The sequence below is a fragment of the Myxine glutinosa genome, chromosome 7 (genome assembly GCF_964187855.1).
Source record: "Myxine glutinosa chromosome 7, kmMyxGlut1.1, whole genome shotgun sequence".
Classification (NCBI taxonomy): domain Eukaryota; kingdom Metazoa; phylum Chordata; class Myxini; order Myxiniformes; family Myxinidae; genus Myxine; species Myxine glutinosa.
In genome coordinates, this window is record NC_136267.1 from 96197016 (window position 1) to 96269104 (window position 72089).

General features: G+C 44.5%; 1 protein-coding gene across 1 annotated transcript; it reads left to right on the forward strand.

Moving 5' to 3' along the window:
• Positions 1 to 14461: 14461 nt before the first annotated feature.
• SNAP47 (synaptosome associated protein 47) lies at positions 14462 to 42942 on the forward strand. The gene is made up of 6 exons (XM_078782026.1): positions 14462 to 14523; positions 17434 to 18410; positions 25980 to 26104; positions 27333 to 27508; positions 39672 to 39867; positions 40547 to 42942. Exons 2-6 carry the CDS (start codon positions 17444 to 17446, stop codon positions 41339 to 41341), a joined length of 2259 nt encoding a protein of 752 aa, XP_078638152.1. The 5' UTR covers positions 14462 to 14523; positions 17434 to 17443; the 3' UTR covers positions 41342 to 42942.
• Positions 42943 to 72089: the final 29147 nt, after the last annotated feature.

Below are 72089 nucleotides of genomic sequence, written 5' to 3' on the forward strand. Positions count from 1 at the left end.
TTGACGTCAGAGGCGGTAAAGATGGGAGACCAGTCCAGATGATTGATGGCTGCTTGAAGACCGTGCCAGTTGGCCTGAGTGAAATGCCAGACTCGTCGACGCTGAGGAGGCTCTCTGAGAATGGTCAGAGAGATGTCCACTTTAACAAGCACATGATCAGATGAGCCGATTGGAGCAGAAGAAGAGCAGCAGACATTTTCAGGGAGGTTAGTCATAACCAAGTCCAGAAGAGAAGTTGCTCCGTTGACTGAGATCCAGGTCGGGAAATTGACAGATTGTGTCAGTCCCAGTGAGTCGCAGAAGTCCTTTGCTGAAGAGCCATGGCTGGTGAGAGAGGTACCCACACCCAGCCAACTGGCATGGTGACAATTGAAATCACCACATATGAGGAAGAGAGAGTTGAGATGGGTAGATAGAAGTTGGTCCATATTTTCAGACAGCGAGATGTAGATGGAGTCATCACTGTTTGGTGGACGGTACAACACACCTATGAACAAAAGGTGGGAGCGAAGAGGAAGCCGTAGCCAAAGGTATTCCTGGGGGTGAGGTGGAGAGAGGGCAGTGGAGGGCGAGTGAGGAAGAGAGTTTTTTTATAAAGATAGCAACCCCACCTCCAGGACGAGGCTCAGGTCTATCATACCGGAGGAGGGAGTAACCTGGGAGAGATACCAAGGCATCAGAGACATCATGAAGGAGGAAAGTATCTGTTAAGCAGATCACATCTGGTTTGTCAGAAGCAACCTGTATGGAGAGATCAGTCAAGTTTGAGCGAAGGCCCCGGATGTTTGAGGTCCATACCGTTAAAGAAGAGGAAGGGGGAGCATCGGATACAGAACAGGGGGGGGGGGGGAGGGGTAGGGTAAGATGTGGAAGAGGAGGAAGAGGTAGGGAGAGCTGTTGAAGGTGTGTCAGAGATTTCAGAGATTTCAGAATAGCTTGGAGAAAGGGAAGAATGGGGCGGACAAAAGGTTTTATGGAGATTGCGTGAGGCACAGTGAGGAGTTATTTGAGGAGGGGGAAGAGCGAGGCAGAAGGTTGGGGGAGATGAAGGTGAAAGTTGGAAGGGGGAAGAAGCAGGGAGGACGCTTTGAGGAGGAGGGGTGAGAGGGGAGTCTAGGAGGGGAGGAGCGAGGGAGAATCTTGGAGGGGAGGGGTGTGGGGGAGTTAGGAGGGAGGGGAGGGAAGGGGCAAGGGGGGAGATTTGAAAGGGATGGGTGATGGGGAGGATTTGGAGGGGAGGGGCAAGGGGGAAGATTTGAAAGGGATGGGTGATCGGGACGTTTTGGAGGGGAGGGGTGATGGGGAAGTTTTGGAGGGAAAGGGTGATGGGGAAGATTTGGAGGGGAGGGGCAAGGGGGAAGATTTGAAAGGGATGGGTGATGGGGAAGATTTGGAGGGGAGGGGCAAGGGGGAATATTTGAAAGAGATGGGTGATGGGGAAGATTTGGAGGGGAGGGGTAAGGGGGTAGATTTGGAGGGGAGGGGTGATGGGGAAGTTTTGGAGGGGAGGGGGGATGGGGAAGTTTTGGAGGGAAGGGGGGATGGGGAAGATTTGGAGGGGAGGGGTGAGATTGGATTTTGAAAAGTGTACGATTCATGGGAAACGAACATTTTTTGCAAAATGAGTTTGAGACCTTCGAGTCAAAAATACGTTTGAGGATGCTGAAGGAGGGGTGGAGGGCTGGAGAGTTTCTGGAATGTAGAAAAGAGGAACTATAAGAGATGTTATTATTTTATTTTTTTGGAATGAATAGATTTGGTGATCAAGACGAAAGCATCCTTTTATAGAAGAAGAAAAAGGTGTTATAATATATGACATAATACAGTTCTTCAGGGGAGAGATTAAACATTTCTAACCACGTGATCGCGTGATCACGAACAATGTGAATGAAGAACGAACAAACAAATAAGAACAACAAATAAACGAATAAGAACTGAGAAGGAAATAATTTTTTTGGGGTTTTTTTTTTTGAGTAGAGATATTAAACAAGGATGTATGTGGTGAACGACTGGGACGAAACAGAGAACGAAAGTAATTGCAGCGCATTCGACGAACCGCTGAGAGAAAACAAAACCACAAGGTCGGAGACGGTAGCCTAAGCCTACTAGTTCTAGTACTAGGCCTCAGAATACGTGACACGAATTAACCGACGATTGTGTGTACATGTACAAAAAATTAACACCGAAAATTTTCCTAAAGACACGCTATAGGTACACACACCGCAATGTACCGCAATCTACTGCAATGTACCGCAATTGTACCGCAATGAGCATGGAGAAAAGAAAGAAAACCAGAGAATTGTCTGAGGAGGTCAGACACAAGATTGGAGCTAAGCATGCACAATCTCAAGGCGACAAGTCCATCTCCAGAGACCTTGATGTTCCTGTGTCCACCATACGCAATGTTATCAGGAATTTTAAGGCCCATGCCACTGTAGCCAACCTCCCTGGACGTGGCCGCAAGAGAAAACTTGATCGAAGATTGCAGCTAAGGATTGTTCAAATGGTGGAGAAAGCACCTCGATCAACTGCCAAACAGATTCAAGCTGACCTTCAGACACAAGGTACGACAGTTTCAATTCGCACCATCCGTCGCCAACTCAATGAACGGGGGTTCTATGGTAGGAGACTTGGAAGAACCCCACTGCTGAGAAAGAGACATAAGAAATCCCGACTGGAGTTTGTCAAAACACACCTGAACAAGCCAAAATCCTTCTGGGAGAATGTCCTGTGGACAGATGAGACCTAATTAGAGCTTTTTGGTAAAGCAAATCATCTCTGTTTACAGAAAACAAAATGAAGCCTTCAAAGAAAAGATGTTGTTGGGCTAGTGGCTAGGATGCCGGCTTAGGATCCTAGGATCCTGGGTTCGAATCCCGGTCAATTGCTGAATTAACGCCAGGGGGGTTGACTCAGCCTGTCATCCTTCCGAGGTCGGCTAATTGAGTACCAGTTCACTGGTAATTCCCTGTTTGTCGTTAAAGGTGGCAAAAAGGGTTGGTGTCAGGAAGGGCATCCGGCCGTAAAACATTGCTTCAAAAAGGGGACCAAAAAAACAACAACAACCACGGTTCCCGAAAAAGGCCAACCCCTGCTTTGTGGGGAAAAATGGCCTCTAAAGGTGGTTATTATTATTTTTTTTTAAGAAAAGAACACCTTCCCTACAGTCAAACATGGAGGAGGTTCAGTGATGTTTTGGGTTTGCTGTGCTGCTTCTGGCATTGGGTGCCTTGAATGTGTACATGGCATCATGAAATCAGGAGATTACCAAGGCATTTTGGAGCACAATGTTCAACCCCATGTCAGAAAGCTGGGTCTCCGTCGAAGGTCATGGGTCTTGCAGCAGGACAATGACCCCAAACACACTTCAAAAAGCACCCAGGAATGGTTCAAGACAAAATGCTGGACTTCTGAAGTGGCCAGCAATGAGTCCAGATCTAAATCTCATTGAACACCTGTGGGGAGATCTGAAAACAGCAGTTGAGAGAAGGCACCCTTCAAATCTGGGAGAACTGGAGCAGTTTGCCCAAGAAGAGTGGGCCAAACTGCCAGTAGAGAGATGTAGGAAGCTCATTCATGGCTATAGGAAGCGTTTGACTGCAGTTATTTTGTCCAAAGGCTGTGCTACCAAATATGAAGTCAAGGGTGTCAATAATTTTGTGAATGCCATTTCTTTATATTTTCTGATTTTCCAGGATATTGTTGCGGATCTCAGCGCTGGCCTTTTCCCCTTACCAAGGGGGGATTAGTCCCCTTGTCTTTGACTAGCCGACGGGACCCGGGACCTATGACGTCCTTCCCGGACAGTGTTAAATAGGGTTTTAGGACTAAGAATTCACTATTACCTAAGTACTAACGCTGCGCAGAAACGAGGAAATACGCCCTGCCAGAATCACGGGTGTTAGTGGATATGCCGAACGGTAGCGAACCCCTGACCCGAGCCGTTATCAAGGACGAGATCCCGATCCGAGCGGTTCTTAATCGTGCCACGCTTACTCAATGGAGGAAATCACTGAAACGGTCGAATTTGGAAGAAAGGAATAACACGATTTATTTACACTTTGTACAATAAGAAGAAGAAGAAGAATACACAGTGCAGTCTTAAACAGTCTTAACTTATCCCAAGACAAACGGGCCCGTTCACACACAGACACTCACACAGGGATTGCAGATGAACAGGTCAGCACGTCCAGGAATGGCGTCCGGGCAGCTCTTCCTCCGGTCCCCAACTCGCACCGCGAAGAAGATGAATGGCAGGAGCTCTCTGCGTGTCGTTTTCGCGCACGGGGTTATTGCAGGGCGAACGGTAGGGCTGGCTTTGGCGGTTACACTTGCGGCTGCATACGTAATAAGCGAATAGTTCAATATGCGCTTCTCAATCAAGGCCTCAAAACTGTCGTGTGCATGCCAGTACTCTCAATGCTCCAAAAAGGGCTTGGCTTCAGTCCTCCCAATACAGTTCTCTTGCAATGCGCGATTCCTCTCAGTCAACGAGTCCTCGTATCAGCCAGTTCGCTCAGTCCTCATCAGGGCAGTCCTCCCAAGGGCTTTGTGCGCTGGCTTATGTAGCCTTGCCCAGCGAACCCTCTGGAACTCACTAGACGCGTCTTACCACGCCCTATCACACCATGCCCTCCGAGCCCTGGTTGGCTGTTGCTCTTACCGTCACCGCCTCTGACGTGCTCCTCAACTCGGCCACATCCCGACCCCGCGCTCCTCCCTCTTTCCAGGCCTACCTCGTGTCATTTGACTAGTTCGAGCGAACTAAGGGCAGCGAACGCGGCTGGCAGCCAAAGCGCCACACACGGAGGGATCAGCCAAAATGGGGCGCGGGATCGATTATGCCCATGATTGAATTGGGGGGTGGCGCAAAGATGAAAGGGACCTAAGCTCATTTCTTTACACAAAACAGATATTACTAGGGAAATGGCCTACTCTTACACATACTATGACATAACTAATTCTAATGGGCCTACGTGTTGCTTGTGGGCTAACTATGGGGGGCAAACCTTTAACCTTTAATGATGTTATATGTACCATTTCTTTATATTTTCTGATTTTCCAGGATATATTAAGTTCTGAATCAAAAACAAAGGTTCTGTAAGATTAACAGTGAAATAAAGAATTGTGGAGTCCAAGTACTTTTGTCAATTTCAACTTGTTTTTGAGAAAATTGTGAGTTATTTGAAAAAAGTGCAAGGGTGCCAATATTTTTGGCCACGACTGTACCTGTCCGATTAGGCGGTTGAGATTCGTGTAGGTAGGGCGCTCGCTATCCAGATTGTGGCGACAGATGTCACGTATGGCCTCATTGTTCACCATGAAGGTGCAGTCAGAATGATCAAGAGTGGTATGAATGATCAATGATCAAATCACCAATCCTCAGGATGTGTAGTCACTCCATGTATAACCAGGCAATCCTTTGATTCAGAGTTGTCATGTGACCCACCAAACTTACAACTGTACCTCCTTACCAACAACTGTGGGTCCAAGTCCACAAAGACCACTCGGGGTACATGCTTCGCTTCCCTGCACCGGTTTCGCTGAATAATGTATTGAAAGACTCATCTCCACCACCCACAGTCTTATCGCTGGGTATCTGCCCATGAGGCTGCATCCCTTGTTCGAGGCAATGCAGTTCCCAACTAGAACGGCACTCAGTAGAGAGCATACCTCCGCCTGGTTGGCCATATCACTCAAAGGTGAAGAATCACTGAAAAAATTGAATAATTCCCATATCCGAATCCATATTCAGAGCTTCACTAAAATCGAATTGATTCTTCCTCGTCATACACACAACCTGTCCACCAAATTTCGTCCAAATCCGACCACAACGTTTTGAGATATTCCGCAATGTATAGTTTTTGGCCCCATCTCCCAATGGTGAAGAATAACGTAAGAAATTAAATAATTCTCATATCCGAATCCATATTCAGATCTTCACCAAAATCTAATCTGTTTGTCCTTGTCAGACATCCAATCCGTCCACCAAGTTTCGTCCAAATCCGTCCACAACTTTTTGAGATATCCTGATGTGTATCGTTTTTGGCCCAATCTCCCAATGGTGAAGACTCACTTAAAAAATTATAGTAGCCGGATCCGAATCCGGATCTTCACCAAAATCTAATCATGTCGTTCTTGTCACATACGCTACATCTCTGCCAAATTTCGTCCGAATCCGTCCACAAATTTTTGAGATATTTTGTGCACAGACAGACAGGGGTGAAAACATAACCTCCATCCATCCACCTTTTGTGGCGCAGGTAACAAGCATTCCCGATCTGCACCACACCTTGGCCCACGTGGATGGAGAGGCACTCACGCTGAAGCATATGGCATATTAGTGTAGCAGCATAGCAAACCTGTTGTGCATTTTGTGATACAAGCACCAAATTTGGCACAAATGTACATTAATATGTTGCGAACATTTTCAGATATTGGGCCACTTGAAATTCCGTAATTTTTTTTTTCAATTTTTTTCAAATTTCGTAATTTAAAATTTTTCGGGTGACACCGTCACAATTTCGGTCTTCGAGGCCGGCCGATATAGTGGGGCGGCTTAGCCCAAATATTCAAAAGAATTGTGCATTTTGTGATACAAGCACCAAATTTGGCACAAATGTACATTAATATGTTGCGAACATTGTGTGGTCAGCAATGAAGACGAGAGTCTGAATTACATGTATGCAAAAGACCTTGTGAACCAGTGAAGCAAATACACGGGTAAGCATGAATTAAATCTAGGGCATGATATAATTTCCATGATGTTTACCTCTACACTCAATGGTGGAAGGAGGTAATGTTTTGATCCCAGCTTGTCTGTATGTCTGTTTGTCTGTTAGTCCACAAAATTCCAGACAAAGCTTGTAGTAGTGGTAGTTGTAGTGGTAGTGGTGATAACAGAAATTGTTATATAGAACTGAACTTATATTATTATTATATGCAGAAAATAACTTCATTTCTATATGCCCTGCAGTGGACAGGTTAATTGGTTTATGCACTGAAGGGGTCACCCTGGTGTGCACTGCTGTGTTCTGCCTCACTGAGTTGTTCAGGTATGATGTACTCAGCACAAGCTTCCGGTCGGCCCGGAGGTGGGGGTGCGGGGCCTGTCACGGAACGTCAAAACAAACGGCCTGCCGGGGCCGCCCAAAAGTCGGGCGTGAGGGGCGCGTCCACTAATGGAACGCCTCTCGCTTCCCAGATCGAGGGCCACGTGGTCAGGAGAACCTCGTCCCTTCCGGTCACACTTTGCCTATCGGCCGGCCTCGAAGACCGAAATTGTGACGGTGTCACCCGAAAAATTTGAAATTACGAAATTTGAAAAAATTTGAAAAAAAAAATTACGGAATTTCAAGTGGCCCAATATCTGAAAATGTTCGCAACATATTAATGTACATTTGTGCCAAATTTGGTGCTTGTATCACAAAATGCACAATTCTTTTGAATATTTGGGCTAAGCCGCCCCACTATATGGGAATAGCACAGTAAAGATCTCCAATGGAGAAAAAAATAATTAATCAAATCCGGGATTGTCGCAGGCTGGCAGGTAATCCTACAGGTGCGTGCACTCACCCCCGAGCTGTCAAGTGTGGGTTCCAATCTCGACCCAACCATAAACTACCGTCCTGGTGTTGCACATGCAGCATGACACGTGTGCCCTTCACGAAGAGTAACGGAGCCATCTCCGGCATCCCGAACAAACACAAATTTTGTTTTTGTCCAAGTCTCACAATCGACTTTGTTCAAGGTGATGTTGGACAGGAATTTTGAATTCGTTCACACAGTGATGGCGATATTGTAATCCACCGAGTTCGACAAAGTTCGGTGGTCACAATGCTTACATCCCTTAAATCCCCAAGAGGATGCAGCCGGAAGACAAAGTGGAACAATGTTGGAGTGGAAACTTCCAAACAATACGTCAAGCAGGCTCAAATCTTCATTCATTCCTTTCTGGACTCGCTCAGTCGGGTCATTCGATCCGTGAGCTTCATTCCTTCAATGATTCTGCCTTGGGATCTTCGGGTCCTGAGTTCGAGTCCCTGTGCATCAGTTTAATGAACACCACCTGGGTGGGTTCGAATCCAGACCCAGCTATAAACTGCCGCCCTGGTGTTTTGCATCAAGGTGAGCGCCATACATCGGAAGGCAGGTTAAACCGGGTATCTCCTTGTGCCGGCAGGTTAAGCCGGGTATCCCTTGTGCTTGCAGTTGATGTAAAAAAAATAAAAGATCCCAGGTCTTTCGCGAAACGGTCGGCGAGTTATCACGGGCACCCTGAACAAATTACAAATGGCTGCCACATTCGAATGTCAGGCCTGGACAGAACCGTTCTCCCAGAGGGTGGGAATGATGGGGATCATGAAGTAAGAATAAGAAGAACTTGATATGCACGCACGATGACGTTGAACTGAACATTAATTGGATGATCGAACTTGATTCCAGAACACTGCCCTTTGTGAATCACGTGTTCAACTATTATTTAAATCGTGTCTTCCTCTGCATGAGGTTGATGGAGTATTGGGATGTATTCTTGAAGTTCTTCGTACTAAACACAAATTGATGCTGGCAGCAGGTACTCTTGTACCCAAGTGATCTTTTTCAAGGTGTATCTTTGTAAAGTGGTTGTCTGATGAGGTTTTACATCTCAACCAAGGTTTCCCTCTTGAAATTATTGGTGGGGACCGAAAATGTTTTGTATGACATATTATATAGTAATACTGTTACGGATTCGTCACTTCCGTTGTGGTGGTTTTCATCCACTGTAAACATTTTGGATTCCATGTACTATTATTGTTTTCAAAAGGTTTATTGTTCATGAACTATTTTCAAAAGTTAAAAGTTAATGTTTTAAATAAAACCGGAACAGGTCGATGAAGAGGAAGAAGAGAAAAGAAGGCAGAGCGAGTCGAGTCGGACAGGAAGCATAGTTGCTTTGTGGTCTGGAGCGAACGTTGGCGAACGACAGTCACTAGCGAACTTTCGGGTTTCCCAGGAAAGGGATTCCTGCGACAGAGTGATTATCGCAGTGACAGATTAACCTGCGTGTCAGGTTTTGTGATCGATTCCGGAGAGAATCATTGCCGGGCCGTTACGTCTCAAGAACGGGCCGTCCGCCATCTTGACTCTCGCGCTTTGTGCGCGAGCAAGGTTTCTTTGCTTCGCTTCAGCCTTTGCGCGTCGCGCAAGGTTTTTCCTTGCTTCACGTCAGCCGTTTTCACCGCATTCAGACGTATCTGGTGTGTGTGTGTGTGCAACGCGGATATACCTGAAGGTAAATCTGAGGTTTGCCGACTGCGAGATGTGGAACGTCCATACCCGAGGGTGTGATTTCCCAGTCGCCTGGAGGGCGCCTTTGGATTTCCCAGTCACCTGGAAGGCGCCTTTGCACAGCTTTGGCAGCAAGACTGTAACTGCCAACCCAATGGGATTCTGGTCTCGATTGGACATTGATCTGTCGATCGCTGGAGCGGATCGACTTTGGCTTGAAGCTGGGGATTAGAGACATTGGGGATGTTCTTGTTTCACTCACTTGGAGCACAGTGAGTTATATATTACAAAACTGATGGTACCATCATAGGATATTGATTGTACTTTTGATTCATATTATTGTTGTACTGTTATTCTTGTGTGATCTTAATATACACAAAGAATTAAGTTAAGCACCCCCCCCGTTTTTTTACAACCTCGCACATTACAAGTTTGTTGTCGTCAAAACAGTGTAATATACCCATGATATTGCTATATTTTCTGGAGAAGTGATATTATGGTCACATAAAAACATAACAATCATGCCGTTTTCAATATTTTATTCTGAATAATTTAAGGTGAAATTTTTTGGGAATTTTAGGCATATTTTCACCTCAATTTAAGTATGGAGCTATAGGTCCATCACGGACAGTGTGGATGACGTTTATGTTTTCTAACGTACAGTCATTGTTCTGAGAAGACCTCTAGCGATCTTTGCGTCAATAACGTGTGTAGGACCCACGTGATCGGATCACTGACTCAACCCTACGTCTCATAGACCCTGTAAGCCGTCGTATGCGTTGCTGTGGCAGGTTGTTCCATTCCCGATGTAATGCACGTTCCAATTCATCCAGATTGGCTATTGGAGGGACCATCTTCGCAATTTGTCGTCCCAACATGTCCCAAACGTGCTCGAGGGGGTTCAGGTTCAGGACAGGATTAGGGGGTGCTTAACTTAATTCTTTGTGTAGGGGTGCTTAACTTAATTCTTTGTGTATACAATATTTGTTTGTGAGTAACAATTGGTGTGGCTTCACCATTGATTTTTGACATACAGAATAACACATTTTTCTGCCGTGACTCCTCTCGGGGCTCGGAGGTACACCGTGACTTTCCCAAGGGGATTGGGAAAGACTTCAAACCGTTGCGACAATATTGATCTTGGTGGAGGAATTCAAACAGTGTGTCCACGCGGACATTAAAGTACATCTGGAGGAAAAGAAAGTACCAGAGTTGTATGAGGCAGCAACCATGGCAGATGACTATGCCTTGACACACAGGATGGGGTTCCACAAACCTAACTTCCCACCTAGAGTTAGCCAGGGGAGTTATGGTAAATCCGGTGCGGAGAACAAATATTCATGGAGGCGGCCTAGAGATGACTATGGGGACAAATCTGATACCGCGACTTTTAGGGATCAGAAGACTACAGTTCCAAGACCGACTTATCTTCCGGGAGGCCCGAGGCAGACCTCACGTTTTTCCTCCGGGCCTACTTGCGCTTTTTGCAAGAAACCTGCACATTTGATGTCCCAATGTTATGCCCTGAAAAGGAAAAATCAGGAGCGGAGTCAGACTAGTACAACTCCAAATGCATTGGCAAATGCGAGAAATCGTCCTTCGAGGACAGTGCCTTGTGAAGGTTCCCATGCCAAAGTTACGGCATCACAGAACGACCTTGTTCAAGAGGGTTACAAACCTTTTATTTCAGAGGGGTTTGTGTCACTGGATGGAGACTTGACGAACCAGAGACCTGTTAGGGTATTGAGGGACACAGGAGCACATCAATCTTTGATGCTTGAAGGCATTTTGCCATTGTCAGAGAAGACAGCAACTGGTGTTAGTTTTTCTTTTACAGGGGGTTGGTGGCTATGTTAAAGCTCCACTTCATGTCATCCATTTAAAGTCTGATTTGGTGTCAGGACCGGTCACCGTAGGTTTACAAGCCACTCTTCCTGTAGAGGGAATCTCTTTTGTTATCGGAAATGATTTGGCCGGTGGTCAAGTTTCTGGTAATCCGATGTTTGTTTAAAAGCCTAGTATGGAAAATAACACCGCGCAGTTAGAGCAGGAGATTCCGTGTATCTTTCCATCCTGTGCCGCTACTCGTGCTATGGGTAGGAAGCGCTCTGAAGAGAAGGAGAAGGTACGGACGTCACGCTTTGCACAGGCACGTCTTGTCGAGTACCCTGAAACTAAGTGTCAGCGCACACGAGTCATGAATGGAGGCAATGTTGGCAAGCTCTTTGTAGGTGGACTGAACTTCAACACAAAGGAAGATGTTCTGGACTCTGTCTTCGGCAAATATGGACCACTCTTGGAAGTGCTGCTGATCAAAGACAGGGAGACGCAAAAGTATAGAGGGTTTGGCTTTGTCATGTTTGAAAACACAAAGGACGCCAAAGATGCAGAAAAGGATTTGAATGGCAAGGATTTGGATAGTCGGACCATAACAGTAGAAAGGGCAGGCCATGGGCGTCGAGGGGGCTACAGAGGAGGAAAACGTGGAGGTAGTTTCAGGGGTGGCTATGGCTCCCGGGGTGGGAGTAGTAGTTTTGGTGGTGGCCGCAGTCGAGATTACTATGGAGGCGCCCAGAGTTACGGCAGCTCCCGAAGGGATGATTATCAGGGTAGTGGCCGAGAAGGAGACCGCTATTCACGTAACTACAGCGACAAGCGCTCAAACCGTGATTATTATGAAAGTTAGGAAGAGTTTGAAGAACTGAATGCTGCGGAGCAGCCGAGCCAAGATTCCTACATGGATTAACCGTGAACTCCACGTTCCTAAAGGCGTCCATGTAGTGAATACTTCAAGGCCTCACCACCCAACCACCATGAAACCTGGCTCTCAGCTCGGCCTCCTTCAAAATGTGCTATAGATTTGCTTTGTTTTGGATTTTTGATCACAACTCCTTAACCTTCATTCAAAAAAATGAAAAATAAAAATCATAGGTTGATGAGATGGAGTTTGGCTTTGCAGGAGTTCAACTTGGAAATTGAGCATGTAAAGGGCAGGGACAATGTCGTTGCTGATGCTTTGTCCAGAGTGAACTAACTTTGGAAATTTCTGTAGGTTGTTTGGAAGTTTTGTTGCTTTATTTTTGGTAAATATTAATTATTGTTGCTCACGTGAATTGATGATTTGGGTGTGAGTTTTACTTTTGTTTGTTAAAAGAGTTTTTGCCTGCAAAGAAAGTTTTCACTATGTTCAAACTTTCTTACTTGAGGGGGGGAAGTGTTATGGATTCGTCACTTCCGTTGTGGTGGTTTTCATCCACTGTAAACATTTTGGATTCCATGTACTATTATTGTTTTCAAAAGGTTTATTGTTCATGAACTATTTTCAAAAGTTAAAAGTTAATGTTTTAAATAAAACCGGAACAGGACGACGAAGAGGAAGAAGAAAAAAGAAGGCAGAGCGAGTGGAGTCGGACAGGAAGCATAGTTGCTTTGTGGTCTGGAGCGAACGTTGGCGAACGACAGTCACTAGCGAACTTTCGGGTTTCTCAGGAAAGGGATTCCTGCGACAGAGTGATTATCGCTGTGACAGATTAACCTGCGTGTCAGGTTTTGCGATTGATTCCGGAGAGAATCATTGCCGGGCCGTTACGTCTCGAGAACGGGCTGTCCGCCATTTTGACTCACGCGCTTTGTGCGTCGAGCAAGGTTTCTTTGCTTCGCTTCAGCCTTTGCGCGTCGCGCAAGGTTTTTCTTTGCTTCACGTCAGCCGTTTTCACCGCATTCAGACGTAGCTGGTGTGTGTGTGTGCAACGCGGATATACCTGAAGGTAAATCTGAGGTTTGCCGACTGCGAGCTGTGGAACGTCCATACCCGAGGGTGTGATTTCCCAGTCGCCTGGAGGGCGCCTTTGGATTTCCCAGTCGCCTGGAAGGCGCCTTTGCACAGCTTTGGCAGCCAGACTGTAACTGTCAACCCAACTGGATTCTGGTCTCGATTGGACATTGATCTGTCGATCGCTGGAGCGGATCGACTTGGGCTTGAAGCCGGGGATTAGAGACATCGGGGATGTTCTTGTTTCACTCACTTGGAGCACAGTGAGTTATATGTTACAAAACTGATGGTACCATCAAAGGATATTGATTGTACTTTTGATTGATATTATTGTTGTACTGTTATTCTTGTGTGATCTTAATACAATATTTGTTTGTGAGTAACAATTGGTGTGGCTTCACCATTGATCTTTGACATACAGAATAACACATTTTGCTGCCATGACTGCTCTCGGGGCTCGGAGGTACACCGTGACCAGGGGGTCGGGGAGGAGCACGTAACAATACATATAAATGTTCAACTTTTTATTTACAACAAGCCCGGTGTTGGCTCAATGTAAATATAAACCCCTGCTGCTCTTCTCTGATCTCCATCTTCACACTCTTCCTTATCCTCCTCCCATCCAGAACCCTCTCTGGTACCTTCCTTCAATCCTTCATAACCCTCAAATACAAAAATTAAATTTAGTGTTCATTATTCCTCCATAATTTAATACATTATCGATCAAATACTCCACAATACATGATCAAAATATCCATTTACCATAATGTACATTATTTAATTACATGTTATATGTTACCCGACCACCTTAACAATGCCCCACTTCCACCTCCCCCAGGCTATTATTACATTGTACTTTAACAACGAGTAATGGTAAAAAAAAATCAAGGTTAAACTTTAGAGTTTAGAGTAAGTAATTAATTTAGTGAATTATGGAGTAATGGAGAGGAATGTAATAGAGCATATGTGTCTGTAGTGAGGGGTAAATGAAGGTAATTTCCCTCATATGTGCGTACGTAATAAAGAGATGCCCATTCGCATATTGTTATGTTTTTGGTGCAATTGTTTACAAAATACTTCCCCATTAAATCACGTATTACAATTCTGTGACGGGATAGCGGTAATTTCCTCCTTTTTTGACCACAGTAGATCTAGTAGATCTTTGCGATTTTGTCGTTGACCCAAGAGTAGTGCCTCTTCATCAACGACAGTATCCATTCTGTTTTCCCGCCTATTGTCATCAAATCAACTGACTAGTTTTTCCAGCAAATTAACTTTCCTTCAGACTCCGCCTCCTTCGCTTGATGCTCCTCCCCTTTCCTGTGTAGCCGATTTCTCCATCGAATCTCATTATCACTCCTCACGCCCTCCTCTTCCTCCTGCCATTCGCAATTCTTCTTCCTCCTTGTAGTACGATTTGAGACGCCCGGGGGCGCTGCTGCGAATCACAAGCGACATCATAAGGTTGTCCTCTAAACTGGGTGAGTTCATGACGTGTCCGTTCGGCAAATTTTTCTTTCATTTTATCCTTATTGTTGTTGCACTTTGGTTTCAGCATTTGGCTTTAAGAACACGTTTTTTTTATTATTTCAGTCATAATCCTCGACTGTGGAACACTTTTGACAGCGTGAGCACGGACGCTGTGTACAACGCGATGCTGTCTGTGTACGTTGTACAGTGCAGCGCCTTGTCCGGCAATTCCGTGTACAGTACAGTGCGGTGCCGTGCATAGTGCGACTCCATGCCTTCATGTACACTGTACAGTGCGGCATCGTATACAATGTTCCATATACAAAGCAGCTACTCACCTGTGCTGTGGTGGTTTCCAGCGCTTCCTGTACAGTACAGCGCCTAGTCCCGTGTACAGTGCTGTATTGTGTTTTTAGTAGTGGAGGAATGGTGCTGATTTTGGACAGAGGATGGTGATTTATTTTTTAATTATTTTTTTGTTTTTTTTTGTATACAAGATCGAGGCTCGTGTAAGAGCTAACATTAATCACAAAAAGACAAACTGACACATAAAACACATGATAAAGGGAGCGGGAGAAGGTGGGGAGAGAGAGGGAAGCACACAAGTACAACATTTGAGAGCAGGGACATCAGGAGATCTGTGGGAGGGAGAGGACTTGGGGGAAGGAGGGGGTAGAAAAGATCAGGGTTTTGGATGGGGCAAGACAAGAGATGGTGGTGAACAGCTGTTTGTGAACAGCTGAACAGGTGGTCAAGATCGCCAAGCATTAACTGTGGTTTGAATCGCTGGAGGCCATCTGTTCTCTCGGATACGGTACAAACAGGGACTGTGTCGTCGTTCCTCGTTTTGGTTTGTGTTGTTTCTCCATCTAGGGTCGGAGAGGTTCAAGCTATAACAAGTGAATCCACTTGGATTCCGCCCAGGTTGGCACATGGAAATTATGATGTAGCATAATTATCATCTCGGGTCAAGATTTGAAATTATGCCATGGTGTTTGTAAAATTGCTACTAGTATTCACATTATGTACTTTCACCAAAACATACATCATCATAGAAACATACATAGAATTTGGGTCCTCTGGGTCATTTGGGTCCTCTGGGTCATTTGGGTCCTCTGGGTCATTTGGGTCCTCTGGGTCATTTGGGTCCTCTGGGTCATTTGGGTCCTCTGGGTCCTCTGGGTCATTTGGGTCCTCTGGGTCATTTGGGTCATTTGGGTCCTCTGGGTCATTTGGGTCCTCTGGGTCATTTGGGTCCTCTGGGTCATTTGGGTCCTCTGGGTCATTTGGGTCCTCTGGGTCATTTGGGTCATTTGGGTCCTCTGGGTCATTTGGGTCATTTGGGTCCTCTGGGTCATTTGGGTCCTCTGGGTCATTTGGGTCCTCTGGGTCCTCAGGGTCCTCTGGGTCCTCTGGGTCCTCTGGGTCATTTGGGTCATTTGGGTCCTCTGGGTCCTCTGGGTCATTTGGGTCCTCTGGGTCATTTGGGTCCTCTGGGTCATTTGGGTCCTCTGGGTCATTTGGGTCCTCTGGGTCATTTGGGTCCTCTGGGTCATTTGGGTCCTCTGGGTCATTTGGGTCCTCTGGGTCATTTGGGTCCTCTGGGTCATTTGGGTCCTCTGGGTCATTTGGGTCCTCTGGGTCATTTGGGTCCTCTGGGTCATTTGGGTCCTCTGGGTCCTCTGGGTCATTTGGGTCCTCTGGGTCATTTGGGTCCTCTGGGTCATTTGGGTCCTCTGGGTCATTTGGGTCCTCTGGGTCATTTGGGTCCTCTGGGTCATTTGGGTCCTCTGGGTCATTTGGGTCCTCTGGGTCATTTGGGTCCTCTGGGTCATTTGGGGCCTCTGGGTCATTTGGGTCCTCTGGGTCATTTGGGTCCTCTGGGTCATTTGGGTCCTCTGGGTCATTTGGGTCCTCTGGGTCATTTGGGTCCTCTGGGTCATTTGGGTCCTCTGGGTCATTTGGGTCCTCTGGGTCATTTGGGTCCTCTGGGTCATTTGGGGCCTCTGGGTCATTTGGGTCCTCTGGGTCCTCTGGGTCATTTGGGTCCTCTGGGTCCTCTGGGTCATTTGGGTCCTCTGGGTCATTTGGGTCCTCTGGGTCATTTGGGTCATTTGGGTCCTCTGGGTCATTTGGGTCCTCTGGGTCATTTGGGTCCTCTGGGTCATTTGGGTCATTTGGGTCCTCTGGGTCATTTGGGTCCTCTGGGTCATTTGGGTCCTCTGGGTCATTTGGGTCCTCTGGGTCATTTGGGTCCTCTGGGTCATTTGGGTCATTTGGGTCCTCTGGGTCATTTGGGTCCTCTGGGTCATTTGGGTCCTCTGGGTCATTTGGGTCATTTGGGTCCTCTGGGTCCTCTGGGTCATTTGGGTCCTCTGGGTCATTTGGGTCCTCTGGGTCATTTGGGTCCTCTGGGTCATTTGGGTCCTCTGGGTCATTTGGGTCATTTGGGTCATTTGGGTCCTCTGGTTCATTTGGGTCCTCTGGGTCATTTGGGTCCTCTGGGTCATTTGGGTCCTCTGGGTCATTTGGGTCCTCTGGGTCATTTGGGTCCTATATTCCTATCCTATAACATATATATCCTATAACCTATCCTATATATATCCTATATCATATAACATATATCCTATATATCCTATAACATAACATATAACAAATATATCCTATATTATGTACTAGCGAGCGGCCGCGTACCAGCCAAAGGGGTAGCCCATGGTTAGCCTAAATATAGATTTGATGACGTCATGTTTACACATCTGAGCGACAGAAACGGAGCTTCACTTTTGGAGAGACAGAAATTCCCAGGCAAACGCTATAACGCACCAGGTTTACAACCTGTGCGTTAATAAATCCTTAGACTAAGTATGGTATTGATAAAATGTCATGGAATCGAATGAGGACATCCGTGTGTCTCCTTTCAGCTTACACAACATGAACGCAGAGGCCATATCCACCTGGCAGGCCGCATACTACCTGCCAAGCACTCGGCGCTGGGTCCGTGGGAGACTCGTATTGATGCCTGGCTCGCTGCGCTTCTCTACTGATGGCGCTGTCGCACCACTTCTATCTTTGCACCTAAGAGACATTTCCGGAATGAAACGAGAAACCACAGGTCTCATCTTTAGTGCCATTATCTTGTCCGGTCCTGGCTCTGCAACTCACTGGTTCTCATCGATTAGGCCAAGCCGAGACACGGTCTACAACGTCCTTGAGCACTTTTGGCGCGCGGAACTTCTCGGTGGGCCAGGGAGGTTGTCTGGGCGCAAGCCGACGTCCACACGCGGCAAGGAACTGCTGGGTTTGGCTGAGCGATCACAGCAACGCCTGGTAGAGTCAACGCAGGCTCTGCATCGGCAAGGCAGGCAGCTGGATGGTATCGGGAAGAACCTAGAGAATATTGAGGGGGACATGGCGGTAGCAGGTACGTTACTGGGCCAGCTTGAGGAACCTTGGTGGTCTTTAAACTGGCTTAAGCCTGGAGGAAGTCAGGAGGAGGTGGTGCAGTTTGAGGGTAAATTGGAGGATAGTTGTACAAAGATGTCAGGCCAAACCTCAATAGTGCAAGTACCTGCTACTTACTGCTTCGGACGAGCCGGGGAGATGTTGCCCGGTTCTCTCGCTATATTACCGTCGGGGCTGGAGGTCCGGGATGGTGAAGGCAAAACTGTGCACACCTTCAGACGAAATGAAGTCAACGAGTTGGAAATGCAGGGCCCGTATGAATTGACAGTGAAGCATCGCCAGCTCGGCCGTCCCGATATTGTTTTTCGTGTCCTGTCCGCGACGATGCCGGACGTTGTCGCTGTTCTGCAGCTGCAGTACACAGAACGCTTTTCAGGCTGGGAGGACGAGAAGGATGCTCATGCTGAGGAGTCGAATCACGGTTTATGGGGGAGTGGTAGGTATTGTTTTGATTTCCTTCATTTCATTGCACATCCTATGTCGGGAACTTTTCAATAATGGTCATTGATATAAGCTTTTGTTATCCCACATAACAGCTGCAGACTCTGTTTTGATTTGTGAGGGGTCCATTATGCTGGATATGCTTTTATTCTTTTTATGCCTCCGCCCTGAAGGTTGCCGGAGGTATTATGTTTTTGGGTTGTCCGTCCGTATGGGCTAAACCTCGTTTTTCTCAGCAACCAAATGTCCGATTGAGACTAAACTTTCGGGGTAGGAGTCGCACCCATGCAGAATGGTTTTTATGATAATTGTGACGTCATAGGTCAGCTGGTATGGCAGCCATTTTGAATTAAATGCAAATAATTAAAAAAAGAATTCTCTGAATTCGCTGAATGGAAAGATTTTAAACTTGGCACATTGTCAAATACATACTCCCAATGGGGAATAAAAGCATGATAATGATGACATCATCGGTGAAGTGGTGTACCAGCCATAAATGTTTTAATCGAATGCCTTATCCTAAAAATCTGAAATTGCATGCACATGATCTCTGACCCATTTGTATTGAAATAATAAATTTATGACATCATAGGTCATTCCTCGTTTGGCAGCCATATTGGATTTAAGGAAACTATTAAATAATTATATCTCTGAAAACCCTTACCCTATCGATGTGAAATTTTACTAATGTCATCTAACACCATTGTTGCATATAGTTTGAAAATGATGACGTCGTAGGTCATGTGGTTTGGCAGCCATCTTGGATAGAAAAATGAACCTTATCCGATCAACACCAAACTTCACAAATCCCCTCCCCATACATATGCACAAGTATACATTTTTGATGTAATATGTCACGTGGTTTGACAGCCATATTGGCTTGAAAGCCGATATTGAAAAATAATCCCTTCTCCGAAATCGCTTCATCGATCGATGTGAAACCTGTCCTGTGGTAAAAATTTAATACTTCAAAACAGCAGAAGGGATTTAAACCATACTTGTTTATTTTTAGGACAGTGAACGAGGGCATCTACCCATTGTCACGGGCAAGGACTATGCAGAGGCATATTGGCGACAGTCACATTGCTCTAGTTTTCCATCTTTCTCTTTCTGTTTGTATTGCTCATCATAATCCAATTTTACTTTCTCTCGGTATCCATAACGATATGCTCTGTGTACTGTTGGGGGTCGCCCCTGAGCTAACTGGTCATGGACTTAATCTATCTTCATCTAATCCGAGCTGGCTTGGTACAGTATTGAAGAGGGTGCTGCATCTCCAAGGATACCCTCCATCTTTTTTTTTTTTTTTTTTTTTTTTGTTTTTGTATACAAGGTCGAGGCTCGTGAAAGAGCGAACATTAATCACACAGAAAGACAAACCGACACAAAAAACATATAACATAGGGAGCGGTAGACAAGATGGGGAGAGAGGGGGAAGGACACAAACACAACATTTGAGAGCAGGGACCGAGAGACATGGAGACATCGAGAGATCTGAGAGAGGGCGAGGGCTTTGGGGGGGGGGGGGCGTGGGAAGGGGGCGGTGGGAGAGGTATAAAACATATGGACACTGCCAGGACTTCCAGGAAAGAAGTTGGAATTTCAAACAAGGTGGATCTGGGGTGAATTAGCGGGGGTAGAAAAGATCAAGGTTTTGGATGGGGGAAGATAAGAGATGGTGGTGAACAGCTGTTTTAAAGACCTGGAGGGAGGAGTGGGATTGAAGGGAGTGAGGGAGTTTGTTCCAGAGGCGGGAGAAAAGAGGAATGAAAGAGTGAAGGTGAGCAGAGAGCCGAGATTTCGGCAGTTTAACCATCAGAGGGTTGCTGGCAGATCTTGTGCGACCTGTAGGAATATTTGGGGGACAGAGCACAGAGAGAGCTGGGGGTGCAAGGCCGGAGAGGAGTCGGTAGAAGACAGAAAGACCACCTACCTGCCTGCGGTGAGTGAGTGAAAGGCCCTCAGAGATAGCTTCATCGCGGGAGATTCCAATAATTCTGAAAGCTTTGGTTTCAACAGCGTGAAGCCGAGCTAGGTGTGAGGCAGGAGCACCGGCCCATAGGGGAGAACAGTATTCCATTGAGCTGCGGATGAAAGCCTTGTATGTGGTGAGGAGCTCAGGTGTGCCGAGGAAGGACTTCGCACGACGGAGGATGCCCAGTCGGCGACTGGCTTTGGAGGCCAGCTTGGAAATGTGGTTTTCCCAAGAAAGATCATGGCAGATAGTGAGACCCAAAATCTTGAGCGACAGAACTTCTTGGAGAGGATTGTTGAGAAAGTAGATGGGAGGGTTGTCCAGTCGATCTTTTTGGAGAGACATAGTAAGAGTGTGAGATTTGTCAGGATTGAAAGACATGTTCCACTTGTTTGACCAGTCTGTGATTTTGTCCAGGTCTTCAGAGAGTGAGGAGGCAGCAGACTGCCGATCTGAGGGAAGAGGAATGGAGCGGCAGAGAGTGGAGTCATCAGCAAAGAGATAGAGAGGATTTTCGAGAGAGTCAGAGAGATCATTGATGAAGACCAGAAAAAGCACGGGGCCCAGAACACTGCCTTGGGGAACTCCAGCCTGAACAGGAAGAGGAGATGAGAGAAACCCATTCAGGGCCACACGTTGACGACGACTAGAGAGGAAGTCCGCCAGCCATGCGTGGAGATTTCCATGGATACCAAAGGAGGAGAGTTTGGTGAGCAGAGCGGGGTGCCAGACCGTGTCGAAGGCACGTGATATGTCGAGGGAGACAGCTCTAATTTCCTGTTTGGCATTGAGGACCTCCATCCATTGTTGAGACAGCAGAAGCAGCATGTCCAGAGTAGAGTGACCTGGTCTGAAACCAAATTGATGATCAGAGATCAAGCCATTGGAGAAGAGGAAAGATTTCATATCCGAAGCAATGATGGATTCCATGACTTTGCTGATAATTGGGAGAAGGCTGATTGGTCTGTAGTTGCTAGGATCTGTTTTTGCACCTTTTTTGTGCAAAGCGGTGATGTTGGCTGATTTCCAAGCAGATGGCAGTTGACCTTGAGCAAAAGAGAGGGTGAAGAGAACAGAGAGAGGGTGAGATAGAGCAGCAGAGCAGGATTTTAGGACCCGTGGGCTGATGCCGTCGGGTCCAGTTGCAGAATCAGAGTCGAGGGTTGACAGAAACTTTTCCACCTTGTCAGGAGGAAAGGACACGGAGTCCAGGAGCAGCAGGGTACGACTGGGTATGGTGGGTACAGAGAGGGATGGGTTTGGGACACAAGATTTAGAGGCAAACACAGAGTTGAGGCATTCAGCTTTTTCACGTGCGGAGTCAGCTGTGTAGCCGTTTGAGGTAAGGGAGGGGATGGAGGGGGAACAAACACCAGAAACGGATTTGACCAGACGCCACCAGGATTTGGAAGAGGGAGACAGATAAGAGAGTTCGGTCTTGAGAACGGAGAGATATTGTTTCCTGGCTCTCCTGAGGGTGGACACACACTTGTTTCGGGCTTTGTGAAAGGAAATGAGATTTCCTTCCGTTGGATTTGCTTTCCAGGAGACGAAGGCAAGTTGTTTCTGGGCAACAGCCTCACCACAAGATTCCGTGTACCATGGACGGGAGGAAGGGTATGACAACTGAAGACGAGATGGGATAAATCTGTGCATGAGAGAGAGCAATTTACTTTGGAAGAATTCCCAGGATGAGTTGATGTCAGAGGTGGTAGAGATGGGAGACCAGTCCAGATGATTGATGGCTGCTTGAAGACCGTGCCAGTTGGCCTGAGTGAAATGCCAGACTCGTCGACGCTGAGCAGGCTCCCTGAGGATGGTCAGAGAGATGTCCACTTTAACAAGGACATGATCAGATGATCCGATCGGAGCAGAAGAAGAGCAGCAGACATTTTCAGGGAAGTTAGTCATAACCAAGTCCAGAAGAGAAGATGTTCCGTTGACTGAGATCCGGGTCGGGAAATTGACAGATTGTGTCAGTCCCAGTGAGTCGCAGAAGTCCTTTGCTGAGGAGCCATGGCTGGTGAGAGAGGTACCCACACCCAGCCAACTGGCATGATGACAGTTGAAATCACCACATATGAGGAAGAGAGAGTTGGGATGAGTAGATAGAAGTTGGTCCATATCATCAGACAGCGAGATGTAGATGGAGTCATCACTGTTTGGTGGACGGTACAACACACATATGAACAAGAGGTGGGAGCGAAGGGGAAGCCGTAGCCAGAGGTATTCCTGGGGGTGAGGTGGAGAGAGTGCAGTGCAGGGCGAGTGAGGAAGAGAGTTTTTGATAAAGATAGCAACCCCGCCTCCAGGACGAGGCTCAGGTCTATCATACCGGAGGAGGGAGTAGCCCGGGAGAGATACTATGGAATCAGAGACATCATAAAGGAGGAAAGTTTCTGTTAAGCAGATCACGTCTGGTTTGACAGTCTTCACGTCTTCTTTTTCTTTTTTCACGTCTTCTTTTTTCACGTCTTCTTTTTTTGTATGCAGCACAAAGCTGGAAGTTATCATCATTGGCTGAGGGGAGGGTATGGCTGTCCCGCTAATGCAATGCCCTCTAGGTTGGGGAAGGAATTTGGAATTTGTTCAGGGTGCCGGCAATAGCTCCCGTACTCTTCGCGAAGGATACCATGGGATCTTTAACGTCCACCAAATAATTCTGGCAGATGGGATGCCCAGTTTATCCGAGGGATGGCAAACACATTGATGAATAGCCCAACATGTGAAACACCGGGATGAGATGCCCTCCTGATTAGGTCACAATGCCCATTGTGGATTCTGTCTGCATTTAGGTTGTAGATGTGAAGGATCCCACAAGCACAGTATCACTCAAAATGAGTAGGCGATTGTATGCTTGTAACTCGACATACTTCCCTGCCTATAGATCATGTGGGATACAATTAATCCTGTCTTGAGAGTAGTTTTTCTGGAGACTTGTGGTCGTGAAATTTACCAAATTGTGTAGTCGCTGGTCATAACATTGAGAACATTTGATGACACTGGTGACATTTAATGGGTGGTTGCTTTGTTCACGTGGTTATCAAAGAACATTGCATTTGTGCATATCAAGTCAGTGGTCAGAAATTGTAGATAGTCGCTCGTTCTGATTGTCTTTCAAGACCTTAACAGTTTAAGTTGGTTTGTTTCACTCTTTGGGGCACTGGTTCTGAAATAGCTGGCCGGTGCTGGTTGTTACACCGCATACGCGAAGTGAAAAGGAAGCGGCGTTAAGGAATTGGTTCACTTCTGTCTACAAACGTCAGTTTACGATCGAGGAACAACTTGATTTCAATCGAATGTTGTATTTTGAACACAAATCGGAACATGAATCAGAAAACAAACCTGTAGTTTCTGCAGAACTTTGGCTCTGAATTCGTCCCAATCGTACATGCATAGAGAGCAGTGACATTATTTTTTTTACTCTTTCTGCCTGTTTGGAAATCAAACAAAATTGAAAATCATTCCAAACAGGAAACTTACTATTTTAAGGACATCATAAAGGACACAAACAACAGGCACGAATAAATAATGTAGTGCGTTAAATAAGGAGGTGTATAAGATGCTGCATCAACGGCGGGAAAACTTTCGGAATTGTTTTTTATCTACAACCTTTACAATCTTTATTTTATTTCAATTCAATTGTGTACCGTACTTGAACACTAGAACACAAATCACCTTTTTAACACTTTCAAAACCCTTCCATTTAGCAATAATTGGACAAAATATTACGGCATTTTACGTCGTCACGACCAATAAAATTTGCCGCTCGTAGACCATGCCCATGACCTTGTTTCTCAAGACAGCACCGGGTAATGTAGAACTGTGATTGAGGTCTATAGTTTCCAACAGATTTTCTAACACCTCGTGATGATCACACTGGTCTGTAAAGAGTCTTCTTGTGCGGCTAAGTTTCCGGCTCTGTAACTAACTTGTTTCGTTACCGTTAACATCTTGCAGAGCCATTGTTGACTTTTTCACATTTCCAAAAACGTGTTTCTGATAAATATCGGATTTTGATATTATCTGTTGGTTCCACATTGAAAGCATTCCTTTAAAAGTACAGCGTTTAAGCGGTTGCTTGGATTACGTTGGCAAAGGCAATGGGAAATAAGTGAAATAAGTGATTTTAATAATAACGGTTTATATTTATTATCATTATTTATTTAACCTTTTGATGTAAAAGTTGCATGAAACTAAATTACAAGATCTGATTATTGTTGTTTTGTATTTTCTTTTAACTAATGTTAAAAATAAATGTTGATGCAGAAGAGGTCATTTGGCCCATCCTGTCTGCCCAATTTACAAACAAAGTATAATTTGAGAGAATTTTTCAGATCATTATTTATTTTGTGGGTGCTGCCATCTCTGCCCACTCTTAGCTGCGTGATATTTCCAATGTGTCCTCTGTACAAGCAGATGTTTACCATAAACCGTGAATCCTAGAGAATAAAACAAAAGCCCAGCATTTTCCATAAATGTTTAAAGAATTCTTGTTTTCTTTGAAGAGCTCTCTCTGCTCCACAAACGTCCGTGTCAAGTAGGTATCGAACATCCTGCGCTCGGTCTGTGAACATCCACCAACATTACTATCTGAATGTAAGCAATTTTTAATATATGAATAAGGAAAAGGTGCATCACAAACAAATGTAAAATGTGATGAATGAATGAATTGGAATGCCTAACCACAAGCATCCACTCGTATTGTACAGAGTGCCCACAAAGTCCCTATGCATGCAGTTAGAATTTAGTTCGAATTTATCTGTATGCTCCCCTCCATTCTCTGCACAAATTAGAATTTTTCTCCATGTTCTTCTGGACATCTTCCATGTTGAGGGTTGGAGGTCATAAAAGCAGCCCCTGACTTCATGGCTTCAATCCCAGATCCTTTTTCATTTTTTTTTGTACTGTCGAGCATGGAATGCCTAACTCAGAAGATCTTTTTCGAGATGATTTCAGTGGTGATCTCGAGCAGGACGCTTCAATAATGTCCACATGGCATTAACGTGATGCTGTACGACCAGAACGCTTCAAATCAAGGACACTCCCTGTTGAAAAAGCCTTCTTCTCCCATGCCCGCATCGTGTCGCTCGTAGGAGCTGGCTTATTGAACCTCTGCAAAAATCATGGCCTTGTGTCTTCAAAACTTGCTCCTTCTCACGCTCAGTCGTGAACCCAAACACAAGTAATCAGTCTCTCTTCTATCGTGTACTCACTGGTGTCCGTCATGCTGAGCCGTACCTGGAAAACAAATAAAACAAATAAGTAACAGAAGACACACTTATGCATAGGGACTTTGTGGCCACTCTGTAGACCATACAATCTGCTGACATAGTGGCACGCCAAATGTCACAGGCAATTGTGTAACAGAGACGGGACCACCTGTGAAAGCAATGAAACCAGCGAAATCAAACTTGCACTGTTGACACGCTTTCACCATTGCATTGTAATTTGCCTTCCATGATAACAAAGTTCTCAATGATGATGTTGCAAAGGTACCTGATCTTGTGTTTAGAGGCTTGTAATTCGTATACACACGTCATAATTCCATAAGTGCATTTGTTTTAACAATAACACCATTTGCTGCAGCGCTTCAGCACATGAAGAGTTTGACATCACTGAAGCCTTTGGATGCAGGTGCTGGGGGTGATTCATTGCAGCAGGTGCAGGCACAGCATGCTGTTTTAGAAGACGATGTCGCTGCAATCGGCCAGGTAAGCGTCGAACATCACGTGGGCTAACATTACCCCTGTGATTGATCCACCTGCCCCTCAGAATGAAGTATTTTTCCTTTAATGTGCAGTTGCTCACCGGTAGTACTTCCTCGAATTGAGGATGGCCAATTTTTTATTCAGCATATATGAGGGGCGTACTGGAAGTCATGAGCACAATTATTGTACAGTAAAGCAAAGGTACATGTAAGAAAACTGATATCGTCATCAGTAACTGGATATACCACATTAGTTTTCTACAAATATTCTAGAATGATCCATGCATTTCTGCCGAGCTTAAAAATCCCGCTGCTGTAGAAGTTCCGTTCCAACACTTTGCAACCAGCTACGCATGGCTATATGGACTGCCTCATCGTTATCATAATGTTGGCCTCTCATGTGATCTTTCATGGGCCTGAACAGATGGTAGTCCAAGGGTACCAAGTCCGCACTGTATAGAGGGGTGGGAGAGCACTTCCCAGCCATTATTTCAGATTTCCTCCAATGTCAGACGTGCAGTGTGAGGTCTAGCACTATCATGTTAGAAGAAGCTCTTTTTTCGTCAGGCGCTTTTCCTGAAGTGCATGTTTCAGTTCCTCAAGTGTCTGAACATAGCGAGCCTCGTTGGTTGGTTCCCCTTTGAGCAGGAATTCAACTAGTATGCATCCCTGAGCACCAGCCCAGAGGGGAGAGCAGTATTCCATTGAGCTGCGGATGAAAGCCTTGTATGTGATGAGGAGCTCAGGTGTGCCAAGGAAGGACTTCGCACTTCGCAAGAGATGGTGGTGAACAGCTGTTTTAAAGAGCTGGAGGGAGGAGTGGGATTGAAGGGAGTGGGGGAGTTTGTTCCAGAGGCGGGAGAAAAGAGGAATGAAAGAGTGAAGGTGAGCAGAGAGTCTTGATTTTGGTAGTTTCACCATAAGAGGGTTGCTGGCAGATCTTGTGCGTCCTGTAGAAATATTTGGACTTCGCACGACGGGGCATACCCAGTCAGCGACTGCCTGCAGGCTGACTGACACTGGAGTGTTAACAACTAGCACTGTGTTTAGCGGAAGGATGTTATGTGTTTTCTATCACAGACTGCTACGGAGCCGAGAGTTTTATTTTAATTATAATTATATGCCATTTAACAACTGTAACCCCCTCACTCATACCTCCCTTCCCTCCCTTCCCTCCCCTCTCACATCCTTTTTCACCAACAGCACTGCATTATCTCATCCCTGTGTTTCAGGTGCTTAGCCAACAAAAGGCCCTGGCATTAGATGTGCAAACCGAGGTTGACCGACAGAATGAATCTCTTGGCCACCTTTGCGACAAGACCGTCCTGACAACGGCGAGGATAGATGAAGCGAGCCGGCGGGCAACACACCTTATTGAGGGTGGCAGTAACCGACGTTGGCGCTTTTGGTGATTGGCTTGTTATTCGTCATATCCACCGGGTTGTCCCTTGTGCAAGTGACCCTGATTTACTTACAACATCCATGATTTGCCAACCTGCTGATATCACATGCATTGTAAATGTGGATTCTCGTTTTGTACTTCACTAAGCTTCCTGTGACCAATTGGAGTCGAGTGAATGAATATGCTGAGAAAGGTTATAGGCCGTGACCCATGCGATTGCACCTGCACGGATCTCCTGAAAGTATGAGACAGAGGTACTTCCTCTTCTCCTATAGGTACTTTATTTATGGCAAAAATTGTTCCCCCAGAGTTGGTGTGTGAACTATGAATTACACTTTGTGGTCTTAACCACGTGACCGGGATCATGCATCCCAGCAAGCTGGTACTCAATTCAGCCTGTTATCCTTCCGAGGTCGGCAAATTGAGTACCAGCTTGCTGGGATGAATGATCCCGGTGTTCGATTTAGAATAGGTACACCGTATCCCTGCGCATCGTAAGAGGCGACTAAGGGTTGGCGTCAGGAAGGGCATCCGGCCATAAAAACATTGCCTCAAACAGGGAACCATGATTGTCATGGGGCCCGCAAGCGCAAGGCTAACTCCTGCTCTAACGGGGAAAAATGGCCTTAAAACGATCATTCATTCATTCATTCATTTCTTTACCACGTGGTTGACCTTCCAAATGACGTGCTTGTGGAGAGAAGATTCATTTGCTTGTTTGTTGTTTTTGTTTTTGTGATATATTTTGCCACTGTTTGCACTTTTATTGAATGTCACTGTTTTACTTGGTTTATTGATCTTAGTCGATCAAGTCCAGCATCGTGTTCCAGGAGTTGTGAAATCAAAAGTTTTCTTTTGTGAGGCCAGGCAGATTTACCGTAGTATTATCGATCTATTTCTCGTGTTGTGATCGTATTATTGTTTTCATTGTTCGGGGTGTAATTATTATCATTGTCGGGTGGGGGGGGGGGGGGGGGGGGTTGGGGGGATGGGAGGGATAGGATGGGGAGCAAGTATCACTTTGCTTTATTTGTTTTTCATCCTTTGTTGAGTTGATAGATAAACTTTTTTTTCTTCCTAAAAATGCATCTATGAACACCAATTGGGGTTTTATGTTTACGTGGAATGCAACAGTGCTTGGCGGAGGTCCGGTCTTATAAACAAGGAAATAACTGTGGGATTTTTTTCACGTCCCAAGTTGTACAAATCAACGTGGAAATGGCAAGTATCAAGAGGTTGTATAAAAGGAGACCGAGGATAGAAAACCGCGCAAGCTGTGGGTTGATCAAATGCGACATGGCGATCAGTGGAGACTGGGAAGCTGCAATAGAGTTTGCTCTGACCGTTTTGACAAAAATCATGCGTGTCTATACTCTGAATTGCCTATCGTTTGTCACCTTCGCCGAGATGAAAAAAAAAGAAGAGTATATTACTTCATTAACCTTTCAAACAAGCATTCTGAGTATTGCGCTGCAATACATGTCCCCTACCGGCAGTCTGTCGTCCGGAAAACTGTTGGGGAAATTACCAAGGGTTATTTACCCACAGGTTCTGAATCGTTCCCAATCGCTAATTACCTCAGGATGGGCTCACCTGTGATTCGCACTCGGGACTTCGATTTATACACCTTGCAGACAGGTCAGCAGAAGCACGAGAAAATAAGTTGTTGATAAAGAACCTTTCGAGTCGCTAAATATCAGTAATTTATTATATTTTCAGGTTCACGATCAATGATCGATGTGTATATATATATGTTGCTCGGCTTGGCTCCGCCCCTCCCTAAAGCGCACGCTGTCACGCTGTTGACGTTCGCGAGACGAGGCTGAGGGCACGCGGTGTGGCTTGAGGAGAACTCTAGAATAAACAAAGTGCCATAACTTTGTCAAAAATGATAGAAACGTCGTGAAGTTCGAACTTGATCTGTAACTTATCATGAGGAAACCATGTACCAAGTTTGAAATCATTAGCATTAAGAGTTTAGAAAAAAAAGTCCGGAAAACTGTTCTTTGCGTGACGGATTGACGGACTGAGGGATTGACGGGACTGATGGACTGACAGACGGAGGGACGGCGTGCAAACCTATAGTCCCCTCCGGGGTACACCGGTAGGGACTAATACGTTATTTATGATAGCTCGACAGCGATTAAAATATATGTAGGGAATAGGACATGCAATATGCTTTGACCAAGGAAAGTATTTCACTTCTCGGGTAGAGGGTTGTGCAGGACAGTATGGTGTGTATATATATATATATATATATATATATATATATATATATATATATATATATATATTATATATATATATATAATGGTATCTGTAATCTGGTTCTCCAACCTAATGAGCGGACAAACATGACGTCATCGCCATGCACGTCCGCCTTGCCTGCAAAGTTCCAGAGGAACCATCTAGCAGTGCGTCATTACGGATTATAAATACAGATACTGTCACAAGTGCATGCAAACTCACAGTTACCGACCTGGTTTCGCCCTTGTTGGGGCTTCATCAGGGCAACGCAGTGAGGCTTTGCATACACTTGTAACTCTGTGACCCTTTCGGTTTTTATATCAGTCACTATGCGACCTTCATATCATCAGTGGAGAACTGCCAGCAAGGTGTCCCTTACAGGTATCGCTCCCAGCAAGGTGCAGCAGCAGCTGTATGGGACACCTTGCTGGCGGTTCTCCACTGATGATATGAAGGTCACATAGTGACTGATATATATATATATACATATACATATATATACAGTCACGTGAAAAAGTAAGTACACCGCATGTAAAGTTTTGACTTTTCAACATATTTCAACATACAGCTACTTGATTTTCATTTGAACAATATTGATAGATAAAGGTGATATAATATAACAAATATCATGAAACATTTACATTTTGTAGTCCATTGTATCTATCTATAATTCCAGCAATCTCTGTGTGTCTGTGTGTCTGTGTGTCTGTGTGTCTGTGTGCTGTGACCGCTGTTTTCTCGACAACCACGGGTCCGATATACTTGAAACTTGCCAGGTATATTGCTGGGGACCCGAGGATGTGCCTTTTCAAGGTTTGAAATTAATCGGACAAGTACTTTACCGAGCTATGGCGATTTAGCCGTTCGCCGTTCGCTTTGGCGTTGCGAATGGACCAAACCATTCATGTAAATAGAGGGGGGGGGGGGGGGGGGGTTCTGTGGTCGTTCGCTTTGGCTTTGCGAATGGACCAAACCATTCATGTAAATAGAGGGGGGGGGGGGGGTTCTGTGGTCCGTTCGCTTTGGCTTTGCGAATGGACCAAACCATTCATGTAAATAGAGGGGGGGGGGGGGGGGGGTTCTGTGGTCGTTGCGAATGGACCAAACCATTCACATCGAATCATCGAATCACATCGAATGGACCAAACCGTTCGCTTTGGACCAAACCATTGCATGTAAATAGAGGGGGGGGGGTCTGTGGTCGTTGCGAATGGACCAAACCATTCATGTAAATAGAGGGGGGGGGGGGGGGTTCTGTGGTCGTTACTGCCACGTGGTTTCAAAGTTTTTTTTTGTTGTTGTTGTTTGCACGCATGTTTTTTTGCACCCACGTACGGGCACGCCCTAGGATGTTTACACACACACACCCCTACACAAATTTTTTTTTTTTTTTTTTTTTGGCAAGGAACGGGCACCCACGTACGGGCACGTCCTAGCTTATATATAGTACGGGCATGCCCTAGTAATTTAAATAAACATAAATGCAAATTTCGCATGTGGAAAAAGTAAGTACACCCTTGGCTCTAATAGGTGGTATTGCCCCTTTGGCAGAAACAACCTCAAGTAGGCGTTTCTTATAACTGTCCACCAGTCTCTGACATCGACTGGGAGAAATTTTTGCCCACTCCTCCATGCAGAATTATTTTGGCTGTGCGATGCTTGAGGGGTTTTTTGCATGCACCGCTCGTTTCAAATCCCCCCACAACATCTCGATGGGATTTAGATCCGGGCTTTGACTTGGCCATTCCAGAACCCTCCATTTCTTTCTTTTCAGCCATTCCTTGGTGGATTTACTACCAGTATGTTTAGGGTCATTGTTATGTTGCAAGGTCAACCTTCGGTTGAGCTTCAACTTTCCGACATATGGCCTCACATTATCCTCAAGCACCCTCTGGTACAATGAAGAATTCATAGTGGATTCTATGATGGTGAGCTGCCCAGGCCCTGATGCAGCAAAGCTGCCCCAAACCATAATATTTCCACCACTATGCTTTGCAGTTTGTATCAGGTTCTTGTGGTAAAATGCTGTCTTTGGTTTTCGCCAAAGATGTCTTCTGGTACTGTGGCCAAATAGCTCTACCTTTGACTTATCTGTCCAGAGCACATTGTTCCAGAAGTGCTGGTCTTTGCCTCGGTGTTCATTGGCAAACTTTAGTCTTGCCCTGATGTTCTTTCTGGACAGCAAAGGTTTCCTCCTGGCACACCTCCCATGTAGATCAAATTTGTGCAGCCTCTTTCTAATGGTAGACTCGTGCACTTTGACATCGACAGTGGCAATAGCTACCTGTAGGTCCCGTGATGACATTCTGGGCTTCTTAGAGACTTCTTTCAGCATATTGCGGTCTTCTGTCGGGCTGAACTTGCTGGGGAGGCCTGGCCTGAACAAGTTGGCAGTTGTTTGGAATCTTCTCCACTTGTAGATGATCTTCCGGACAGTCGAATGATTGATTTCAAATTGTTTGGAGATCTTTTAAAATCCCTTCCCAGACTCGTAGGCATCTATAACCTTCTTTCTGAAGGCCTCAGAGCACTATTTTGATCTCGGCATGGTGACGCCGCACACTTCAATAACAAAGAGCAAACCAAACGAAATGTCTGAGGTTTAAATAAGACAGGTTCCTCCAAGATCCTCTCTGACGATGTTCTAATCATTTGCACCTGAGCTGGTGCACCTGATTCTAATTTTAGGTATTTGAAGTAGTGATAAATTTAGGGGTGTACTTACTTTTTCCACATGCAAAATTTGCATTGATGTTTATTTAAATTATACAATGGACTACAAAATGTAAATGTTTCATGATATTTGTTATATTATATCACCTTTATCTATCAATATTGTTGAAATGAAGATCAAATAGCTCTATGTTGAAATATGTTGAAAAAGTCAAAACTTTACATGGGGCGTACTTACTTTTTCACATGACTGTATATATATATATATATACACACACTACATGGCCAAAAGTATGTGGACACCCAAACATCTCATTCCAAAATCATGGCCATTAATATGGAGTTGGTCCCCCCCCACCCCCCCAACCGCCCCTGCCCCCCTTTGCTGCTATACCAGCCTCCACTCTTCTGGGAAGGCTTTCCACTAGATGTTGGAACATTGCTGCGGGGAATTGCTTCCATTCAGCCACAAGAACATTGGTAAGGTCGAGCACTGATGTTGGGTGATTAGGCCTGGCTCGCAATCGGCGTTCCAACTCATCTCAAAGGTGTTTGATGGGGTTGAGGTCAGGGCTCTGTGCAGGCCAGTCAAGTTCTTCCACACCAATCTCGACAAACCATTTCTGTATGGACTTCACTTTGTGCACGGGGGCGTTGTCATGCTGAAACAGGAAAGGGCCATCCCCAAACTGTTGCCACAAAGTTGGAAGCACACAATCATCTAGAATGTCATTGTATGTTGTAGCATTAAGATTTCCCTTCACTGGAACTAAGTGGCCGAGTTCAGACCATGAAAAACAGCCCCAGACCATTATTCCTCCTCCACCAAACTTCACAGTTGTCACTATGCATTCGGGCAGGTAGCGTTCCCCTGGTATCCACCAAACCCAGATCCATCCATCGGACTTCCAGATGGTGAAGCGTGATTCATCACTCCAGAGAACGCATTTCCACGGCTCCAGAGTCCAATGGTGGTGAGCTTTACACCACTCCAGCCGATGCTTGGCGTTGCGCATGGTGATCTTCCGCTTGTGTACGGCTGCTCGGCCATGGAAGCCCATTTTATGAAGCTCCCGATGAACAGTTGTGCCGACGCTGCTTCCAGAGGTAGTTTGGAACTCGGTAGTGAGTGTTGCAACCGAGAACAGGCGTTTTTTTTTATTTTTAATTTTTACGCGCTACGTGCTTCAGTACTTGGCGGTCCCGTTCTGTAAGCCTGTGTGGCCTACCTCTTCACGGCTCAGCTGTTGTTGCTCCTCGACATTTCCACTTCACAATAGCAGCACATACAGTTGACCAGTGCAGCTCTAGCAGGGTAGAAATTTGACTAACTGACTTGTTTGAAAGGTGGCATCCGATGACGGTGCCACGTTTAAAGTCACTGAGCTCTTCAGTACGGGCCATTCTATTGCCAATGTTTGTCTATGGAGATTGCATGGCTGTGTGCTTGATTATATATACCTGTCAGCAATGGGTGTGGCTGAAACAGCCGAATCCACTAATTAGAAGGGATGTCCGCATACTTTTGGCCATGTTGTGTGTGTGTGTGTGTGTGTGTGTGTGTGTGTGTGTGTGTGTGTGTGTGTGTGTGTGTGTGTGTGTGTGTGTGTGTGTGTGTGTGTGTGTGTGTGTGTGTGTGTGTGTGTGTGTGTGTGTGTGTATTGATGCTACAGTTATCTTAACATATATATATATATATATTGTTACGGACACGGTTTTAGATGTTAGTTTACCGAGCGGTTTGGTATTACCGCGTCCGAACAGTTACTCCCCGATTAGAACCCTATCCCGCCCGATTCCACTCGAACGTTGGCCAAATCGCGCTATGCTAAATCAATGAAGGAAAGGACACAACGGCTGGGATAAATGCAACGACACAAGGGGTACAGTTCTCAAGACCTCCGGAGGAGGATATAATTGGTGATGCAGAAAAGGGGTAGATTACACGGTAAGAGGTAAAGCACAGAAAAGATGGGCACTTAAACACAGTCTTATCTATCCCCGACAGACCACAGATAAACGGGACAAGACTGACTTACACGGGGATTGATGGCAAGGAAGGACAGGCAGTCGATAGCACAAGGTGCACCTTGGCTCAGGGGCAGAATCAACACGGTCCGGTCCAGAGATGCGGGGAGGTATTTCCGCGCTCGGAGGTGGCGTCTTCTCTCTCCAAGCTGAGGGCGCATCTGACGTCACCTCCCTCTTCCTGCGCATGCTCAGCGGGGAGTGACACGCCCTCGGCTCGTTGGCTCCGCCCCAGATGGAATCGGTCCGCCGCTTCTATTGGGTGCGGGGGGTTACCGGGCTCCGCCCTTGACGAGGAGCTGACAGCGAGCCCCTGCGTGGTAACCCCGTCGGAGCACATGTTCAATGGCGGCTAACCAAGCCGGAGTGAGGACGCACACTGCCCGCGCCGCCGCCGCTGTTGTTGTTGTTGTTGTTGTACCATGAGGAAGAGCTGCGGGGAGGTATTGGGAGGTCCTAAACTTTCTAACGGTGCCATACAATCACATTCTGGTGCAACGAAGAGTCAGAATTAATGGAAACGAGTCCTTAACTGACATAGACTAAGAATAACTAGCAAGATGTCCTATAGTTGTCTACGTGAGATGCGGTGGACCTGGATGCGACATTTAATGGGGGAAATAGGGGAAGGTCGGGGCTACAGAGTGTTGTTTACAGAAAATGGGACTAGGGAATGGGGGATTGGGGATAGTTGGGAAGTATTGGGGAAATAGGGGAATATTTACAAGCGGATATGGATGGAGGCCAATCTCATATCCGCAACAATATATATATGTATATATATATATATATATATATATCTATATATATATATATATATATATATATATATATATATATACATATATATATATATATATATATATATATATATATATATATGTGTGTTAAGATACCTGTACCATCAATAGCTGGGTTAGTGGTTACATTTTTCTTCCACCAACATAACTTATCCGCTGGTACTCCTTCAACTCTTCTTCATTCAAACAGTCATCTGGAAGCTTGGGTGTCTTTACCTGCCCGTTGTCCTTTCCTACTCTTTCGATGCTGAATGTATTTCATGAAATGACCTTGAATGCCTATTCTTCTGTTTGAACACAGTTGCTTAAATTTTTATGGTCTCGTTAAAAGGTGAATGTGCTGTCAGTGGTCATTCCACATCTTACAACCCTCTTAATCACCCATCCCTTTCCTCCTCCCTCCCCCGCCTCCTCCCTCCCCCGCCTCCCCCCCCCCCCGCCCATTTTTTTTTTAAATGAAAAATCCAATTTAGGATTTATTTTTTTTCATCCAAAATCAAGGATGAAAGCTAGAACACTGAATGGATCAGGAAGCAACATAACAAAAGGAACAGTAGAGAAAGAGGGGAAACACCAACAGTAGTTAAGGGACAAAATAGTGGGAGACAGACATATAATGGCTATGGGCAGGAATGACGGGTAACTCATCTGATTTCACCCCAGTGAAATTGAGTGTATATAAAGCTGTTATTATTTCATGTACAACACAAGCCTGGGTATTTGCAGAAACTATTTTTCTGCGAGTGCAGTTGTCCTGATACAGTGGCCCTTCGAGGTTAGCACAGTAATTACTTCCGCCACTGAAAGTTATGTTTTCACCCCTGTCTGATTGTCTGTCTGTGAGCACGATATTTCAAAAAGTTGTGGACGGATTTGGACGAAACTTGGTGGACAGGTTATGTGTGCAACAAGGAAGAAATAATTTGATTTTGGTGAAGATTTGGATCCGGATACAACAATTTTTTTTTTAATGCCCAGTTTAACATCTTTGTGAGGGACACACACACATCGAGGCCTCACCCTGCCTATGAAACACCAAGGTGACAGTTTGTAGTTGGGTCGAGATTTGATCACAGGCTAGACAGCTTAGAGGCAAATATGAATACCTCTAGGTTACCCTGCCAGCCCAGTCTATAAACGGATAATATTAAGTGAAGGTGGTGTTGATATGGTGCAAGCATGATGGGCCAAATGGCCTCCTGTGTTAGTTCCTTGTATATCCTTGCATAACTCTGATATAACATTTTGACATCTCTCCATGATCGATACTGTGGTGAACGAGTAGACATTTTGAAATGTAACGGAATTCCGCCAAGCCAGTGCATTATGAGAAACTTTCGAGTGAGAATTGTGCAAATTAATTTCTCGTTAACATTGCTGTTTTCACGAGTTTCTCTCCCCTCCCCCTAATTAATTAATTGTTTTTTATATACAGAGTCGAGGCTCATGGAGGACCGAGGGCATAGAATGGTTCAGGATGCAAAATAACAAAATGAATAGCAGAAGGAGTGGGGGAAACGCAGAACAGCAGAGTTGAAAGACAAAATGGAGAGATACTTTGAACAAAAAGAATGAGGACAGGGAGTGGACAAGATGGATACAGAAGCAATCTCTCAGGAAGGAAAACAGAAAAGCTGGAAAGAGGACGGCTTGGGGAGGGTCAACAGTGGTGGAAAAGATCATGATTTTAGATGGGGGATGATCTGAGAGTATGGTGAACAGCTGTCTTGAAAACCTGAAGGGAAGAATGAGATTGCAGAGAATGTGGAAGTTGGTTCCACATGTGGGAGAAAAGAGGAATGAATAGTTGGAGGTAAGCAGTGATCCTGGATTTTTGGAGATTCCCCAGATGGAGGTTATTAGCAAACCTTGTGTTCTGCAAAAACCTTGGGGGAGGGAGAGGGTGGATAATACACTGAAAGAGTAGAGGGTGCAAGACCAGAAAGGTGGCGATAGAAGACAGAGAGACAACCGACATGTCTGTGATGTGAAAGCGATAGACCCATAGACTCGACTTCATCGCGGGAGATTACAATGACCTTGAAGGCCTTGGTTTTCATGGCATTGGGCTAATCAAGGTCTGAGGCAGGGGAGCCAGCCCAGAGGGTAGAGCAGTACTCCATCAAGCTGCGGATGAAGGCCTTGTAGGAGGATAGGTGTTCAGGTGTGCCAAGGAAGGACTTTGCATGATGCCCAGTCGGCGGCTGGCTTGGAGGCCAGCTTTTTTAATGTGGGTTGCCCATGAAAGATCATGGCTGATAGTGAGACCCAAAAGTTTGAATGACTGAACTTCTTGAAGAGGAATGTTAAGTAGGTAGATGGAGGGTTTTCCAGACTTTTCTTTCGGAGAGATAGTGGGAGGATTGAAAAACGTATTCCATGTATTTGGCCAGCTTGTGATTTTTTTTCAAGGTCTTTAGAGAGGAAAGTCTGAAGGATGAGGGATGTCACGGCAGAGAGTGGAGTCATCAGTAATAAAGAGGATTGTCCAGAGTCAGAGAGATTGTTGATGAAGATTATCAATAGGACTGGTCCAGAATACTGCATTGGGACATTCTAGCTTTGCCAGGGAGAGGAGCATAAAGGAAGTACAATTTAACTTGATATCAAGCGCCCTTAGCCCTATGCAGGATACAATAAGTGTATTTACGGAGGAATGTTAATTTCATTATTCTGCCAAGACTGTCCTCTTGGAAGCTGTGAATATGAATGTTATGCTGATCATTGAAGGTTGTGTTGCTGTTTACAAACCCAAAAGGTCTCTTTGTAGTCGTCCATCCTGCTTTAGAATTCCTGTACCATTTAATCTCCATCTCTAATAAATGCTTTCAGAAAATCAAAGCTTTAAAGTTAGAGGCATAATGCATTACCCTGATGTCTGGCCTTTGGTTCTAAAATTGTACAAAATTGACATTGGGAAAATATTGTCATGTGGTTCCCTCAATTAACACTGAGAGAACCACAGAAGGCAAACGAGCGTTAATGGAGGCGTTTTGAATCCAACTATGTGGCGGATTATACGTGATAGTGAGGTTCACTATGTTTTTTCGTTCAAAATCATGGTAGATTAGCAAACCTATACATTTTTGGAAACGTTATTACATGGAAAATCTGAAAATCAATGTTTACATTTGCCAATTCCGACCAATTCGACCAATCGACCAATTCAATTCGACCATTCGACCAATCGCTTCGATCGACCATTCGACCATTCGACCAATTCGATCGATTTGATTCGATTCGATTCATCGAATTCGATTCGATCGACCATTCGACCAATTCGATTTGCCAATCAATTTGACCGACCTTTGCTTGTGTGGAACGGACTGTGAAAACGATGCGGACTATATTGTCGGATACGACACACAGGACAGTGATGACGAACTCTAAATGGCATATTCTGTAATCGTGTATGTTTGATGCCATTGACTGCCTGTGTATATTTTGTCATTGACTGCCCGTGTAGATGTGAAGTTATACTGACTGCATGTGTATATATGATTTTGCTGACTGCCTGTGTATGTTTGGTGATATGAATTATTGTGACACATTTTGATGTTATTAACTGCCTGTACAAAATGATAACATGTATTTGATTATGCAACTTATCGCGAATATAAAGACAGTATTTTGCAATTCAAAACCTTTGATTCGTGTCTTACCATTCCCCATAGCACTAATTTGATACTTTCATTGGATTCCTTGTCCCTGAAAATATAGGTTTAGTATATTTTAAAAAGTTTTTAGGGTAATTAGAGGCAGAAATAGAACAAAATATGTATTTTACAGTGGCCATTTTGAAAATCCAAAATGGCCGCCATACAGGTATCTCTCCAAATGTAAACATTGATTTTTAGTTTCCTTATGCTATAACCTTTCCAAAAATGTATAGGTTTGCTAATCTACCATGATTTTGAACGAAATATAATTTATTGACATAGTGAACCTGACTATGAGGAGGAAGAAGAGTACCGACTTACCTGGACGGGTCTCGCCGACGTCTTCACCCTCACTGAACTATAACACTACGTGGAACGGACAGTCTGCGAACACACACACAAAAGGCCCATAGGCAGTGAGTTTTACATGAAGCCACGGGATCGCAATGCATTATGGGATTTAGTCACGCAAAAAGCGTATTGCTTTTGTATCGCTGTGATTGAACGACGTACACATCTTGCAAGATTTATATAGAGATTTCTTTCATAATTGCACATTTGTTCTTAGTTGTTTCACTTCGGTGACATGATACTAGAGTAAAACAGAATGCCATCCTGTTCTGCAATCAACTGCACGAATCGAGATGTTCGTGAAAATCGCGAGAAAGGGTTGACATTTCACAGGTAAGGAAACGCCAATTTTTTCCATTTTTTTCCCTTGTCACCCTTTTGTCACTTACATGTAATCACTTTTTTTTTCAGGTTTCCACGATGCAACCCAGATCGGTTGAGGCAATGGCTGATAAACATGCGGAGGGACAGATGGATGCCAACAGCCAGGTCTGTGCTATGCTCCAAGCACTTCACAGCACAAAGCTTCCACACGTTTGGACTGCGTGTAAAGCTCCGTGATTCTGCTGTGCCAACAATATTTGACCTCCCTCGTCATCTCCAAAAGGTATGTTGTATTCACATCTGTACATTTAAATCCAAGTTGCTCTGAGTGTACACTGTTCTATTATTAATAATTATATCAAACTTAGACTAAGAAATACAGGTAGAGTACATTGTGACATGTACAGTATATATGTCACATGTGATTCCATCTTTGATATTGTGTGTCTTGATCAGGTTTTGAGGTACTAAGACAATCCTTCACATCAGAAATAATTGATGCAATTGGTGAGGTGTAAAACAAAATTAAATTTCATAATGAATTTTAGTAACACTTTGGAATAAAGCCATTGTTTAAGGGATGACAATTTTCACCAAAAGAGGCACCTGTCATTAGACGGCTGCAATAAAATAGTTTTAAAGAATTTATCTTTATATCTGATGACATTGTCTATTTGATTGTCTTAGTCTCTTAGACAACTAATGTATTGAAAGAGATCACATTTTGGGAACATTTATGTTACCTGCTAATGCACACTGGCAGAAATTCTGATTTTGTTTGTGTGCACACAAATGGGCAACCAATGTAAGACCTTCTGGTACTTTGTGATTAAAATACTAATTTATGAAATTTACTAGTTCCTATAGTGATTACAGCAATTTTAATTATTAGCTTCTGCAATGTACATCACTGTTTGCATGGAATTACCCTTTGAAATTTTGTTTTTTGTTTTTTGTTTCAGAAAGTGAACAACCGGAAATGCCCAGCAGTCCGCATTTCTACACCACCTTTAAGGGAACCAGATCTTCATTCTTGCCCATTGCCACAGCAAAATGCCCCTGTTGACCCGCTGGCTGAGCACAATTATGCTACAATGGACTCTCCGAGGAAATTGAAGCACAAGTTAGATAAGTCCATAGAGAGACTGGAAATATGTCAAAAGAAAATGAAAGTAGTGCATCAACGAACACGCCGTTTTAAGCGGAAGGTAGAGACCCTGAGAGGTGTCATCAATGAGCTACGGAATGAAAACCTGATTTCCACCAATTGCGCGGACTTGCTTGATGGCACCATTGATGGCATACCTAAAGATTTGATGACAAGAATCGTTGAATGCAAAAAGGGAAAGGGATCATCTGCTTATCCTGAGGAGCTGAAGTCCTTTGCACTCACACTACAATTCTACTCGGCAAAGGCTTATGAATATGTCAGAAAAACTTTTGACTTGAGCATACCCCACCCACGCCAACTTCGGAGATGGTACAGTAGGATTGATGGTGATCCAGGTTTCACGAAACAGGCATTCTCCTCACTAGCAGGAAAAGTGACCAGAAACAGAGAAACTGGAAAGGAGACTATCATCGCCTTGATGTTGGACGAGATGTCTATTCACAAGCATGTGGAATTTGCTGAAGGCAAATATCATGGCTATGTAGATGTTGGAAATGGTGCAACAGATGATGCCACCCCATTAGCTAAAGATGCCCTTGTTCTCATGGCAGTCTCAGTGAATGAATCTTGGAAAACTCGACCTTGATAGCCATGTTTTGCCTTGTATTTTGTGCAAGTACAGTGTACATTACAGTATTAGTCATGTGTGTAACATTGATAATCATGGATTCAATATTTTTAGTACGTTCTTGCGATGAAAATAATGGCAAAATTTATCTTGGAAAACTTACACCTACCCACAAAGGCTATGGGGGCATTCATTTTTCTGGGTGCATACGATAGGGGGCGCCATACATGTCGGTGGCTTCAGCGGATCACGGGCACCGTCCGTTCCACGTAGTGTTATAGTTCAGTGTTCACCCTGCATAAATAACTCAAACGGAAACGGATTTACAAATGTACAGAAAATAATGAAAGGATTTATTAAAACGGAATGCCGGGACAAAGAAAACGCGACGCTAACTAAATTCCTAAATGGAGCGCTCCCTCACCAGACTTGGAAACACAGACACAGGGAATATAAACTGGATAAAATAAAATATGTGTGGGTTATCGTGGCACTTAGCTAAACTCGCTGCCTCGTCAGCAATCGTCCAGGCCCCAGTGCGCAGTCAAGATGCGGTTCCAGCGTTGGTGGGAAACCGCTCGTCATTTGGCGCGCGTGCACAAAGTCAGGTCTCCGTTCTCCTCGCACGCCAAAGGATGGTTTTCAGCAAGTGTCGAAGGCCAGGGGTGAGCGAGAGGCAGGAATGTCGAGGGACAAGAGGAAGATGCAAGAGGCGAGGAAAGGCAAAATGAAGGCGTGAAGGGCAAAAAGCAAGAGTCCAGGGTCAGCGAGCAAGAGAGAAAATGTCCGTCCTCGAGTTCTTTTAACGTCGGGTCCTGACGTCATCAGCGCTTCTTCACCAATCAGCGCACTGCTTCTTGCTCGCCTCTGACGTCCTCGGTGGTCCCTGCCAATCGACGCTCGGCTTTCTCCTCGGCCTTCCTTCCACCAATCAGCGAGTAGCTTCTTGCTCCGCCCTGGCAAATCACGAGTCCCCTCCGACCCTGGCCTTCCCGTTGGTCGACTCCCGCCCAATGGCGAGTCGCTTCTTGCTCCACCCCGGCCAATCACAAGTCTCCGGGGCGTGTTTTCGGCCTGCCTGTCTTTGGTGGCGATGTATCTGGGGCGTCCCAAATGGCTGTGCTCAGAACTGGCTTCCGGTTGGTTTTATGGTTATTATTTAGTGCAATTAATGGCATTTCTCACTAGTGTCTACGGTGCAGTGCCAAAAGAGCCAAAGCATAAATCACATAGGGTAAGACATACAAGGGATAATTTATCCTTATCCCCTAAGCTAGTTAACATGCCCCGCCCCTCGTGACGGGGACGAAGATACACCTTACTCCGACATTCGGCGAAACAGAACTTATTACAGGTGATGGTTCTTACCCGACATCCGGAGCACCTACCTATACGAATCTACCTGACTCTACATATCACTACTCCCACAAACATAACAATATATTATTCCCTGAAACGCACAGTGCATCATTCTTTCATTATGCTATCAAAAAAAATCAAGACATGAGGTGCAAAGGTAGATAATTGGGAAGGACTGGACATGCTGCCCAGTTAAAATGTGGGTACCTATCTGGCAGTTAGTGAAGCAACTGTGGGATTCATTAAACTTCCACATTGGTCACCTGATTTTTTTTATTGCCCATGATAAATTGACACCCACTGAGGTCCGCCGCCTCTCTCAATTTCCAGCTTGTGTACCCAACAGTGTCAGGGACCTAAAACGCAGCACCGGGTAGCCACTTGAAGGACCAGCCACAATGGTCTAGTCAGTTATGCACTGAGAAGGACGAGTGTGCAAATGTTTATCTTTTCCTTTCCCTTTGGCTCTATCATCACTATGACTAGACCTTTGTGGCCCATCTTGTTGTTATCACGATTGCATTTGATGAACCATCAAAATTTAAAAGGGCCGGGGATTAGATTCCAGCTGGTGTGAAAAACCCATCATTGATTGATTTGTCTAGGTTCTTCATCTAGAGAGGGATGCTCCTCATGAGGGACACATGGACACTGCAAGGACTTCCAGGAAAGAAGTTGGTATTTCAAAAAAGTGGATCTGGGGTGAATTAACGGGGGTAGAAAAGATCAAGGTTTTGGATGGGGAAAGATAAGAGATGATGGAGAACAGCTGTTTTAAAGACCTGGAGGGAGGAGTGGGATTGAAGAGAGTGAGGGAGTTTGTTCCAGAGGCGGGAGAAAAGGGGAATGAAAGGATGAAGGTGAGTAGAGAGTCTTGATTTTGGCAGTTTAACCAGAAGAGGGTTGCAGGCAGATCTTGTGCGACCTGTAGGAATATTTGGGGGACAGAGCACAGACAGGGCTGGGGGGGGGGGGGCAGGCCGGAAAGGAGTCGGTAGAAGACAGAAAGACCACCAACCTGCCTGCGTTAACTGTTTAAAATGGACCACATTTGTAGTGGAAGTCGCTGGACCCACGGATCTTTGGAGTATACTGTGCTTCTGCTCTTCCATTCCTGTGAGTCCTCCTCGTGTAGCCCTTGGTTCATGCCAGCCATGCTCGGAGGGGTTAATTGAAGGGTGTTTTGGTGATGACTCATGTACTGGTGGAACCTTTGTGAGGATCTGCTCAAAAGGCTTGCGGTGAATGGTCTTGTGCAGTGTTGAAACGCCTCCTTGCGACTCACGACTGATGTTGCAGGTGAGCTGTGCGGGTGCGTGCCATTTGATCGATAGACCACCTATTCACGTTGACCTCCACCTCACCTGCGTCGTCTCCTCCATTTCAACCCCCTGCTGGCCGACGTGCACCATGCACGTTGCAACATGTCACAAGCGCCAGCACAGCAAATGACGTCTATCTGTAGGTATGTGCTGCCATTGCTGCCAATGGGAGGGGTGAATTGATATCGATCATCGTACATGTACAGTATTCTGTACCATCCAAGTTGTACTCCTTGTTTATAGTGTAAATGAAAATGATCTCACCAAGTCGACCCCTAACGCCCACACCCTGCATCCATGCACACCAGATTTTATAAAAACAAGTCTGGGCTGAACATTTGATGCTAATCAATTGTGAGCCTTCCACAGAACCACCACAGAGGTTATTGACCAAGAATGCCAATTTCAACAAAGTAGTTAATGGTAAGTCTCTTTGGTGGAACCTTCGATCAATTCATGGAATCCTATCAATTCATGGAATCCTTCTATCAATTCATGGAATCCTTCTATCAATTCATGGAATCCTATCAATTCATGGAATCCTTCTATCAATTCATGGAATCCTATCAATTCATGGAATCCTTCTATCAATTCATGGAATCCTATCAATTCATGGAATCCTTTTATCAATTCATGGAATCCTTCTATCAATTCATGGAATCCTATCAATATATGGAATCCTATCAATTCATGGAATCCTATCAATTCATGGAATCCTATCAATTCATGGAATCCTTGTATCAATTCATGGAATTCTTCTATCAATTCATGGAATTCTTCTATCAATTCATGTAATCTTCTATAAATTCATGGAATCCTATCAATTCATGGAATCCTATCAATTCATGGAATCCTATAAATTCATGGAATCCTTCTATCAATTCATAGAATCCTATCAATTCATGGAATCCTTCTATCAATTCATGGAATCCTTTTATCAATTCATGGAATACTATCAATTCATGGAATCCTATCAATTCATGGGATCCTTCTATCAATTCATGGAATCCTTGTATCAATTCATGGAATGCTTCTATCAATTCATGGAATCTTCTCTCAATTCATGGAATCTTCTATCAATTCATGGAATCCTATCAATTCATGGAATCTTCTATCAATTCATGGGATCTTCTATCAATTCATGGAATCCTATCACTTCATGGAATCCTTCTATCAATTCATGGAATCCTTCTATCAATTCATGGAATCCTTCAATCAATTCATGGAATCCTTCAATCAATTCATGGAATCCTATCAATTCATGGAATCTTCTATCAATTCATGGAATCTTCTATCAATTCATGGAATCCTTCTATCACTTCATGGAATCCTTCTATCAATTCATGGAATCCTTCTATCAATTCATGGAATCCTTCAATCAATTCATGGAATCCTTCAATCAATTCATGGTTTCCTTCAATCAATTCATGGAATCATTCTATCAATTCATGGAATCCTTCAATCAATTCATGGAATCATTCTATCAATTCATGGAATCCTTCCATCAATTCATGGAATGCTTCCATCAATTCATGGAATCATTCTATCAATTAATGGAATCCTTCTATCAATTCATGGAATCCTTCTCTCAATTCATGGAATCCTTCTATCAATTCATGGAATCATTCTATCAATTCATGGAATCCTTCTATCAATTCATGGAATCCTTCTATCAATTCAGGGAATCCTTCTATCAATTCATGGAATCCTTATATCAATTCATGGAATCCTTCTATCAATTCATGGAATCCTTCTATCAATTCATGGAATCTTCTCCCAATTCATGGAATCCTTCTATCAATTCAAGGAATCTTCTATCAATTCATGGAATCTTCTATCAATTCATGGAATCCTTCTATCAATTCATGGAATCCTATCAATTCATGGAATCCTTCTATCCAATCATGGAATCTTCTACCAATTCATGGAATCTTCGATCAATTCATGGAATCCTATCAATTCATGGAATATTCTATCAAATCATGGAATCCTTCTATCAATTCATGGAATCATTCTATCAATTCATGGAATCCTATCAATTCATGGAATCCTTCTATCAATTCATGGAATCCTTCTATCAATTCATGGAATCCTTCTATCAATTCATGGAATCCTTTTATCAATTCATGGAATCCTATCAATTCATGGAATCCTATCAATTCATGGAATCCTTCTATCAATTCATGGAATCCTTGTATCAATTCATGGAATGCTTCTATCAATTCATGGAATCTTCTCTCAATTCATGGAATCTTCTATCAATTCATGGAATCTTCTATCAATTCATGGAATCCTATCAATTCATGGAATCTTCTATCAATTCATGGAATCTTCTATCAATTCATGGAATCCTTCTATCACTTCATGGAATCCTTCTATCACTTCATGGAATCCTTCTATCAATTCATGGAATCCTTCTATCAATTCATGGAATCCTTCAATCAATTCATGGAATCCTTCAATCAATTCATGGAATCCTTCAATCAATTCATGGAATCATTCTATCAATTCATGGAATCCTTCAATCAATTCATGGAATCATTCTATCAATTCATGGAATCCTTCCATCAATTCATGGAATCCTTCCATCAATTCATGGAATCATTCTATCAATTAATGGAATCCTTCTATCAATTCATGGAATCCTTCTCTCAATTCATGGAATCCTTCTATCAATTCCTGGAATCATTCTATCAATTCATGGAATCCTTCTATCAATTCATGGAATCCTTCTATCAATTCATGGAATCCTTCTATCAATTCATGGAATCCTTCTATCAATTCATGGAATCCTTATATCAATTCATGGAATCCTTATATCAATTCATGGAATCCTTATATCAATTCATGGAATCCTTCTATCAATTCATGGAATCTTCTCCCAATTCATGGAATCCTTCTATCAATTCAAGGAATCTTCTATCAATTCATGGAATCTTCTATCAATTCATGGAATCCTTCTATCAATTCATGGAATCCTTCTATCAATTCATGGAATCCTTCTATCAATTCATGGAATCCTTCTATCAATTCATGGAATCCTTCTTTCCATTCATGGAATCTTCTACCAATTCATGGAAGCTTCGATCAATTCATGGAATCCTATCAATTCATGGAATCTTCTATCAAATCATGGAATCCTTCTATCAATTCATGGAATCATTCTATCAATTCATGGAATCCTATCAATTCATGGAATCCTTCTATCAATTCATGGAATCCTTCTATCAATTCATGGAATCCTTCTATCAATTCATGGAATCTTTCTATCAATTCATGGAATCCTTCCATCAATTCATGGAATCCTTCCATCAATTCATGGATTCCTTCTATCAATTCATGGAATCCTTTTATCAATTCATGGAATTCTTCTATCAATTCATGGAATTCTTCTATCAATTCATGTAATCCTTCTATCAATTCATGGAATCCTTCTATCAATCATGGAATCTTCTATCAATTCATTGAAACCTTTTAGCAATTCATGGAATCCTTATATCAATTCATTGAATCTTCTTTCAATTCATGGAATCCTATTAATTCATGGAATCCTTCTATCAATTCATGGAATCCTATCAATTCATGGAATCCTATCAATTCATGGAATCCTTCTATCAATTCATGGAATCCTATCAATTCATGGAATCCTTTTGTCAATTCATGGAATCCTATCAATTCATGGAATCCTATCAATTCATGGAATCCTTCTATCAATTCATGGAATCCTATCAATTCATGGAATCCTTCTATCAATTCATGGAATCCTATCAATTCATGGAATCCTTCTATCAATTCATGGAATCCTATCAATTCATGGAATCCTATCAATTCATGGAATCCTTCTATCAATTCATGGAATCCTATCAATTCATGGAATCCTTTTGTCAATTCATGGAATCCTATCAATTCATGGAATCCTATCAATTCATGGAATCCTTCTATCAATTCATGGAATCCTATCAATTCATGGAATCCTTCTATCAATTCATGGAATCCTATCAATTCATGGAATCCTTCTATCAATTCATGGAATCCTATCAATTCATGGAATCCTATCAATTCATGGAATCCTATCAATTCATGGAATCCTTCTATCAATTCATGGAATCCTATCAATTCATGGAATCCTATCAATTCATGGAATCCTTCTATCAATTCATGGAATCCTTCTATCAATTCATGGAATCCTTCTATCAATTCATGGGATCCTTCTATCAATTCATGGAATCCTTCTATCAATTCATGGAATCATTCTATCAATTCATGGAATCCTTCTACCAATTCATGGAATCCTTCTATCAATTCATGGAATCCTTCTATCAATTCATGGAATCCTTCAATCAATTCATGGAATCCTTCAATCAATTCATGGAATCATTCTATCAATTCATGGAATCCTTCTTCCAATTCATGGAATCATTCTATCAATTAATGGAATCATTCAGTCAATTCATGGATTCCTTCTATCAATTCATGGAATCCTTCTATCACCTCATGGAATCCTTCCATCACTTCATGGAATTCTTCTGTCACTTTATGGAATCCTTGTATCAATTCATGGAATCCTTCTATCAATTCATGGAATCTTCTATCAATTCATGGAATCTTCTATCAATTCATGGAATCCTTCTATCACTTCATGGAATCCTTCTATCACTTCATGGAATCCTTCTATCAATTCATGTAATCCTTCTATCAATTCATGGAATCCTATCAATTCATGGAATCCTTCTATCACTTCATGGAATCCTTCTGTCAATTCATGGAATCCTTCTATCAATTCATGGAATCCTTCTATCAATTCATGGAATCCTTCTATCAATTCATGGAATCCTATCAATTCATGGAATCCTTCTATCAATTCATGGAATCCTATCAATTCATGGAATCCTTCTATCAATTCATGGAATCCTTGTATCAATTCATGGAATCCTATCCATTCATGGAATCCTTCTATCAATTCATGGAATCCTTGTATCAATTCATGGAATCCTATCAATTCATGGAATCCTATCAATTCATGGAATCCTTCTATCAATTCATGGAATCTTCTATCAATGCATGGAATCCTTCTATCAATTCATGGAATCCTATCAATTCATGGAATCCTATCAATTCATGGAATCCTTCTATCACTTCATGGAATCCTTCTATCACTTCATGGAATCCTTCTATCAATTCATGGAATCCTTCTATCAATTCATGGGATCCTATCAATTCATGGAATCCTTCTATCAATTCATGGAATCATTCTATCAATTCGTGGAATCCTTCTCTCAATTCATGGAATCCTTCTATCAATTCATGGAATCCTTCAATCAAGTCATAGAATCCTTCAATCAATTCATGGAATCAATCTATCAATTCATGGAATCATTCTATCAATTCATGGAATCTTTCTATCAATTCATGGAATGCTTCTATCAATTCATGGAATCCTTCTATCAATTCATGGAATCCTTCTATCAATTCATGGAATCCTTCTATCAATTCATGGGATCCTTCTATCAATTCATGGAATCCTTCTATCAATTCATGGAATCATTCTATCAATTCATGGAATCCTTCTACCAATTCATGGAATCCTTCTATCAATTCATGGAATCCTTCTATCAATTCATGGAATCCTTCAATCAATTCATGGAATCCTTCAATCAATTCATGGAATCCTTCAATCAATTCATGGAATCCTTCTATCAATTCATGGAATCCTATCAATTCATGGAATCCTTCTATCAATTCATGGAATCCTATCAATTCATGGAATCCTTCTATCAATTCATGGAATCCTATCAATTCATGGAATCCTTTTATCAATTCATGGAATCCTTCTATCAATTCATGGAATCCTATCAATATATGGAATCCTATCAATTCATGGAATCCTATCAATTCATGGAATCCTATCAATTCATGGAATCCTTCTATCAATTTATGGAATCCTTCCATCAATTCATGGAATCCTTCCATCAATTCATGGATTCCTTCTATCAATTCATGGAATCCTTGTATCAATTCATGGAATTCTTCTATCAATTCATGGAATTCTTCTATCAATTCATGTAATCTTCAATCAATTCATGGAATCCTTCAATCAATTCATGGAATCCTTCAATCAATTCATGGAATCATTCTATCAATTCATGGAATCCTTCAATCAATTCATGGAATCATTCTATCCATTCATGGAATCCTTCCATCAATTCATGGAATGCTTCCATCAATTCATGGAATCATTCTATCAATTAATGGAATCCTTCTATCAATTCATGGAATCCTTCTCTCAATTCATGGAATCCTTCTATCAATTCATGGAATCATTCTATCAATTCATGGAATCCTTCTATCAATTCATGGAATCCTTCTATCAATTCAGGGAATCCTTCTATCAATTCATGGAATCCTTATATCAATTCATGGAATCGTTATATCAATTCATGGAATCCTATCAATTCATGGAATCCTTCTATCAATTCATGGAATCTTCTCCCAATTCATGGAATCCTTCTATCAATTCAAGGAATCTTCTATCAATTCATGGAATCTTCTATCAATTCATGGAATCCTTCTATCAATTCATGGAATCCTTCTATCAATTCATGGAATCCTTCTATCCAATCATGGAATCTTCTACCAATTCATGGAATCTTCGATCAATTCATGGAATCCTATCAATTCATGGAATCTTCTATCAAATCATGGAATCCTTCTATCAATTCATGGAATCATTCTATCAATTCATGGAATCCTTTCAATTCATGGAATCCTTCTATCAATTCATGGAATCCTTCTATCAATTCATGGAATCCTTCTATCAATTCATGGAATCCTTCTATCAATTCATGGAATCCTTTTATCAATTCATGGAATCCTATCAATTCATGGAATCCTATCAATTCATGGAATCCTTCTATCAATTCATGGAATCCTTGTATCAATTCATGGAATGCTTCTATCAATTCATGGAATCTTCTCTCAATTCATGGAATCTTCTATCAATTCATGGAATCCTATCAATTCATGGAATCTTCTATCAATTCATGGAATCTTCTATCAATTCATGGAATCCTTCTATCACTTCATGGAATCCTTCTATCAATTCATGGAATCCTTCTATCAATTCATGGAATCCTTCTATCAATTCATGGAATCCTTCAATCAATTCATGGAATCCTTCAATCAATTCATGGAATCCTTCAATCAATTCATGGAATCATTCTATCAATTCATGGAATCCTTCAATCAATTCATGGAATCATTCTATCAATTCATGGAATCCTTCCATCAATTCATGGAATCCTTCCATCAATTCATGGAATCATTCTATCAATTAATGGAATCCTTCTATCAATTCATGGAATCCTTCTCTCAATTCATGGAATCCTTCTATCAATTCATGGAATCATTCTATCAATTCATGGAATCCTTCTATCAATTCATGGAATCCTTCTATCAATTCATGGAATCCTTCTATCAATTCATGGAATCCTTCTATCAATTCATGGAATCCTTATATCAATTCATGGAATCCTTATATCAATTCATGGAATCCTTCTATCAATTCATGGAATCTTCTCCCAATTCATGGAATCCTTCTATCAATTCAAGGAATCTTCTATCAATTCATGGAATCTTCTATCAATTCATGGAATCCTTCTATCAATTCATGGAATCCTTCTATCAATTCATGGAATCCTTCTATCAATTCATGGAATCCTTCTATCAATTCATGGAATCCTTCTATCAATTCATGGAATCCTTCTTTCCAATCATGGAATCTTCTACCAATTCATGGAAGCTTCGATCAATTCATGGAATCCTATCAATTCATGGAATCTTCTATCAAATCATGCAATCCTTCTATCAATTCATGGAATCATTCTATCAATTCATGGAATCCTATCAATTCATGGAATCCTTCTATCAATTCATGGAATCCTTCTATCAATTCATGGAATCCTTCTATCAATTCATGGAATCTTTCTATCAATTCATGGAATCCTTCCATCAATTCATGGAATCCTTCCATCAATTCATGGATTCCTTCTATCAATTCATGGAATCCTTTTATCAATTCATGGAATTCTTCTATCAATTCATGGAATTCTTCTATCAATTCATGTAATCCTTCTATCAATTCATGGAATCCTTCTATCAATTCATGGAATCTTCAATCAATTCATTGAATCCTTTTAGCAATTCATGGAATCCTTATATCAATTCATTGAATCTTCTTTCAATTCATGGAATCCTTCTATTAATTCATGGAATCCTTCTATCAATTCATGGAATCCTTCTATCAATTCATGGAATCCTATCAATTCATGGAATCCTATCAATTCATGGAATCCTTCTATCAATTCATGGAATCCTTCTATCAATTCATGGAATCCTTTTGTCAATTCATGGAATCCTATCAATTCATGGAATCCTATCAATTCACGGAATCCTTCTATCAATTCATGGAATCCTATCAATTCATGGAATCCTTTTATCAATTCATGGAATCCTTCTATCAATTCATGGAATCCTATCAATTCATGGAATCCTTCTATCAATTCATGGAATCCTATCAATTCATGGAATCCTTTTATCAATTCATGGAATCCTTCTATCAATTCATGGAATCCTATCAATATATGGAATCCTATCAATTCATGGAATCCTATCAATTCATGGAATCCTATCAATTCATGGAATCCTATCAATTCATGGAATCCTTCTATCAATTCATGGAATCCTTCCATCAATTCATGGAATCCTATCAAAATCCTATCTCACTATCTGCCTTCTCTGTTCTCATTCGTTTATTCATTCTTATTCGTTCGTTCGTTCTTCAACCACGTGTTTCTCCCCCATTTCCCCAGATAGTTTTCACTCATTAACCTTCAATGTTTGCACTTTCCCCTCAAGTTATGTATTCCGTCATATTTTATAACACCTTTTTCTTCTTCTTCTTTAAAAGGCTGCTTTCGACTTGCTCACCAAATCAATTCATCCCAAAAAAATATCCATCTCCTATAGTGCCTTTTTTCTACATTCCCTAAACTCTCCTGCACTCCATCCTCCATCCAGCGTCCTTAAACGTATTTTTAACTCGAAGGTCACAAGAAACTCATTTTGCAATAAATGTTCGTTTCCCATAAATCGTACACTTTCAAAAATCCAATCTCACCCCTCCCCTCCAAATCTTCCCCATAACCCCTCCCCTCCAAATCTTCCCCATCACCCCTCCCCTCCAAATCTTCCCCATCACCCATCCCTTTCAAATCTCCCCCCTTGCCCCCTCCCTCCTAAACTACCCCCTCACCCCTCCCCGCCAAGACGCCCCCTCGCCCCTCCCCTCCTAGACTCCTGCCTCACCCCTCCCCTCCAAATCTCCCCCATATCCCATCCCTTTCAAATCCCTCCCCTTGTCCCTTCCCTCCCAAACTCCCCCCTCACCCCTCCCCTTCAAATCTCCCCACCCTCATTGCTTCTCAATTTCCCCCCTCTCACTCCCCTCCTCAAAGCGTCCTCCCCACTTCTTCCCCCTTCAAACTCTCACCTCCATCTCCCCCAACCTTCTGCCTCGCTCTTCCCCCTCCTCAAATAACACCTCATTGTGGCTCACCCAATCACCATCAAACCTTTTGTCCGCCCCATCCTTCCCTTTCTCCGAGCTATTCTGAAATCTCTGACACACCTTCAACAGCTCTCCCTACCTCTTCCACCTCTTCCACATCTTACCCTACCCCTCCTCCCCTCTGTTCTGTATCTGATGCTCCCCCTTCCTCTTCATTAACGGTATGGACCTCAAACATCCGGGGCCTTCGTTCAAACTTAACTGATCTCTCCATACAGGTTGCTTCTGTCAAACCAGACGTGATCTGCTTAACAGAAACTTTCCTCCTTTATGATGTCTCTGATTCCATAGTATCTCTCCCGGGCTACTCCCTCCTCCGGTATGATAGACCTGAGCCTCGTCCTGGAGGCGGGGTTGCTATCTTTATCAAAAACTCTCTTCCTCACTCGCCCTGCACTGCACTCTCTCCACCTCACCCCCAGGAATACCTCTGGCTACGGCTTCCCCTTCGCTCCCACCTCTTGTTCATATGTGTGTTGTACCGTCCACCAAACAGTGATGACTCCATCTACATCTCGCTGTCTGATGATATGGACCAACTTCTATCTACTCATCCCAACTCTCTCTTCCTCATATGTGGTGATTTCAACTGTCATCATGCCAGTTGGCTGGGTGTGGGTACCTCTCTCACCAGCCATGGCTCCTCAGCAAAGGACTTCTGCGACTCACTGGGACTGACACAATCTGTCAATTTCCCGACCCGGATCTCAGTCAACGGAACATCTTCTCTTCTGGACTTGGTTATGACTAACTTCCCTGAAAATGTCTGCTGCTCTTCTTCTGCTCCGATCGGATCATCTGATCATGTCCTTGTTAAAGTGGACATCTCTCTGACCATCCTCAGGGAGCCTGCTCAGCGTCGACGAGTCTGGCATTTCACTCAGGCCAACTGGCACGGTCTTCAAGCAGCCATCAATCATCTGGACTGGTCTCCCATCTCTACCACCTCTGACATCAACTCATCCTGGGAATTCTTCCAAAGTAAATTGCTCTCTCTCATGCACAGATTTATCCCATCTCGTCTTCAGTTGTCATACCCTTCCTCCCGTCCATGGTACACGGAATCTTGTGGTGAGGCTGTTGCCCAGAAACAACTTGCCTTCGTCTCCTGGAAAGCAAATCCAACGGAAGGAAATCTCATTTCCTTTCACAAAGCCCGAAACAAGTGTGTGTCCACCCTCAGGAGAGCCAGGAAACAATATCTCTCCGTTCTCAAGACCGAACTCTCTTATCTGTCTCCCTCTTCCAAATCCTGGTGGCGTCTGGTCAAATCCGTTTCTGGTGTTTGTTCCCCCTCCATCCCCTCCCTTACCTCAAACGGCTACACAGCTGACTCCGCACGTGAAAAAGCTGAATGCCTCAACTCTGTGTTTGCCTCTAAATCTTGTGTCCCAAACCCATCCCTCTCTGTACCCACCATACCCAGTCGTACCCTGCTGCTCCTGGACTCCATGTCCTTTCCTCCTGACAAGGTGGAAAAGTTTCTGTCAACCCTCGACTCTGATTCTGCAACTGGACCCGACGGCATCAGCCCACGGGTCCTAAAATCCTGCTCTGCTGCTCTATCTCACCCTCTCTCTGTTCTCTTCACCCTCTCTTTTGCTCAAGGTCAACTGCCATCTGCTTGGAAATCAGCCAACATCACCGCTTTGCACAAAAAAGGTGCAAAAACAGATCCTAGCAACTACAGACCAATCAGCCTTCTCCCAATTATCAGCAAAGTCATGGAATCCATCATTGCTTCGGATATGAAATCTTTCCTCTTCTCCAATGGCTTGATCTCTGATCATCAATTTGGTTTCAGACCAGGTCATTCTACTCTGGACATGCTGCTTCTGCTGTCTCAACAATGGATGGAGGTCCTCAATGCCAAACAGGAAATTAGAGCTGTCTCCCTCGACATATCACGTGCCTTCGACACGGTCTGGCACCCCGCTCTGCTCACCAAACTCTCCTCCTTTGGTATCCATGGAAATCTCCACGCATGGTTGGCGGACTTCCTCTCTAGTCGTCGTCAACGTGTGGCCCTGAATGGGTTTCTCTCATCTCCTCTTCCTGTTCAGGCTGGAGTTCCCCAAGGCAGTGTTCTGGGCCCCGTGCTTTTTCTGGTCTTCATCAATGATCTCTCCGACTCTCTGGAAAATCCTCTCTATCTCTTTGCTGATGACTCCACTCTCTGCCGCTCCATTCCTCTTCCCTCAGATCGGCAGTCTGCTGCCTCCTCACTCTCTGAAGACCTGGACAAAATCACAGACTGGTCAAACAAGTGGAACATGTCTTTCAATCCTGACAAATCTCACACTCTTACTATGTCTCTCCGAAAAGATCGACTGGACAACCCTCCCATCTACTTTCTCAACAATCCTCTCCAAGAAGTTCTGTCGCTCAAGATTTTGGGTCTCACTATCTGCCATGATCTTTCTTGGGAAAACCACATTTCCAAGCTGGCCTCCAAAGCCAGTCGCCGACTGGGCATCCTCCGTCGTGCGAAGTCCTTCCTCGGCACACCTGAGCTCCTCACCACATACAAGGCTTTCATCCGCAGCTCAATGGAATACTGTTCTCCCCTATGGGCCGGTGCTCCTGCCTCACACCTAGCTCGGCTTCACGCTGTTGAAACCAAAGCTTTCAGAATTATTGGAATCTCCCGCGATGAAGCTATCTCTGAGGGCCTTTCACTCACTCACCGCAGGCAGGTAGGTGGTCTTTCTGTCTTCTACCGACTCCTCTCCGGCCTTGCACCCCCAGCTCTCTCTGTGCTCTGTCCCCCAAATATTCCTACAGGTCGCACAAGATCTGCCAGCAACCCTCTGATGGTTAAACTGCCGAAATCTCGGCTCTCTGCTCACCTTCACTCTTTCATTCCTCTTTTCTCCCGCCTCTGGAACAAACTCCCTCACTCCCTTCAATCCCACTCCTCCCTCCAGGTCTTTAAAACAGCTGTTCACCACCATCTCTTATCTTCCCCCATCCAAAACCTTGATCTTTTCTACCCCCGCTAATTCACCCCAGATCCACCTTGTTTGAAATTCCAACTTCTTTCCTGGAAGTCCTGGCAGTGTCCATATGTTTTATACCTCTCCCACCGCCCCCTTCCCATGCCCCCCCCACCCCAAAGCCCTCGCCCTCTCTCAGATCTCTCGATGTCTCCATGTCTCTCGGTCCCTGCTCTCAAATGTTGTGTTTGTGTCCTTCCCCCTCTCTCCCCATCTTGTCTACCGCTCCCGATGTTATATGTTTTATGTGTCGGTTTGTCTTTGTGTGTGATTAATGTTCGCTCTTTCACGAGCCTCGATCTTGTATACAAAAAAAATAAAAAAAAAAATAAAAAAATCCTTGTATCAATTCATGGAATCCTATCCATTCATGGAATCCTTCTATCAATTCATGGAATCCTTGTATCAATTCATGGAATCCTATCAATTCATGGAATCCTATCAATTCATGGAATCCTATCAATTCATGGAATCCTTCTATCAATTCATGGAATCTTCTATCAATGCATGGAATCCTTCTATCAATTCATGGAATCCTTCTATCAATTCATGGAATCCTTCAATCAATTCATAGAATCCTTCAATCAATTCATGGAATCATTCTATCAATTCATGGAATCCTTCAATCAATTCATGGAATCAATCTATCAATTCATGGAATCTTTCTATCAATTCATGGAATCTTTCTATCAATTCATGGAATCCTTCTATCAATTCATGGAATCCTTCTATCAATTCATGGAATCCTTCTATCAATTCATGGAATCCTTCTATCAATTCATGGGATCCTTCTATCAATTCATGGGATCCTTCTATCAATTCATGGAATCCTTCTATCAATTCATGGAATCATTCTATCAATTCATGGAATCCTTCTACCAATTCATGGAATCCTTCTACCAATTCATGGAATCCTTCTATCAATTCATGGAATCCTTCAATCAATTCATGGAATCCTTCAATCAATTCATGGAATCATTCTATCAATTCATGGAATCCTTCTTCCAATTCATGGAATTATTCTATCAATTCATGGAATCATTCTATCAATTCATGGATTCCTTCTATCAATTCATGGAATCCTTCTATCAATTCATGGAATATTTCTATCAATTCATGGAATCCTTCTATCAATTAATGGAATCCTTCTATCAATTCATGGAATCCTTCTATCAATTCATGGAATCCTTCTATCAATTCATGGAATCCTTCTATCAATTCATGGAATCATTCTATCAATTCATGGAATCATTCTATCAATTCATGGATTCCTTCTATCAATTCATGGAATCCTTCTATCAATTCATGGAATCCTTCTATCAATTCATGGAATCCTTCTATCAATTCATGGAATCCTTCTATCAATTCATGGAATCCTTCTATCAATTCATGGAATCCTTCTATCAATTCATGGAATCCTTCTATCAATTCATGGAATCCTTCTATCAATTCATGGAATCCTTCTATCAATTCATGGAATCCTTCTATCAATTCATGGAATCCTTCTATCAATTCATGGAATCTTTCTATCAATTCATGGAATCTTTCTATCAATTCATGGAATCTTTCTATCAATTCATGGAATCATTTTATCAATTCATGGAATTTGATCATTATGTAATGGCACGAAAGGGCATGGTCTGAAAAGATCGACGTGGACAGCCCCTCTTGCTGGCACTCGAGTTTAATGCAAAAGATTTTTCAAATGTAGTTCATCACACTGTGGATCAAAAATACCACCAACAATGGATAACCGAGGAGGCCGTGTATCATCACAAATGCTTTCCTGTCAATGTACCATCCAAAGATCAAGTTTTCACATCGTTCCCTCAACGTAACATGTCCGCTTAAGTTCATGCCTCCTCTATCCGAAATGCAATTGCACCTCAACAGACATGTTCGCTTTAATGACTTTGTATTCGCATTGATTTTCCATGGTTTGGGAACGGTCCATCATGAAGAGCAGCATTCCCAACGTTGCTCCGGATCAAACGCCCTCTTTTTCATGGCTACCGCCTGTGACGTCACACCCGGATTATCTGCAGCAGCTTCAGTGTTATCAAGCTGTGTACAAACTCTGTGCGGAACGTGTTCCCAAACAGATCGTTTCAGTTCAAAGTATGCGTGACCCAAGTTTGGCCTGCCTTGTGGGTTTGTGTGGAACGCCACCGCATCGGGATTATCCGAACCGAGCCAAAAACATGTTGCTTCTCATACTTTTACCATGTTCTTTTCATTTTAACCACGTGCCCATGTCATAACAAAAACATGTTTACTATGAATAATGGAGCTGTTAAAATGGATCGGCCTGTTTTGGTATATCGACCTGAACCCACGCTTCACGATGCTGGGACCCCAGGTTCAACTTCCTTTGTACTGTCTGTCTTATGCCGATGCACCCGTTGTCTAGTAATGTAGTTCCATTCGTGTGAAGCGGTTATCTATTTATTAGGTACTACGCAAATATGGTAGAATGGAATTTTGCTCCCCACACCCCTGCACGTTCCCCTCACTCTCTCCCTCCACACTTCCCTTCTCTTCCAAACTCCTCTCCCTCCTATATACATAGGCATCCATTCATCTCAAATGATGTTGGTACATGCTTCTGGCTTGGGTTGAGGTTTTCTACATCGTCGCACGTGGCTCATTGAACCGACACGAACTCTGTCTGCGTTGGTGACTGCAGGGAGAAATGGTCAACGGGTGGGTAATGGTAGCCAGGTCTCTTGACCTCTTTCTGATTTACGTAATAGCTTTCTGCTTTACTTTACGTAAATGCTTTCCTCCACACACCACGTTTTGACGCAGTTTCCTCCCATCTTGTGAATACATGTATTGGAAAATACTTCTGGTTGCCTTTGCAGAGATCTTTGAACAGAAACATAGGTCTTACAGTTGGTGGGGGAGGATCTGCCATCTCGACATGTAGCACATCTTTTGGTGTCACTTCATCATCCATATGGCCCACATGACAAAGCTGATTTAATACCGGGCCATCTCGGTCAACAATTGATGGATTATGACGTCGGTGCAGAATTCATTGCACTGAACAATTGATGGATTATGATGACAGTACAGGACCCATCACACTAATTGGGTTGTGATGGCAGTCCAAGATCGATTGTACAAAACAATTGATGGATTATGATGACACTACAGGATCCATCACGCAGCAATTGGTGGATTATGATGACAGTACAGGACCCATCACACTAATTGGGTTGTGATGGCAGTACAAGACCCATCACACTGAGCAATTGATGGATTATGATGGCAGTATAGGATCCATTACACTGAACAATTGGTGGATTGTAGCAACAGTACAAGATCTCTGCTCTCCCCTACTGTTCTGTTCTGTCCCTACTACTGTCCCCTGTTCTCTTAATACTGCTCTCCCCTCTGGGCTGGTGCTCCTGCCTCACACCTAGCTCGGCTTCACGCTGTTGAAACCAAACCTTTCAGAATCATTGGAATCTCCAGCGATGAAGCTGATTCTGAGGGCCTTCCACTCACTCACCGCAGGCAGGTTGGTGGACTTTCTGTCTTCTACAGACTCTCCGGCCTAGCTCCCCCAGCTCTCTCTGTGCTCTGTCCCTCAAATATTCCTACAGGTCGCACAAGATCTGCCACCAACCCTCTTATGGTGAAACTGCCAAAATCAAGACTCTCTGCTCACCATCACTCTTTCATTCCTCTTTTCTTCCGCCGCTGGAACAAACTCCCTCACTCTCTTCAATCCCACTCCTCCCTCCAGGTCTTTATAACAGCTGTTCACCACCATGTCTTATCTTCCCACATCCAAAACCTTGATCTTTTCTACCCCCGTTAATTCACCCCAGATCCACTCTTCTGAAATAACGACTTCTTTCCTGGAAGTCTTAGCAGTATCCATGTGTTTTTTTTTACCTCTCCCCCCCCCCCCCACCCCTTTCCCATGCCTCCTCCCCCCAAGCCCTCTCCCTCCCACAGATCTCCCGATGTGGCTGTTCTCTACTGTTGTACTTGTGTGCTTCCCTCTCTCTCCCCATCTTGTCTCCCGCTCCCTTTATCATATGTTTTATGTGTAAGCTTTTTTTGTGTGATTAATGTTAGCTCTTTCACGAACCTCGATCTTGTATACAAACCCCCCCCCCCCCCCCCCCCAAAAAAAAAAACATCACTGAGCAATTGATGGATTGTGATGCCAGTAAAAGACTAAACAATTGATGCATTGTGATGGCAGCAATAGAGCCATCACAAACAATTGATGGATTGTGATGGCAGTAAAGAAACCATGACACTAAACAATTGATAGATGGCAAAGGCAGTACAGGACCAATCACATTAAACAATTGATGGATTGTGATGTCAGTAAAGGAGCCATTATTCAAAGGAGCCATTGAAGCCATTCATTGAAGCCAGCAACAAAGGAGCCATTGCTGGTTTGTGATGTCAGTAAAAGAGACATCACAGTACACAATTGATGGATTGTGATGTCAGTACAGGACCAATCACACAAAACAATTGATGAATTATGATGTCAGTAAAGGAGCTATCACACGAAACAATCGATGGATTGTGATGTCAGTAAAGGAGCCATTATTCAAAGGAGCCATTGAAGCCAGCAACAAAGGAGCCATTGCTGGTTTGTGATGTTAGTAAAGGAGCCATTAAACAATTTATGAATTATGGTGTCAGTAAAGGAGCCATCACAGTACACAATTGATGGATTGTGATGTCAGTACAGGACCAATCACACAAAACAATTGATGAATTATGATGTCAGTAAAGGAGCTATCACACTAAACAATCGATGGATTGTGATGTTGGTACAGGACCAATCACACTAAACAATTGATGGATTGTGATGGCAGTAATGGAGCCATCACAATATACAATTGATGGATTGTGATGTCAGTGCAGGACCAATCACACAAAACAATTGATGAATTATGATGTCAGTAAAGGAGCTATCACACTAAACAATCGATGGATTGTGATGTCGGTACAGGACCAATCACACTAAACAATTGATGAATTATGATGTCAGTAAAGGAGCCATCACAATAAACAATCGATGGATTGTGATGTCGGTACAGGACCAATCACACTAAACAATTGATGAATTATGATGTCAGTAAAGGAGCTATCACACTAAACAATCGATGGATTGTGATGTTGGTACAGGACCAATCACACTAAACAATTGATGGATTGTGATGGCAGTAATGGAGCCATCACAATAAACAATTGATGGATTGTGATGTCAGTACAGGACCAATCACACAAAACAATTGATGAATTATGATGTCAGTAAAGGAGCTATCACACTAAACAATCGATGGATTGTGATGTCGGTACAGGACCAATCACACAAAACAATTGATGAATTATGATGTCAGTAAAGGAGCTATCACACTAAACAATCGATGGATTGTGATGTCGGTACAGGACCAATCACACTAAACAATCGATGGATTGTGATGTTGGTACAGGACCAATCACACTAAACAATTGATGGATTGTGATGGCAGTAATGGAGCCATCACAATAAACAATTGATGGATTGTGATGTCAGTACAGGACCAATCACACAAAACAATTGATGAATTATGATGTCAGTAAAGGAGCTATCACACTAAACAATCGATGGATTGTGATGTCGGTACAGGACCAATCACACAAAACAATTGATGAATTATGATGTCAGTACAGGACCAATCACACTAAACAATTGATGGATTGTGATGTTGGTACAGGACCAATCACACTAAACAATTGATGAATTATGATGTCAGTACAGGACCAATCACACTAAACAATTGATGGATTGTGATGTTGGTACAGGACCAATCACACTAAACAATTGATGAATTATGATGTCAGTACAGGACCAATCACACTAAACAATTGATGGATTGTGATGTTGGTACAGGACCAATCACACTAAACAATTGATGGATTGTGATGGCAGTAATGGAGCCATCGTGTCTACGTTAAGTGATATTAAACAACAATTTTCTTTGTTCCTCGACTCGTTAAATTGGACATTCGAACGTTGTCGTTATGAGAATTGAGAACACCACTTACCACCTCTTGGACCCTTGGCCCACACACACCTATACCTCCCTGCTTGTTGCTGTTTGCCACTCACCTAACATTTCTCACGCATCTTGCATTGACCTCGGAATGCCACATGGCAGCCTCGGGTAGTTTTACTTTGTTTTAAGAAATGAAGTATGAAAGAAACCGCGAACGAGTCATTGCTGGAGGTGGGGGTTTGGAATGTTCATTTTTGCGGTTTGTGTTTTACACAGTAGATATATTACAAAATCACAATTATGTTAAATCGTCCAGAGAAAAGATTGCTTGACACGTGACTGGAGTCTCCACGTGCGCTTGACATGTGACTGGAGTGTCCACGTGATGACGAGTCCTGGCCTGTTCAAAGTTTTAAAACTATTAAACAATACATTTCCGATTTGACGCGATCAGGAAGTTCACTTGTGATCGGCTTGTAAAGAACATTCATTCGCAATTCAATACAAATTGAAATACGATCGATAAGGCTTATTCTCGTTTGTCTTGTTTTATGTACGGTATCGCCGTTTATTCAAGTCTGCACATTCGCTTTTGTGCTGACGAGTCTGGGTTCGTTTCGTTTTCCCGAGCCGACTATAAACTGTCACACCTGCTGCTTCACACGCGGAGTGTTCCGTCATGGAATTTATATACCGTATTTCATAGGGGTCATTAAAATGATTAAGACCCCCACCAAATTGCTGCCATGATGGCAAGCATGGATGGATTGTGATGACAATACAGGACGCAAAAATCGTGACAAGTGATAAAAGCACCAAAAAATTATTATTTTAAATAATCTATCTATAATTCCAGTAATCTCTGTATGTGTGTTTGTTTGTTTGTTTGTTTGTCTGTGACCGCTGTTTCTCGACAACCACGGGTCCGATATACTTGAAACTTGCCAGGTATATTGCTGGGGACCCGAGGATGTGCCTTTTCAAGGTTTCATATTAATCGGACAATTACTTACCGAGCTATGTCCAAAAAACGATTCAACCAATCAGAGAGCAGCGAGCTATCGCGTGTGCCGAACGTGGCGAACACACTCTGCCTCGGACGGCACATTTGAGAGCGTATTCATTTATTTCACGTTGGCAAACTATGTTGCCGCTATGTTGGCGTTAAACTATGTTTTAAAACTAATTAAAACCATTTCATGTAAATAGAGGGGGGGGGGGGGGGATTGTCACTGTACTCGCAAGCCGTTCGCCGTTCGCTTTGGCGTTGCGAATGGACCAAAACATTTCATGGACCAAACCATTTCATGTAAAGCGTTCGCCGTTCGCTTTGGCGTTGCGAATGGACCAAAACATTTCATGAACCAAACCATTTCATGTAAATAGAGGGGGGGGGGGATTGTCACCGTACTCGCACCCACGTACCCACGTACCCACGTACGGGCATTGCACCCACGTACGGGCATGCCCTAGTTTATTAAATTATGAGTAGCTATGGGTATATAGATGAAAAAATCCCATGCTCCAAAAATCAGTCCATATTAAGGGTGTAAAATCCAAGATGGCCACCATGGACTCGTCAAAATCCATAAATCGGCATTTTCGGTACTAGACCAGATAGAAGCATTAATAAAACATCTTTTATATGTTTTTCGATGCAAGGAATCCATTAAAATCAACATTTGTTTGGGAAAAAAAGTTCAGGAAAAAAATGGCGGTCATATTTGACTGAATATGGCTCAATACGGCCGTTTCAATACTTTTTCTTGCATACGCGTTATTGTATTGTTACAGATACGACTTTGATGGTATGGTGGGCCGAGCGGGATGGCCGCCGTATCCGTACAAGTTACCCGATTGTACTCGAACGTCGACGAAGCCGCGCTATGCTGGCTCAATAAGGAAAAGAAGACACCCGGCTGGATTATAATCACACAATACGACACCAGGGGTTCAGTTCTCAAGACCTCCGGAGGAGGTTATATTAAGGCGGAAAAGGTTAGATTACAGGGACAAGAGGGAAACATAGGAAGGTGGGCACTTAGACACAACCTTATATTAACCCTAGACAGACCACAGATAAACGGGACAACGCTGACTCACACGGGGTTTGATGGCCAGGAAAGCGGGTAGCGATCGCTCCAGGTGCACCTGTGCTCAGGGCAGGATCACGTACGGTGGGGTCCAGAGATGCTGGTGTGGTCGCTCAGCGCTCGTGAGGGTGGCGTCTTTGGTGGAGATGCCGGGGAGGTCGCTCAGCGCTCGGGAGGGTGGCGTCTTGTCTTTCCAAGCTCGGGGCGCATCTCTGACGTCACGTCCGGCGCGGGGCCGCGTATATCCGGCGGGGAGTCACGCCCTCGCTCGTTAGCTCCGCCCCATCTGGCATCGGCCCATGGCTTCTCATTGGGTGCGGGGGTTACCGGCTCCGCCCTTGACGAGGGGCCGACAGGGAGCCCCCTTCTGGGTAACCCCGTCGAGCACATGTTCAATGGCGGCCAACCGAGCCGGAGTGAGGACGCAAAGCCGCTGTTGTTGTGGTTGTTGTTGGAGCTTGAGATGATGGGAAGAGATGCGGGGAGGTATGGGAAGGTCCTAAACTCCTACTGGTGCCATATCATCACATTCTGGTGCAACGAAGAGTCATAATTAATGGAAACAAGTCCTTAACTGACATAGATTAAGAATAACTAGCAAGATGTCCTATAATTGTCTACGTGTGGTGCGGGGGACCTGGGCACGACATTTAATGGGGGAATGAAGGGGAAGATCGGCTCTAATGGGTGTTGTTTACAGACAATGGGACTAGGGAATGGGGTAAGGGGAGAGTTGGGGAGTATCGGAGAAGATAGGGGAATATTTACAAGCGGATATGGAGGTCAAATTCCATATTCGCAACATTGCACCCTTCTCTACCCTCGGGGCGTCCCGACCCGATAAATTTTTACCTACTTTAGTGTGGCACGCAATGTAGTTCCCTCTACTATTAACTCTACCCTGAGTGCGACAGTTTTACAGATATTCACAAATGAGTAAATATGTCCCCCTGCGACGTTGCACCCTTCTCCTCACAGAAACACACCCACAGGATAACCGAATCCGGAAAGAATTCTCAAACTAAACATACAGCCGGTAGGGAGCATTATTTACAAGACTACGCTGCTATTTACACTACGATCCAGGACCTGTTTTTGGAGGAACACATGCAGATGTTATGCATAGAGAGAGCGCGCTTGCCAACATCGATACACCAACCCACGAGTGCTCTGTGGCCGACGGCCTTTAATAACGTGCAGAGCACCCTTCCCGCGCATCAAAAGCACCACCCCACCACCAATCGGTGCAGTCACCATTGTTCATTGGAATAAAAATAACTTCAACAACCCCTAACCCTGCAGGTGTCTCTTGCTCTTCTTGTGGTGCACTTGGTGTTTAACTAAAAGTGGTTCACCTGTATGGCATAGGTGCCACGTTGACCCATAGGTCCATCCCCGGGTGGTGCTTGGCCGCAAACGAACTGCGGTCCATTGTGGGTGGCCACAAACATTGCGGTCCATATGGTGTACCGATCCAGGCAGCGAACAGCGAAAGTGCAGGCCCACAACTGCGTCGCCAGCACCTCTCTCTCCTCTCTCTCTACCCCAAAGCCAGATCCTCGGAGGTGGGAGACAAAAACAAGACAAGTGAGCAAGGTGGTAAGGGCGCAAAAGTGCACGCAATGCAAGGTGATGCACACTGGGGGCACATGGGAACCAGGTGAGACAGGTACGTTCCTACCGTACGCCCCCCCCACCAGGTAACCTACATGGCCCCTCCCTTACCCCTTACTGTATCAACAAAACACAACACTACCCATAAACATCTACTTTACAAATCCACAAACATCCCTACTGTCTTCCCCGTTCCTCCCATATACCAAATTCGTCTTCTCTCCCTCCTAACCAATCAAATTTGCCATTTTCAACTCTCATCAAAATTTGCCATTTTCAACTCAACATCAAAATTTGCCATCACCAATTCATCATCAGTCCCTCCTAGGGAGGGAGAGATGGAATCACCCCAATGTCTCATCCACGTCGTGATGCGTCTCACAAATCCAACAGCAATTCTCATTTCCTGCACAAAACAAAGAAAACACAGGTGTGGAGTCATCATCATCACCACAGGCAAGTGGCTGCGTATGGTGCGACAGGTTCATCAATCCTAACTATTTCCTAAATGACTTTAACAACTTTACACTACCCGGGGGCTTTCTCCGGCCAAACCATTGGCCCTCTTACACTATGGGTTCTAAAAACCAATTCCCATTGGCCAAACTGTGGTGCTCTTCAATTTGGGGTCTCACTCCCCCGATTCATCTCCCGGTGCCCTCGTACAATTTCTGGGCTGCGACGTGTACCTCTCCCAGTGGGTCTACCCACCTGCACACCTCCACCACTGCAGTTGCCTCCGAGCTTACCTGCTCCTTGCCCTAACCTAACTACCTGGGGAAGGCCCTCTGGCACTCTCCCCACTCCGTGCCCTCTCTGGCACTGGGCTGCCCGATCCACACCCGGGATCCTCAGGCACCCACTCACAACTACCGGCTCCCAGAGCCCACCTGCGGCCTCACCTGGCCGACATCCTCACAGTGGTGGAGTGCCCAACCAACTACACACACTAACAGGCTACACGCCCAGCCATTTCCACAACACTAATGCACCCATTCACAACACCATTCTGCAACCGCACCACAAATGCCAATATCCAACCACAATTTACCTGCACCCTCTACCTAACACTTACACTACCCGCCCCGGGTACTCGTGAAAGGGGGTCCACTCTTCCCCCATTCACACCTTCGCACCATGCACACCACTCCGTACCACTTACTCCAACTCTCTCCACACACCTGTACTTGCACACCTGTGCTCTCACACCTGGTGCCACCTGCACCCTTCTCTCCCCAAGCGCATTCGCGCTGATCCACACACTCACTGCTCATACACTGCTCCACACACCTGTCCAGTTGCACACCTGTGCAATCACACCTGTTCCATCCTCACAAACACGGCATCATCTCAGCTAACTACTCCCTTCTGAAACTTGCGCTTCCCAGTCGTCCCTTTAAACTATTGCGCTCCCTCGTCATTATAATCCATACTAATCTACCTGCGTCCCCACTACAGGTATCAGTCACTAACTAATCTTAACGTTACCTACTGTCATCTTCGCTAGATCCCTACACACCATATCCTAACCCACCCGGGCTAGTTTTCACTGCCATACACCCCATAAGCTATTGCTCCTTTGCCCCCCACATGGGAAGGATGGTGGATTTGCCATCCCACCACATCGGGGGTCTCTCACTATCAATTTTGCACGTCAAATTTCAACAAATCAAAAATTTGCCAATCCTACTCATCATCTGCCAATCACTACTGCCAATCCTTTGCCAATCACCAAATTTTGTTTTTCTCTAATTTTGGGTCCAAAACACTAACCTCATCACCCAGTCGACTCACTAATACCTCTCGGTGCGCCAATTCCTGTCCAAAGCCCGGCTTCGTAAAGCCAAACAATGGATGCTGGTTGTTTTGTGCCTGCGGCTGGATGCGTCCGGCACTCGGTGCAGGGACGGGGGCTTACCCGTGCCGAGATCCCACACACCACCTCGGCGTGGAGCCATCCAATGCCCCGATCTAGACCTGCCGGCACGTCTCACCAAAAAGTGGTCGCCATGACGACCCTTCCTATCCAGCTGCCCGCTCCACCTAGTGGAGCCTGGACGCGGCCGTTCAAAGCGAGGCCCGGCACGCACCGAGGGCCCGCTTCGGCTAAAAGTCGACCTAACCTTTAACCCGGTCACCGTCGATGCTTCACCTGCTTGCTTACACCCCGCAGCCCGTTCCTTGCTCACACCTCCAGCCGTTTCCATGCTCCTTGTACCGTTCCTTACACACCCAGGCACACCCATTCCACTCACAGCCTTGGTCACACACCTGACCACCGAACACTTTGGCACACATCCGTTGGTAGCACACCACACCAACACACCTCTTCGCGCCCCCTCCTCTGTCACCTCCTCTGTGACAATCACAGGTGTGCCCTCATTCGCACACCCAACCACGTGCCTCACCACCAACTCCAGCGTGCATTCCCACTCACGCTCTACCATTCCAGGTGTGCATCCTTCCATCCCAGGTGTACATCCTCGCTCACCTGTCACAACTAACTCACGCTCCATGTCACTCTCACTACTTTCACCTCCACTCGTGACAACGCACTCACCCTTACTCTTGACAGCACACTCTTTCCTCATGCACCTGTCCGTCACACACCTTTCTCGCGCACACTCTCCCGTTACACCCTCTGTAACACTCACCACAGGTGGACACTCTTCCTTACTTCTGACAGCGCACTCTTTCCTCATGCACCTGTCCGTCACACACCTTCCTCGCGCACACTCTCCCGTTACACCCTCTGTAACACTCACCACAGGTGGACACTCTTCCTTACTTCTGACAGCGCACTCTTTCCTCATGCACCTGTCCGTCACACACCTTTCTCGCGCACACTCTCCCGTTACACCCTCTGTAACACTCACCACAGGTGGACACTCTTCCTTACTTCTGACAGCGCACTCTTTCCTCATGCACCTGTCCGTCACACACCTTCCTCGCGCACACTCTCCCGTTACACCCTCTGTAACACTCACCACAGGTGGACACTCTTCCTTACTTCTGACAGCGCACTCTTTCCTCATGCACCTGTCCGTCACACACCTTCCTCGCGCACACTCTCCCGTTACACCCTCTGTAACACTCACCACAGGTGGACACTCTTCCTTACTTCTGACAGCGCACTCTTTCCTCATGCACCTGTCCGTCACACACCTTTCTCGCGCACACTCCTGCGCACACTCTCCCGTCACACCCTCTGTAACACTCACCACACCACGCTTCCATGTGCTCCCTCGCACACGCGCTACGACCGACTCACTCTCGCCAGCACACTCACTCCTTGGCACGCACTTTTTCCTCACACACCCCAGAGTCGGACTTTCTTGCACACCTCCTTTTTCGCACACCAGACCTGTCGCACACCTCACCAACGGCCTTTCACGAACACCCGGGTCTATCTCGACCCCCAAGCTTCTTAAATCCCCTGGCGCATCATACGCACGACCATATTGGTCACCACTTACACCGGGTCCTCTTTCTCTTCGCTTCTCCTCCATCACCTGCGAATCCCTCATCCGGTTAATGAGCACATCATCACGATCCAAACACAGACTTTGGACCAATTCTTTTATCTCCTCCTTTATCTCCTTCTTATCCCCTCTCCGTCGCTTCTTAATTTCGCTCATCCCTTCTTCCACTTCTTCTAATTTTTGCTTCATCTCCTTCATCTCTTCGTGCGCCCCTTTAAGTTCTTCCTCTAACTCCACTTTATTTTTTTCTATGTGCTCCCGCACCTCCCGCTCTTTAACCTCCATTACCTCTACCACCTTGTCCATTTTCCTCGTCAGGTCCTCATGTACCGTCTGACACTCTTTTTTAATTACCCCTACGTCCTTTTTCATCTCCTTCTGTGTCGATTTTAAACCCTCTATTACCGCTGTGTTCTTCTTTACCTGGTCCCCCAACTCCTTTTGTCCCACTGTCAGTTGTTCTACTCCCAGCGTCAACTCCTCTATACCACCTTGCAATTTTACAGTCCCCTTTCTCACCTCTTTCTCCATGCGCTCCTTACAGTGCCTCACCTCCTCGCGCACTCCTCCGACCTCCTCACTCACTCCTCTTCTGATCTCCTCTCCCATCACTTGCATCTCCTGCCCAGATGCCACCCTCATCTGCTCCATTTCCTCCCTGTGAGCATCCAGTTTGGTTTCTACCCCCATTCTGACCCCCTCTATCTGCTGCCCCATTTGGTTAACTTCCCTTTCCGCTTGGTCCCTCATGTCCCTCAATTTGCCTTCCATGGTGTTTTCTAACCCCTCTAACCCTTTTTGCATCCCTTCCATTTGATTCTCTTGAGCGGCCATTCTGTTTTCTACCCCCGTTAACCCCTCCTGTATTTCCCCTAATCTATCGTCTAATTTCCCAAATTTCATGTCTAATCCCTTAAAATTATTGTCTAATCCCTCACTGGTACCCCTCGCTTCGTCCCTCATTACCCCCATTTGCTCACTCTGAGCCCTCGCTTCGTCCCTCATTACCCCCAATTGGTTACTCTGCAGTTTGAGGGACGCCTGCATTTGCGCCATAAATTGCTCCATGAGGACCTGCATCTGGGCCATCCCTCCCACTTGTGCAGCGGGTGCGGCCCACGTAGCTATGTGCGAGGCGCCATTTCGCGCGTCTGCTACCCCCGCTGTTTCGCTCTCCTCACGTGTCTCAATTTGGTCCTGGACCGACCCTGCTTCACTCTCCCCTACCGGACCCCAGCCGTCTTGATCCGCCATAGCGCGACTTTCAAAATTCGAGTTTCGTAAAACAAAACAAATTTCGGCCGCTCCAAATTTTGACCAAATTTTTTTTTTCCTCTATTCGTTTTTTTTTTTTTCAAAATTTGGTCGGGCCTCGAATCTCACTCCCGACACCAATTGTTACAGATACGACTTTGATGGTATGGTGGGCCGAGCGGGATGGCCGCCGTATCCGTACAAGTTACCCGATTGTACTCGAACGTCGACGAAGCCGCGCTATGCTGGCTCAATAAGGAAAAGAAGACACCCGGCTGGATTATAATCACACAATACGACACCAGGGGTTCAGTTCTCAAGACCTCCGGAGGAGGTTATATTAAGGCGGAAAAGGTTAGATTACAGGGACAAGAGGGAAACATAGGAAGGTGGGCACTTAGACACAACCTTATATTAACCCTAGACAGACCACAGATAAACGGGACAACGCTGACTCACACGGGGTTTGATGGCCAGGAAAGCGGGTAGCGATCGCTCCAGGTGCACCTGTGCTCAGGGCAGGATCACGTACGGTGGGGTCCAGAGATGCTGGTGTGGTCGCTCAGCGCTCGTGAGGGTGGCGTCTTTGGTGGAGATGCCGGGGAGGTCGCTCAGCGCTCGGGAGGGTGGCGTCTTGTCTTTCCAAGCTCGGGGCGCATCTCTGACGTCACGTCCGGCGCGGGGCCGCGTATATCCGGCGGGGAGTCACGCCCTCGCTCGTTAGCTCCGCCCCATCTGGCATCGGCCCATGGCTTCTCATTGGGTGCGGGGGTTACCGGCTCCGCCCTTGACGAGGGGCCGACAGGGAGCCCCCTTCTGGGTAACCCCGTCGAGCACATGTTCAATGGCGGCCAACCGAGCCGGAGTGAGGACGCAAAGCCGCTGTTGTTGTGGTTGTTGTTGGAGCTTGAGATGATGGGAAGAGATGCGGGGAGGTATGGGAAGGTCCTAAACTCCTACTGGTGCCATATCATCACATTCTGGTGCAACGAAGAGTCATA

Coding starts and splice junctions, on each gene's coding strand:
- SNAP47 (XM_078782026.1), top strand. CDS start 17,444: ATGAACGCAGAGGCCATATCCACCTGGCAGGCCGCATACTACCTGCCA. Junction 18,411..25,979: donor TCACGGTTTATGGGGGAGTG/GTAGGTATTGTT, acceptor CATTTGCTGCAG/CGCTTCAGCACATGAAGAGT. Junction 39,868..40,546: donor TCCCTCGTCATCTCCAAAAG/GTATGTTGTATT, acceptor TTTTTGTTTCAG/AAAGTGAACAACCGGAAATG.